We start from the raw sequence: 71,337 nt of genomic DNA, 5'->3' as shown, positions 1-71,337 counted from the left end.
GGACTTCTTGTTCATTATTGATGAAAGATCATGAGCTTTTGGCGTATAATTCTAGCTATCTACTTATCTTTTGCTTGGCCCTTGGGAGATACGAAATTTTTGTCACTTTTGGCAACATGTTGTTTAGTTATCATAATTCCCTTGCATGATCTATGTTGATCAGTGAGTCTGGATTCCCCGAGGGGAAAACCCTTCTATAATTTCTAGTGATGGTGACTTGGTCTTGTGCTGCTATCATAGGCTCCTCTATTACTACAACAAATCTATATTACTCAACTATTTGTTTATTATCTCATTGTTGACATGTCAGTTGAATTCCTGTTGATGTCACCCACAGCGGGATGATAGTTTCTTCCTAGGCTCCATCTGGAGGTAAATCTCTGGTTTTCACTTAGGAAATCGAGTCATCCCTATGTCCAGTCTTGGCCTGTTGCCCCATGTAGTGAAAAGTCTGTTCATTCCAGAAGGATTTTTACAAGTCTTCCCCTTTTACTGTGTCCCGAGCAGTTCAATTAATGTTCTCATGCATTTTTCTTGTGATGATGATCAAGACAGATCAGGACTTGAACCCTTGTCTTCTTGACTCTAAACCTAGCATCTTGTCTACTAAGTCTCCAGGGCACATTTTATTATAACCATGTTGCAGATGAGGAAACTGGGATCCAGAGGTGTTAAATGATCTATTTGTGGTTGGGTTTCCCAGCTGGAAACCTTTTGTTTCTACATAGAATTGTTGTTTTTGTTGTTGTATTAAATAGCAGTTGCAAACACTAAACTGAGGTGTTCTGGCTTCAAACCCAATGCTGAATAAGGAGAAAGAAGGCACATCAAGAGGGAAGAATAGCCTTCATAGCCCACAGCCTCGTCCAAGCTGGTTCTGGGTCCCTAACCCAGGATGATGTCAGGACCCAGAAAAAAACGATGTATCTTCTTTCGCCACCCACAATTCCAACCAATCAGAATGGGGATAACCCACAGAATGCACATCAACTTCTTGGATAGAAGTACTTTCTCCAACAGCAAAAAGTACTGGATCTTTCCATGAATCAGGAGATTCTGGAAGTAAGTCCTGGCTCGTCCCAGATGTATCCATCGTTAGCCAATATACCAAAGACTATCCTTATTAAAGCTTCCTATTCCCATCTTCTTACCTTCACCTCAAGAATAGCCTCTTTTAGGATGCAGAGCATTTTCATGAACATTTTAAAGAAATGAGACAATAAGCCCATTGGTCAGATGTTTCTGATGGCCTCTCACTCTACACTTGAACTTTTCTTTGAGGGGGAAACATCACTGATTTTCTCCAATCATTTCAGATCTTTTTTCATAGTCTTAAGGTCTCCATAGCATTGTCTGTAGTTCACATCTCTTCTTTGTAATCTTGTTCAATCTCAGCAACTCCTTTTAGCTTCATCTTTCCAAATGACATTTCCATTTCCTAGTTTTTCATACCAGACACCCAGGCAGCTAGATGATATTGAGGATAGAATGGCAATCCTTGGGTCAGGAGGACCTGAGTTCAAAGCTGACCTCAGACACTTGACAATTACTAGCTGTGGGGCCTTGGGCAAGTCACTTTACCCTAACATCTGGGGCCATTCCCCAGTTTTCCTGATCCATATCTGGCCACTGGTCCTAGATGGTTCTGGGAGAGCAAGTGAATATAATTCCCTTGCTTATCATGGCATTCACCTCCCTGATGTCATGGTCTTTTTCTAGAACCAAGAACAAACATCATCATTGTCCTTCATTAGATTGTATGCTCTTTGAGGGCAGTTTCTTTTTCCTCTTTGTATTCCCAGAATTTGGCATAGTTCCTAGATCATATCAATGTTTATTTAATGTAATTGAATGAACTGGACTTGACAAGAGAACAAAAAATCCCATTACCACAAAAAGTTGTGAATATTTTCATTTCTGTGAGACTCTTTTGCCTCTCACTTTCTTGTTCTGTGAAATGCTTGGCCACAGGGTCTGAATGGCTCAGTGACTTTTCATACTTATGGTTCTGTATAAGTATAGTTGGCCAGTGCCCATGAAGGATTAGACTTTGTAAAGATGAGAGCTTCTATTCCTGGCACACTTCACCTGCCTTTGGTCCCATGATGACTGACTCAGTTGAGGTTTGCATGATTTCCTCCCCTTCAGTCCCTGCCACCAATCCTCTTACCCAAAGAAGTGAGTCAGATCCAGTAGAAGATAGGCAGGGCCTTAGAAGAAACTCTGGAGCTGATTCTCAAGGGGAGGGTGGAATCTCATTGTCTCCCTTTAGGTTTTATGCTTTATTACATTCAAAGTTAGTATGGCTCCCTGAGTGATTCCTTAGGTTAAGAAACTGCTACTCAGGCTCCATGGAACCATATCTCACTTTTCTAGAGAGACTTGAGGTGTAAAATGTCTGATCCAGTGTCACCACCAGTCTAAGGGAAAGGGGAATTTCCAAGTTCAGGAGCTTCCTCCTCTGTCCTCTTGTGCCCTCCTCCATCATTTCTTCTCCTTATGGCTTCCCTACTCTACCCTACTTGCCTTTTCTTTTCTCTTCTCTTTCTATTCTCAGAGCCTTATAAAAGATTCAGCTTTAACTGTGGCCTCACACCTTTGTGGGCCATGTACTGGGTCTTAATGTTAGGAAAGGGGGCCCACAAGTTGAATATAACCAGAAATATCTCTCTGCAGCTCCATTAAAATGGTTTCCAACACACTCAGTCTGCTCAATCAGCTTCAAGTACTGATCCAGCTCATTGCTTAGAGGTTTTGCTTGCATAAGAATGGGGTAGATTTCACCACATCCCATTTTATCTCTGAGACCTTAGTAAGTGTAAACACATTAATCAGTCAATCAAAGGGCCTTAGATTAAATTTAAAAAAAAACTTCCCTACACCCCAGCAATAATTTGAAAATTATCAATTAAATTGAGAAGAGAGTAAATTTCAGAAGGAACAGTCTGGAGGGGAAGAAGTCCCTGATTACTCCTCCCTCATCTTTGATCAGTTTTGAAGGGTCTTGATTTTATGTCTTCCACAATGTGTTCTAAGCAGGAAAGCATCTGGTGGGATGATCAGCAACATCAGGAGCCAAGGACAGACTGAGCTTATAACTTTACATGGGACCTAACAGGCTTATATCCAGAAGAAATAAAAAAAATGGAAAAAGTCCCACATGTTCCAAAATATTCATAGCACCTCTTTTTATAATGGTAAAGAATTGGAAATTGAGTGGATGCCCATCATTCAGGTAATGGCTGAACAAATTATGGTATATAAATGTTATGGAGTACTATTGTTCTATAAGAAACCATGAATTTCCAGACTCTAGAGAAGCATGGAAGAAATTACAAGAACTGATGCTGAGCAAAGGGAGCAGAACCAAGGGAGCATTGTCCACATTAACAACAACATTGTGAGTTGATCAACTTTGATGGTTGTAGCTCCTCTCAGCAGTTCAGAGAGCCGGGGCAACACTGAGAGACCTGTTATGGACAATGTTATATACATCCAGATGAAGAACAACAAAACAAAACAAAATCCCCCCTAAAAAAAATCCTACAGAACCTGAATGAACACTAGGTTCACGTTTTTTAAAATTTCTCATTTTTTTCCTTCCTATTTCATGGTTTTCTTATTTTTTTTCCCCCTTAGTTCTAATTCCTCATACAGAACATGGCTAATCTGTAAATATGTTAGGCAAAAATGTATATGTACAATGTTCACCAGACTGTTCACCACTGAGGGAATGGGAGTGGGAAAGGAACAAGGAAGTAAATTATGTAACTTATAAATATGCATGTGCATATGCCTGTGGATGAATGTTGAAAAACTCTCATAACATACAACTGGAAAAATAAAATAAATTATCAATTAAAAGAAGAGACCTAGCAAAGAGAACTCCTCCTACATCTAAAGGGCAATTCTTGAGGAACCCATGGAAAGAAGAAAAGAACGGCTAGCAACCAGGAACTGTGAGTTTTTCATTTGCCATGTATGCTCACTACTCTTAGGCTCATATTCCCACAAACACTATGAACTAGTGGGAGAGTATCACAAACTATTGTGGTACAATCTTTTAATCCCAGCTTGGTAAATACTCTTTTCTAAACTGATAGTGGGAGTGTACTTGTCAGGGTTCAAAGCAATGCCATGAAAGAAGACCACTCTACTGCCTTCATTAGGGGTGCTCCTAGAAGTAAACGAAGGAGATCCCACCTCTAGAAACCTCTAGGAACCCAACTTGTCTTCTTCAATCACAAAGGATAACTACTACTAGGAACCTAACTCATTCATGAAAGTAGGCGTTGAGATGAGGTTGACAGACTCAAACATGGAGAACATCTGCCCAAAACATAAATGTCCCATCTTCCTACCATCTGCAAATATAAACAAATATAAATCTGGGGATCCTATAGATGGGAAAACTCTCACTTTGATGGGGGGTTACTGCCCATCATCCAGGGAGTAGGAAAGAGCTTGCTTCTCATAGCTCTCCTGGAGAGGGAAAGAGAGAGCTCAGAAGGATGTGGACCAAGAGTCCAGAGAGAGGATAGGCTTTCCAATCTTTAATCGAGGGTCCATCTGAATAGATTAGTTCTACAAATCCATCTCAATGGCCTCCCACAAATTATACTATAAAATTAGATTTGATCCTGGGGGAAGAAGTACCAAGTATCCAACCTGATACCAGAAAGTTGAACCTTGGTCTCTATCTCCATTATCTAGCAGGCTGCCTCGCATTGAATTGTGCTATGAAAGACTTGTTGGTGGGCAAACTGATCAAAAGATTAATTTCTAAGGCTAGGCATGTGGCCAATCATCACCAGGGGCTCAGATGAAAGGGTGGTCCTGGGACAAAAGAGGAGGAGGAGTTCCCAACTTCTAAGCAGGAACTGAAGGGAAGAGGAGAGCTTTCCCAGATCTCTGATCCTGGCAAGATTCTCTTCTAAGATTCTCTTCTAATGGAGGTCAAAAGCACCACTGCTTGCCTTCCAGCTGTAAATCCTATGACTCCATTGCCCCTCTCCAGAGCAAGGGCTCTCCTCTTTTCTTGATCTTGCATTCCCCCTTGTAGAGTAATGAAAAGGCAGATGGTCCCTAAACAATGGCTACTGGGAAAAGGCCAATAGACACAGTCAGAATGTACTAGTACTCTGAGTCATCTCAAACAGAAATGGGAACCTGACTGCAGGGTTGGAGCAGTGCTCCCCAAGGCTTGCTCCTCAAGTTCAACTAGGACTCTGGCAGACCAGGACAAGGAAGGGGATGATCTTTGACTCTCTGCCTTGGTAACCGCAACCATTGGTCCTTCATCTTAAGGGCAGCCCCCCCCCCCCCCCCCCCGCCAACAGTGAAAATCATCCCCCATTGTGTGCCAAGGAGTGCCTCTTACTTCTATAGGAGGAGACTAAGTCTGGGTCTGTCTCACTCCTACAAAGTTCAACAGACTGATCAGGGAGAACACATAAATCTGGTATTTTTATTACTGACTAGAATTCTAGTCCTGAGGGAGGAGGCATGTGAGCAAGCAAACACAGACACCCACTTTACCAGCCTCCATCCCAGAGTGCTTGGATACACTGTTTCCAGCTTCATTAACCCCCTAATAATTACACTAATTACCCCATCTCTACAGAGAGACACACATGCAAAATACCAAACTCAGCTCACCACTTACAATGGGAGACAATACATCTCTATGGCATACATGGCCATTAAGTCCTGAAATATTTAAGCCAAACAGAGTTAGTGCTGGCTGAATGACATTTGGCTCAGAGTTCAGCTTCTGGGGGTGGGCTTCTTTAGCTCAGGAGAAAAGTGTGGAATATTACTTCCCTAAAGCTCAGCACTACATAGGTATTGAACTCCTGGGCCTCTCTGGGAGGGCAGAGCAGAGTGATTGAGTGACAGGATCCTCAGAAGAGTCTGACAGAAGTACTTGGGGAGACAGACAGGGAACTGAGGACACAGAAGGCAAGGGGATGAGCCTTTGAATTCTAGGAGAGGTTGCTGGGCTCTCCCACTGACCATCTTGACCATCATCCATAACCTCTGCCCTAGTCAGACTAGACTGGAGCATTGCATTTTAGGAAGGACATAGAGAGGCTGAAGAACACAAAGAGAGGAGCCATCAGGAGTCCATGTAAAAGAGGGGGGAGTGGGTGAAGGAATAGAGGCACTTAGCTTAGAAAGTGGAGGGCTCTGGGGAACACAATAGCAACCTTTAAATACCTGAAGGACTATTATATAGAAGAGGGATGACCCTTGTTGTGCTCAGTCCCTGAGGAAAATAAGGGGGAATTAGTGTCAAATTCAAGAGACATGTCAGGAAGAAATCCTAACAATGAGACTTGGTCTGAAGTGGAACAGTCTATCTTGGGAGGTGGAAGACAACCCCTCTTGGGGTGGGGAACTGGGAGATCCCTTGGCATCTATGATATCAAAAGATGCCTGGTCAAGCCGGGACTGGATTTAAGGCCTTTCAAGGGAAGCTGGGAGTTGCAGTGGTTAGAGTACAGGACCTGGAGTCAGGAATGCAAGTCTGACCTCAGACACTTTCTAGCTGCAGGACCTTGGGCAAATTACTTCACCCTTCATGCTTCAGTTTTCTGATCTGTACAATGGTCTAGAGAAGGAAATGGTCAACTACTCCAGGTTCTTTTTCAAGGAAAACCCCAAACTGGGTCACAAGGAGTAAATATGACTGAAAATTGACTCCCTCAAGTCTATCTGATCAATCCTCTTGGCAAAACAACAACAAATTCCCTTCTAACTCCCAGATTCTGTGATTCCTTGTCACGTAACTTAGAAACAGAGATGAAGTTTACTTGACTTAACTTCTTCTTGCTGAAGCCTTGCTAACCCTCTGTGAGCATCACTTTCCTATCCAGGTGTTCTGAAGCATCCTGTTAATGATGCCTGCGAGGATGTGGGGCATCAATGTGGGCCCTACACTCCAAGAGGAGAGAATATGTGTTTGGCTGCCCCAGAGGAGCAGAGAGAAACAAAGTTTGAACACTTACAATTAGTTATGGAAACTGACCTTTGAACTCTGGCAGAAAGCCAATTGTGTTGTGGAGAGGAGTTTGATCTATGTGATTCTAATGGTCCCCACATATACTTCTATTACTGACTGGTCTGAACATAAGCTGAGCTTTTTCCAAAGCACACGTTGGGTGCCGCATAATGGGACCCATGATGGTGTTTTCAGGACCATAGACAGAGTCAGACTTTAAGGCGAAAGGAGGAAGATAACCAAGGGCTCTCTCCCTCCCTTTCTTTCTTCTCTCTCACTTCTTTCCCCTCTCTGTCTCTCTCCTTATAAATCCACTAAATTGATAAACTTTTGTCATTTCTATCTCCACTACATCTCTCAAATCCAGACCCTCCTCCCTTTTTACACAGTCACCATCTTAGTTCAGGTCTTCATTTGTCCTTATCTATATCACTGCATAGCAGCTTGATGAGTCTCCCTGACTCAGTCTTCCCCTTTCCAATCCATTGAACTCTTAGCCACTGAAATGACATTTCCTATAACCAACATTTGATCAGGTGACTCCCCTAAACAACTAGTTCTAGTGATTTCCCTATCTCCTTTATAATAAAAGTACAAACCCCTGTTTAGCTGTTCAAACATGACCCTAACTTACCTTTCCACTTTCAATGACTATTTCTTATTTTCCTGCACTCTAGAATCCAACCAAATTGTCCTCTCTTTTTTCCCATCTCCCTCCTGCCTGACTTTGCCTGGGCTGTCCCATCTTCCTGGAACATCTGGAAGGCACTCCTTCCTCAAGTCTGTCTGACCAACCCTTTTTTCCCAAGAATTAGCTCAGGCTCTCCCTTCTGTACCCCAGTCTTCCCTGATCCCCCCAATCCTCCTGCCTTTCATCATTACTTGTGTGGATTACTTTGGGCAATAATGATCATTCTGCTTATTCTGCACATCCATTTCCTCAAAGTCTACTCTGTTAAAATGTCAGCTTCTGCTTTCCCTCTTCCACCGCCGCCGCGCCTGCACTCGGCCCCTCGGCCTCCGACATGCAGAACGACGCCGGCCAGTTCGTGGACCTTTACGTGCCGCGGGAATGCTCTGCCAGCAACAGGATCATCGGGGCCAAGGACCACGCGTCCATCCAGATGAACGTGGCCGAGGTTGACAAGGTCACCGGCAGATTCAATGGCCAGTTTAAAACATATGCAATTTGTGGAGCAATTCGTAGAATGGGACAATCTGATGACTCTATTCTCCGCCTGGCAAAAAATGATGGTATTGTTTCAAAGAACTTCTAATTGAAGAAATCTTGTGGAATGTTTTAATAAATCAGAAAAACAGAAAAAAAATGTCAACTTCTTATGACTAAGGACTGCTTCCTTCTTTGTATTCTTGGAGCCTAGCACAGTGTCTCTTGCATAGTGGCGCTTAAAAAATGCTCATTGATTATTGAATTGATTTCTTTGTCTTTATTGTCTTCATTCTCTTCCACATCTCTAGGACAGACAAAAGGGCATAACCAGCTGTGTGCATGTTTGCAGCAAAGTCCAATGTTTCAAAAACTTTTATTAAGAACTTAGAATACTCAACAGCTAGCAATGGATAGAGTTCCAGGCCTAGAATCAGAAAGATCTAAGCTCAAGTCTGGCCTTAAACACTTGCTAACTGTGCGACTCTGGCAAGTCACTTAACCTCTGCTTGCATTAATCCACTGGAAAACGAAATAGAAAAGCATTGGTTCAAGGGGTCATGCATGGTCAGAATGATGGAAAAACAATTATGGCCTAAGCTCTAAGAATACAAATACAAGCAGAAAGAAAATCATCCTCTTCCCTCAAGGAGTTTATATTCTATTAGGGAAATACAATACATAAAATGTAGGGGGAAGGAGGGAAAAGCATGGAGGTGGGAAACCTTACAAAGGGGCAGGGTAGAGAAAATCCGGTAAGAAGTGCAGCTTGTAGAGGACTACAGATATCCTCTTTACAGTGGAGGTTCAGGGAGGAAACAACTAATCCAAGACCACAGGGGGGAGAGTGGGTGAGAAATAAGAGAACTCCAAGGGAAGAGTGAATTTCTAAGGGAAAGAGGTTTCTAGGGCATTCATGATAGAGACAACCTAGGAAAATCAGGATTATTAAAAAAAAACCCCGATTTCCTATGACTCCAAAAGATGACGTTTTTTGACAGCAAAAACAGGGATTCCTAAATACCCTGACCCTCAAATTGCTGAACAGATTGGCTTCAATGAATAGGATTCATCAAACCTTTCATGTTATTTAGCTAGAAGGTCAAATACATCAACTCCATTTGACAGATGTGAGAGGCTGTGTCTCTAAAGGAAAGAAGAATAATATTAATATTTAAAACCAGACCCTGACCACTAAATTCATTTACAAAAAACATACAGAATGGGAAGAGTTGCTCCAGTTTAAGGCAGCCCTTCCTTCCTTCCTTCCTTCCTTCCTTCCTTCCTTCCTTCCTTCCTTCCTTCCTTCCTCCCTCCCTCCCTCCCTCCCTTCCTCCTCCCTCCCTTCCTCCCTCCCTCCCTTCCTTCCTTCTGCCTCCCTCCCTCTTGTTCTTCCTTCTTCCTTCCCTTCTTCCTTCCTTCCTTTCTTCCTTCCTTTCTCTATTACTTCTCCCTCTCTCCTTCACTCCATTCTTTGCTTCCTTCAGGGCTAGGTGAGTCACCAGCAGTCTACAGATGATGCAATGGAGACCCAGATGGTGTTCAAGCAGGCAGCCAATCTCAGAAATTAGTATCCTGACAGACACTGGGAAGTCCTGGGGTGGACAATAGTGCAGGGACTCATTTCCTGCTATGGTAGAGGGAGGGGGATCCAGGCCTTAGCTTGATGAATAAATCTTCAAGAAAAATGAGTGTGCAGAAGAGTTTCCTCTGGAGAATGGTAATGACAAAACAGTAATGAATTAGAATGTTTCTTGGTTATGTGTTAGAAAATTAGCAACAAGCTCACGTTAATTGAAATTCAGTTCCTTGTATGTATCAATTCCCTCTGATCCTTCTGGGTCTCATGGAAGTGAGAGAGACACAGAGCCACAGATTAATCCAAACATTGGCAGTAACAAAGATAAATTAAGGTTTGAGAGCCCACACTGAGATGAATTGCTATTAAAGTCTGTCACTCTCGCTCCACAGCTACTGTACAGTCAGGAATTAGGGGAGAAAACATGCTGTCACCCATAGGGATAAGGCTGGGCCCTGTGACTCTGCAACCTGCATCTGGAAAGAGCCAGGCTGGATTGGATTGTCCCACAGCTCTGAAGCCTCTGTCATCCTCAGGGGTGGAGGCATCAGGCTCCAGGTATCTCTTATTGAGTTTCCATAGGATGTCCCAAGGGTGGAATGAGTTAGAATTTCCTTCCCAGAGATCTATAGCAAAGGAGATCAGTAAAGTCAAAGGTACCAGACTGAAATCTGGATTTTACCCAGGAATAAGACCAGGAGATGGCATCAGTCAGAATTTGAGGCTTGTGCTTAAAAGTACTGATGGCCTGTGATTTCTTTAACATTGAAGCCCATACTTACTCCATCCATCTCTTTCCCTTGAGCTTCCCATGTCCCATGCTCTGCACTCCTCCTGAGGGGTCCTAAGTTGCATGGCATGGCAAGACCTTCATAAACTTCCCCAGGTCTCTGAGCCTCTAAGGAGTCAGGGTTTAGCCAGGGTCATCCTCTCCAGGCCCTGCTCTGACCTCCAGCTTGAAGAGAAGCCCCTAGGTAGGACTAAGGACAGGAAAGACATCCAGAATCTATCTATTCCTAGACTGGGGTATCCAAGAAGAGAGAAGATTAGTGTGAGCATCATAGAAAGGAAAGTCTTTGATAGAGTGGGATCTGAGCATCCAGACATCCAGCCTCCCCTCTTGGTCCAACCCCCACTCCATTCTCAGCCTCTCCTCACTGGCTTCTTGCTAGGTCTTAAGGGAGGGGTGACACAGAAAAGTCTTCCTACCACTTTCCATATATGAGGGTGGGAAGAGCATTATTTGAGGTCAGGGCAGAGGTTGATAGGACTTTCTGATTGTTTGGACCAAGGAGGACAATGGGATTAAAAACTCTCAGGGAGGAAACTCCTTCCTTCTATCAAAGGATATCAAGATGAGGGGCAGCTAGGTGGCACAATGGATAGAGTGCCAGTCCTGGAGTCAGAAGGACATGAGTTTAAATCCAACCTTGGACACTTAATACATACTTAGCTGTATGACCTTGGACAAGTCACTTAACCCCATTACCTTGCCAAAAAAATATAAAAGGATATCAAGATGAACACAAACTTTCAACATCCCACCTCCCCACCATCTCCAGTACCAAAACCCCTCATCTTGACTTAGAGGGGCTGTGGGCAAAAAAAGATATAGGTTTTTCCATCTCTTACTTTCTTCTATGAATTCTATTATTCTATTGTCATATTTTAGTAATAAATGGGGAAACATCAGCAAATTCACCAGGAATATTTATTAAAATAGCACTTTTGTTACAAAGCCATTCAAAAACTAAGTCTCCATGGGAAATGTCATTTGCCCTAAAACATGTACTTTGACCCTGGTGAGCTGCTCACACCTTTTGTCAGCCCCCTGGGCAAAGTCCACGGGCTGGACCTGCTGACTGCCCAGTCAGAACCTGGTGGGTGGTGTGGCCTTGACTTTCTCAAACTAATTGTAGGCCTTGTCTTCTTCTTAGGCCAGGAGAGGCTAACATGCAGGGCACCCACCTCTGGGCATCCTCTGAGTTGTGCCTCCACTGGCTCTACCAGATCCCATTCAGGAGGAAGGGGCCCAGACTAAGGGCACAAGTACAAAGTGAGACCCCCAGAGGGCATGTCAAATTAGAAAAGAAGCAGGAAAATATGATTAAAGAAGAAAGAAACACTGGGGTGGCAGGGGCAGGGGGAGAGAGAGGAGGACATCTCTGGCAGTTCCATTTGCACCCTTCCTGGGCCTGGAATACCAGCATCTCCTGAAAAGCCCATGATTTCTGTGGCTTTTCCTTATCAGAGGCCTTCTTGGCCTCATCAGATCAGAACCTGATTATATCAGACCTAGTTGACTCTGCAAGGGATGACAATTTGGCCCAAGCTGGCGGCCACTAGGAATGACTCTGCATTTACAGACCCAGAACCACCCACCTACCCACCATAAGCATCTCAAACATGCCCCAAACTTGGAGGTTGATGACTGCCCACCAACTACAGACCATTATGGGCTCAGCTGACACATCTGTCCAGGGACAATCATCCTCCCTGCTCAGGGGAATGCTAAGTGTGCTCCAGGAGGACTGCCACTCAGTGGGCCCAAGAAATCTCAGTGAAGGACTTGACCTCCTCTAGGCCCCAGGCTTCTGAGTGACCCACAGCCCAAGCCATGGATGCTCTCTGAGAATCTGTATCTAAGCCTCTCCCCTCCTAGCATCAGTTTACACTTCCCATCTGGGGTTCTCCTCCTCTCCTAAGCCCCCAACCCCAATTTTTTTCAAGGTTGCCACACATGTCACAGTCATGTTGGGAAACCACAATTCCTATGGCCTAGGGACAGTCAATGGCTATAAACCAAGAACTGGCTTTGCAATGCTTCAGTCTGACTGAAGTCTTGGCAACTTTTTACCATCTCTGAACCATGCCAAGTACATGACACACAGTCTCAGTTGATTCTTCCCACATCCCTGCAATGTGGGCACTAGTAATCCGATTATATAGCCAAATAAATGGAGGCTTAAAAGTGAAGTGATTTCCCCAAGGTCACCAAGCTAGTCAGCGTCAGAAGTCACTCTGACTCTTTGAGACAGTAGATTCTTTTCACTTCACCATGCCCGCTGATCCAACCCCATATGATGTTTCTGGAACCCTCCTCATACATGGGAAATCTTTCATTAGAGAGAAGCCAGTATGGGGGTTCTAAGGTTTCATGGATTTGGAGTTTAAGGGAGACTCAGGGTGTTAGACTGGGGTCCAAGAAGAAATAGATTCTCCTCCCTGATGGAATTTATGCACCTGAAAATGTCTCATTAATCCTAATTAAATGTGAGTGAAGCTAATCAGATTTTTTAAAGAGGAGACTCCATGATCCTAAGTTCAGAAGTCAATGATAAGGAATGAAATCACACTGACTCCAAGTTTCTCTCTGGTCCATTCCATTTCATTGAAAAGACATGGACAATCTCAGAAAAGAGAGTTGTATGTCAGCCAACCTCCAGGAAATCTGGCCCAGAGGGGCAAAGTGGTCCTAGAGGAGCAGGGTTGGAACATTAATGGAGACAGTGGATCTCGTTATCAAACTAGCAACTGAAGCGAGTGCTTAGGAGGGAAAGGCATTATGGAAGGTGACCAGAAAAGCCACTAGGAATGATGGGATATCAAGGTTGGTTTGATTTTCTAGGTCAAACTAAAAAGTTTTAAATAAATTGACAGTACCAAAGTGTCAGCCTGCCCCAAAGAAAAGACAAGCATCCCAGTGGGCTGTCCTGGGCCTATGAAAGGATGTGGAATTGGAAAACCTTCACCTCCTGCCTTGCCCAGGAGACCTCCTTCCCTTCCTTCCTCTCCTCTATTTTGGCAAAAGTGAACCTAGTGAGAGAAATTGGAAAAGACACTGGTAAAGGATAGTAGATGTGGGGCATCTAGGTGGCGCAGTGGATAGAGCACCGGCCCTGTGGTCAGGAGTACCTGGGTTCAAATATGGTCTCAGACACTTAATCATTACCTAGCTGTGTGGCCTTGGGCAAGCCACTTAATCCCATTTGCCTTGCAAAAACCTAAAAAAAAAAGGATAGGAGATGTGAGAGATGATGAGGCAGTATCCCTCCAGCCTGGGTCAGGTCATTAGAACTAACCAAATGGTGTGAAGGATCCCAGGAGAAGGGGCACTTGCTCTTCATCTGAAAAGGAAACAAAAGTGATCTGTCTCTGTTTCTCCCCCTCCCTCCCCTCCCTCTCTTTCTCTTTGTCTACCTCCTCTCCCCTCCCTTCCTCTCCCCACTCTCAAATTTCTATGAAAATCCAATTCTCCTTCTTTACTTCCACTGATATTAATAAGGTTGGCAACAGTGATGGTGCCAGATTCAGTTGGATAGGGGTGAGGAGATGAGGGACTGAAATTAAAATCAGAAGCCATAAAGGTGAGTATAGGGTACCACTGTTTGGTTGAACTTGTCTTGGTCATTAGACACTGTTGTCACCAGACATCTCCAGTGAATTAGATAGTGCCTTATTTAATATAACTATAGCCCAAAAGGAATTGATATCTTTATGTGGCTCAGGAAAGTGCAGATCTTTCAACTATATAAAAGGTGCCTAAATAAAAGAGGACCAGAAATCTGTAGAAGGGAATTCAAACTGGACTGTGTTGACACAGTCCTGGGGAAGGAGGAAAGTTTAAGAGATATACTTTCCTAGTCCTTTAAAAACCTAATGTGAATGAACCAGGTTTTTCATTCATGTGCCCAATCCTCCATCGATCCTTTTATTTCTATATCCATCTTTCCATCCACCACTCACTCATTCATTCATTCATAAAATTGCCTGGTCTGCTTAAGCCTCTAGGATTGATGCTATTTCTTGCAAACATATTTGTCATTGTTTTCTGAGATGATCAAGACCTGAGACTGTGAACCCTAAAGGGAATAAATAAAGAGTATGGTTTTGAGAAAGTGAACTATGAATTAGGAATGTACTTTGTTGGCCACACCAGCCAACATTGTCTCAAGAAAAGGACTATTTTTGTGGAGATTTCATTTTGGTTCTTGTAATGAAAGAGGAGTCTGAGCCAGATCTCTTTAGGGAGTCCCTTCTAGTTGCAGGGCTAAGTTTCTTTATTAATGTCGGAGGAATTAGAGGAAATAGAGAGGTGGCCATAGAAATCTAGAATAAACAAGTTGTAAATTTTATAAAAGATACAGAGAAGGAAACTGAAGCTAAAAGTGGGAACATTATGAGGATCATTCAGAAAGCATCTGACTAGAGGGGATGATGACCTGGGTCCCCACCTCTTTGGTCTAAGCCTAACCTCATTGATTCAGGAATATGGTCCCAGGCTCCCCATGATGATGTAACAGTTTATGAGACACTGAGTCATTTGATATCTTGGGGCTGGTTAAAGATGTCATAATAGACTTGGTTATACAAAGTCAAAGACTCATTCCCTCACTTGTTCTTATTGGTAATGTACCCACCCACCCAAAATATCAAGACTAAATATTGATCCAGAATGAATGTCCATAAGGAGGGGAAGCTCACAGCACTTTCTTTATGTATTTCCTATCTCTGTCTCTTTCTCTTTTTCCACACTCCACACCCACCCACCCACCCCCATCTCCCACACACATACATTTATGAAAGCAAAGAACTGTTCAGAGTAATTTGCCATCACAGAGTCCAACATAGATAGCCACCTGACTGAAAACCTATATGAATGGCCCCAAATCCCTCTTCACCTGGAAAAAGGAATGGGACTAGGGATAGGAAGATACACTCCATTCCTACCTACCCTTCTGGCCCTCCTCTTGTCTTCTGGGCCTGACCTCTGTCTGTGTTTGGGCCCTGCCTGTACATAAGACAGCAGCTAAAAGTTGAGTGAAGCCAGAACACATTTGATAAGTGTGTCTGCAGGGACTTTTGGGTTCCAGTGACCCTGGAATCAAATGCACTGAATTTCGGTGATCCTGGGTAGAAAGGATATGCACAGGATATAAATATATAAATATCAGGATATAAATCAGAACATATGTGTGTATGTGTTTATACATACAAACACACACACACACACACACACACACACACACACACACACACAACACACACAGAATTGCCCTGCTCAAGATGGTGGGGGAAGTGTTCCCTTTGGAGAACCCAAACCTGTGTATTGGGCCCCCTTTCTGTCTTCTGATGATGCAGAGCAGAGATGTTCCAAGACCTGCCAAGTGGGCAGTTGGAAGGAGGCCAGACCCAGTAGATAAGGTGCCTATATTGAAGAGCAGCAGAAGGTTAATCTGGCTGGTTCTCATGAGTAAATTGTAAATGGTCTTGAGTAATTATCACAGAGGCAGCAAAAGCATTTTGGCAGCAAATGATAATAAAACTTATGATGCTTCCTCAAAATGAATTTAATCCAACACTTGGGAAGCTTTCATCACTGCCAGAAGAGGCCACTCAGATGAAATATTGGCAGGGTCAGGCTCCAGCATCCCTCTTTCTTCTCATTCCTCTACCTGCATCAACTTTGCGGTCCACACTTAATCAAGGGCAGGTGCTGGCAGAGGCAACCCTGATGAAGTGGCTAGAAAGCAGTCCTCAGAGTCAGGAATATTTGAGTTCAAATCCTGTCCCTGACACATCCTGGTCATGTGACTCTGGCCAAGTGCAATTCATTTACAGATTCAGGCTGTCCCTACCAATCACCGCCAAAAATAGCAAGACTAAATACTGATTCAGAACTCCTGTCTATAAATAGAGGAAGTCATTGAGAGTATTCTTTCCACTGGGAGCAGGGAAAGGTCTCAAGAATTACAATTTTTATAGGAGAAATAAGCACAGGATAGATGGCAAACTTGAGAATGAAATTCTTGAGGCACCAAGAAGAACCCTTCCCCTGAGGAGGGAAGAGCAAAGTCATAGGAAGGAACAAATTGGGATGCATGGAAACATCATCCAGAGAGATTTTGAAAAACCTTGCAATTCAGTGATAAATGAGCATGGCCCCATAAGAATGTTCAAAGGAAACCTCCAGATGCTAAAAGCAAGATGAGCTAAGATTTGTGTTTTGGGTTAGTTTTATTGTGGTTTTTTAAGGATATCTTGGGGGGAAGCATCATAAAAGAGACAGGATTCCAGCTTGGGTCTGAAGGGATGACAATAAGTAACAAAAAAGTGAAATGATTCAAATCTTATTTTGCTTCTGTCTTCTCTACCATGGACAGCGACACTTGAGTTAGCTGACATTTGTGTCGTATTCTAGAGCTGGCACTGTGTTTCCTGTGAGAAAGAGGCAGTGTGACAGGGTACATTTCTGTAACTCTGTGCAAATCACTTAAACTCTGAGTCTCCACTTCTTCATCTGTAAAATGGGGGTATTAAGAACATCCTCTCATCAAGGAATTGTAAAGATCCAATGAGCTTGTACATAAAGCATTCAGAAAACACTGAAGTTTTATGTAAAAGTGACCCACTGCTTTTCTTATTATCACAATAGCTGAGAGGCAAACAGCTGGCTGAGGCTCCATCACCTGTCCCAAAAGAACTCTGTGCCTCTTGGTGTTGAAACAACTGGCAGAGAGGACTTCTGAGCTTATGACAGTGACATTCAAAAGATTCCAAATATGGGGGAGGCGCCAATTTGTAGAGAAGGATAAATGTCCTGGTCTTCCAAAAAAAGAGGAAATAAGAATCTGAACACTATGGACCAGGGAGTCGATGTTCAATTCTGGGCAAAATCCTTTTTATTTTCCTTTGATTTTCTCTACTTTTTTTATAGAAATATTTTATTTATTTTCCAATTATATACAATAGTAGTTTCTACCTATCATTTTTTGAGTTTTTGAATTTTTGAACTTTGCAATTTCCCCCCCACCCTTCCTTCCCCCCCCCCCCCCCAAGGCAATCTGAAAGTCTTTATATTGTTTCCATGCTCTCTGGGCAAAATTCTTGAATGTATCATGAAAGAGATGGTTAGTGAGTCTAAAGAGGGAAGCAACAGTCCCTACTAGCCTGGCATCAATAAGAAAAAAATAGGTTAGACTAGCTTTGTTCCTTTCCTTACCCAGGATAACTAGATTGGTCAATCAAGGAAATTGTTTTATTTGCCTAGCCATGCGCTAAGTATGGAACAAAAGCTTTTATCCACTCTGTGGCTGATACAGAAATTTGGAACTAGACCATGATGCAGTTAGATAAATTCAGAAGGGATGAATTGAGGGGCAGCTAGGTGGTGTAGTGGATAAAGCACTGGCCCTGGAGTCGGGGGTACCTGGGTTCAAATCCGGTCTCAGACACTTAATAATTACCTAGCTGTGTGGCCTGGGGCAAGCCACTTAACCCCATTCACCTTGCAAAAAAAAACTAAAAAAAAAAGAAGGGATGAATTGAACCCAAATTCTCTTCAGAGCCAAGAAATAGTCAGTAATGACTTGACATCAGCCTAGAAGGATGAAGTTGTAAACTACCCCCGGGGAGCTATCCTTGGTTCTGAGCTATCCAAAATATTATCAGTGATGGGTGTGCAGGCACAGATGGTATTGATTTGATTTGCTGAGAGGGATGGCTTACACCTCAAATGGCAGAGTTAGGATTGTGACAACTAGAATGTGGGATGGGCCTAATAGGGTGAAATTTAATGGAAATTTCTAAATTGTAATTTCAAAATTCATCTGAAAAGTGGATCAGTGAGGTGTAGCTGGGCAGAAGCTCTTCTGAAAACAACCTGGGGGATTTTAGCCAATTCAACATTCATTACATGCCTTTTCTGGACAAGACACTCAGACTCAACCTAAGACAATTGTGCCATAGGGAAATCAGGGGAAATTACAGCTATCCTAAGCTACATTAAGGAGATACTCAGCCTCAATGTGAAGACTGTCCCAGGGTGCTCAGCCTGGATGAGGGCATATTTGGGTTCCGTTGAAGCTGATGGCATTTTAGGAAGGAAATTGATGAATTGAAGTACATTCAGAGAAGGGTAGCCAGGAGGGAGAAGGGCTTCCAGGTCAGGTCACTCAAGGATTGGGTAAATGGCTGAGCACGTCACCTGAAGAAGAGAAGGCTTGGGGAAGCATGATGGCACCTTTCAAGTACTTGAAAGGCTGCCACATTTGTGTGCTTTGATGCCAGAGAATAGAGAATAATAGGAGAAAAGACTTAAAACACCTTTTGTTAGATTGTTCAAAAGATCAAGGATCTGGGCAGGCTTAGAATCTGGATGGACACTTGCTGTGTAGATTGTGGAGGAGATTTTGGCTTGGGCTGATGGATTGGATGAGATGGCCACTGAGGCTCTTTATATCTGGAAGATTTCAGAATCCCTGAATTTGGGGGCTGGGAGGGACCTTGCAGGCCACCATGTCCAACCATACCTGTAGGCCAGAGTTCTCTAGTTCAAAAGTCTGATTCATTCATTTGTATATTTTACACTTGGATTAATGATTGTAATTGCTCTTTGTTTCTTTAAGATGTTTTCAAGATTTGTCACATGGAAGAGGGATTTAAGTTGATCTGTTTGATCCAACAAGGCAGAGTCAGGAACTGGAGTTAGACAATTCAGATAGGCTGACACAAAGCCTTTACAATTTGAAGTGTTCCAAGAGGGAGAGGGTTGCCTTAGGAAGTCAGTGATGCACTCCTCCTGGTCGAATACGTCACAATGGGGATTACTTTTGGAGGTGGTCTGAACTAGAGGCTGCTGAAGTCTCCAAGCCCTAGGATCCTGTGGCTGTGATATTCTGTCTGCATGTGCAGGACAATTTCCATGATTTCCCTATAGTCCTACTTGAATTTCCCAAGAGAGCCACCTTCCCTCACAATGCTGAGCCATATTGACTCTAAGCCTAATTTCACTTTTCAGAGCCCAAAGTCACCATTAATACAGTTACTAGTGAATGTTTTCCTTGGTTCTAACCAGGTTGCATGAAGACAGTGAATTCCAAATTGATCACTACATCTATCACTGCGGTCTTCTTATCTATGAAAGCAAAATCAATTCCACTTTTATGAAGTCGAACCATGTTTGCCAAGCCAAGTGTACAATGTATGCAAGTAAGACATTTTGAAATTAGTTTTAAAAAGTCTTTGGCTGATTTCATCACTTGATCTTGAACTAAATCTTATCCTGTACCCATGTTCACAGAGAAGACACCAATGATCCAACCAGTCTGGTTTTCTCTGAAGGAACTTTGTGAATTCTTGGATGAATCTTTGCTATGAACCATAAATCAGCACAAAAGCTAAAACTAGCTTTGTGGTTGTCCATGGTCACCTTCATCATGAGCACTTCAAGGCAAGATGACTGTGTGCTCTCTAACAGCAGTTTTGAGCCTTGGAGGATCTGATGAAGCCGGCTCTACCAAGCTCTCTCATGGGCTACTCTGAGGAGGTTTGGCATATCTTTCTCCCACTTAGCTACTAACTAGGCAGCCTTCTGCTGCTTCCACTTTCATCTCACTCATCGCTGGTCAGAAATCTCATTTTGAAGACTCCAGAAACTACATACTATTTGTATACAGTTGTATGCTATTTTGATGCCTAGCAAGAGCCCTCCCCCCACAGTGCAACATGGAAAGGGTGGCCCAGCACAGAGTCATCTTCTGCTTTTGTCCATTACATAGGTACAGTGGCTAAAAAGCAAACTGAGAGTGAAATAGAAAACAGATTTCAAATGAGAAAAAATAAATAGGACAGGAAAACATTGTGTGACACAATGCAATTCTGACTCAACCTGCTTTAAGAAGCTTTTCATCCAAAAAAGGCAAAGAGAAAAGTGAAGCAAAAGACTTTCATCAATTCCTAGATAAATTTAAGCAAAACAGAACACTTTCCAAGATAAGGAGGTCAGAAGAGGTCCAAAGTTCTCCTAGCCTTAAACCTTGGATCTCTTGACAAGTGGAGAGACAGGGCCTCTGAAAGTCACCTTGTGGGGGACACTGGTTGGGCCTCTGCTCAATGACATCCACAGTCATGTTTAAGAAAGAAGAGCAGAGGCAAATGGGGTTTGTCAGAAGAGGAACAAAAGAGTAGCAGAAAAAAGATTCCCATTGGCTCCAGAAACAGCCATGGCAAGAAGCAGGGTCATAGGCCTCAAAGGGGCTTTCATGCTTACCAACCAAGATAACTCTCAGACAGCAGAACAATCATGTGGCTTCACTTTAACAATGAAGCAAACGATGAGTGACTACCCAGAGTACCTGAAATCAAAGCTCAGCTCTGGGGTTTGACTAATTGGGTGGTCATGAATTTAACCATGCAGACTCTGATCCTCAATTTCATCATCTATAAAACAGGGGAGATGGGATCTGTATAACCTAAAAGGATTGCTCACCAAGAACAGAAGGCATTAGGAGGCCTCCTCTCCCCTCTCCTCTCCTTCCCCCACACCCTTTGTTAGCCATAAATATTTATGACCATCAGGTATTCAAGTACACATGGGGAGTTTCTCTGGACAGCTCCCCGAGTCATGGGTGAAGAGACTTAGAGACTTAGGGAAGTGATAGAATTTTCAAGCTTGGAGTCCTCTGACACTTCCCAAACAAGCAAATCCTCCCAGCCCATGCAAGGCCCTCCCTGATGACTTGGCTGCCCAGTCCAGTTGGGGCTGCCTGCCTTTCCACCTCCTTGCCCTTATGGTTTATAAGATGCTGCAGACTGGGGCATTCCCTTGGCCATCACTCTGTATGGGCAAGGACAGTCTTTGGCCTTTCTTGATATCCTTCCAGTGCCTGGCTCACAGGAGGGACTAAGAAATGCTTATTGCCTATCAACTGACTCAGTCACTTCTCTCCCCCCAGCTTCCTTCACAGGCTCTAGTACACAGAAAACCAAGGGAAGATAGGGGAGAGAGTCAGGCAGAGAGAGAGACAGACACACACCAAGAAGGTAGGCAGACCCAGAAAGGCCAAGTTATTACAGAGAGACAGAGAACAGATCCAACCATCCCATTTTCCCCAGACACTGGACCAGAGCACTCTTTGGGCAGCTGAAGCATCCCCAAGCCAGGTGCAGGTGACCCAACCAGCCTTCTCCCCACTTCCTCAGGGAAATGATGAGCCTTCCACTCAGATGTCTCCCATCTGCAGCCCAGCTGCATCTCAGGGGTCCTCCACTGGAGCAAGGGCTGCTGGGTCCAGCTTCTGAAAGAGGCTTTCTCCCCTCTCCACTCATCCCCCAAGGTCCAGAGGGAGGCACCTGGAGCACAGTTTCTGGGGAGCCTGAGTTGGGAAACTAAAGCTGGCCTAGAGGAGGAGGAAATCTTCTCAAGGGTCTCCGAGACATGGTCAGTGAGTCTGTCTTGGCAAGGGCGGCTTGTGAAGAATGACAACAATCCCAGACTGCAGATCTGATCACCTGGGAAGGGGTGACTCTCTCTGGACCTCACAACCCATGGTGGTCACTGTAGCTGGCCCCAGAGCCTCCAGAAGATACTCTTCCAAACAGGATGGGCCTCAGCTTGTGCCTGCATGTTCAGATTCCAGCTTTTGGCACTCACACAGTTAAGGAGTACCCTGGGGAGCCTCCCAGAGTCAAGGAAAACTGCCTTCCTCGGCTGACCCCAGCAAGGCACTGGGGCTGTAAACCAATGGCTTCTCAAAGCCTCTGTGAGTGTGTGTGTGTGTGTGTGTGTGTGTGTGTGTGTGTGTGTATTTTGAATGTGCGAATTGTGGAAGGGCATGCAAATGTGTATCTGTGAGTGTGTGCATGTGTAAGTATGAATGTGTGTGTGTGTGTGTGTGTGTGTAAGTGTGAGTATATACATGTGTCCTGTGAGGGAGGGGAGAGACAGAGAGTGTGTGTGTGTGTGTGTGTGTGTGTGTGTGTGTGTGAGTGTGTGTGATTGCATATTGTGGATGTGTGAATTGTGGGAGACCATGCAAGTGTATATCTGTGAGTGTGTGCATGTGTAAGTCTGAGTATGAGAGTGGGAGAGAAAGAGGAAGTGAGTGAGTGTGTGAGTAAGTGTGTGTGTACTGTGAGGTGAGAAAGGGTGCATGGGCATGTTTGTGTGTAGGTGAAAGAATTCGGGTGACAGCATGTGAGTGCACTGCAGGTGTGTGTCTGTGGGAGAGTGTGCAGGGTACGAGTGTGGTCCTGTGTGCTTCTGCACGTGAGCATCAGCCCATTGGGAGCAGGACGGGTCCATCATCTGGGCACATACTCGCTGGGCAGGCCAGTCCAGTTCCTCTCCCGCAGGGCCTGGTCCACGGTGCGGATATAGCCATCGATGAGCGCCCTCATCTCAGCCGTAAAGGCCTGCTCAGGCTCTCTCGGCTGCCCGCCCAGCCTCCGGAAGCTTCCCTCCCTGTTGCTCTCCACACACAGAAGCCTCTCCTCAGTGACTGATACATTCAGGAAGGCCACCATCTCCCTCAACTTGGGGAGGAGGCTCCGGCGCAGGTCCTCATAGTGGACAACCAAGAGTCTTTTGCCGTACTTGAGCCAGTCCAGGACATGGGATGACCACCAGGATGCGTAGCTGTTGACAAAGTCAGGCCACTCTGGAGCAAAAGAGAGGAGCACAGCAGAGTCAGGGAGAGGTATAGATCCCCTTGCTCCCCACCCTCAGAGCCAACCAAGGACAGGCCTTCCTCCTAGAACCTGGGAGAGGTCCTGCAGTTTCCTGGGAGATGTCCTGGACTGGATCTTCTCTAGCCCAACAGACCTGGCACCAGGGGAAGTCTTGTGGACAGCTCTGATTGGCAAACAGCCTTGGACAGATAGCTCTGCCTTCCCTTTGCCCTTGGGCAGGGCCCTCCAGGTAGCCTTGGGAGTGGCTCCCACCCACATGTGACCTCAACAAGTCATGGCTTCTGAGGTCAGGATCTTTATCTGCAAAAGGGAGGACAAACAAGTCTGTTCTTGCTCCCAGCCCAGTCAGACTCAAGGAAGATCATTGTACCAGAGCTTCCACCCTGCAGGGTTTGGTGGTATTAGGTCTGGCTAGTGTACATGCTCCTCCTGGAACGTATCCTGTCAGAGTAAGCTCCCAAAGACCCCACTAGCAGACCAGGGGTCCTGGAGGATCCAGGCAGGATCAAGAGGCCAAGCCTGAGGAGATTTTGGCCACAGCCTGTCGACTAACCCGTTTTCACTCTGGAGCCCTCCTAGGAATCCCAGGAGAATCCTGGATGAGGATGGGGCTGTCCCAGAGGCAATAGTCACATGGCATGTCTAAGAGCTCATCATTTCTTTTAAAAGAGGGAGAACCTTCATTTCAGAGAGAAGCTAGAGATCACTCAGAGAAAACAGCCATTTCCCAAAGATGATTCAGCCTCCAGCCTCCTCCCACTGGGTCTCATTCATTGCTTACGTTCTCTGCCCAGTGAACCCATTCAAGGAGCTGATCATGCAACAGTGAATAAAGGTGGGGTGGGCCTTGAATCCCGGCCACACAAAGACCAGCGGAAGAGAGGCTGGGGGTGAGAGAGGAGAGATGAGAGCTCCCTCTGAGCATTAGAAGAGCTATCACTTGTTCTGCCAGGCTCCATGTCCTTAGGACTAATTGTCCAGAAGGATTTCCTTTAGTGGTAAGGGCTGCCTCAGGAAGCAGTGGCTTTCCCTCCCTTGTACAGTCACTTGTCAGGGTTGCTGCTTGGGCAAAGGGGAGTAAGGGGGCTTCTGAGATCTCTTCTAGCTCAGCCAAAGCAGAGGAAGCAGCCCACATCAGGCATGGCACCTCTCCCACAACCACCCTGACTGTCATCTCTCATTGGGACTTCAATTTAAAAAAGAAAGCCTAGGTTCCTGAGCCCAAGAACCTTGAAAAGAGCCAGGCTTCCAGCCCAAGGCCTATAGCCATCATCCTGGGAAGCAGCCCCCTGTAGAGACATAACCTGGGAATGGATTGCTCAGCAGAGGAACCAGAAGAGAAAGTCCTTACTACCCACATCTTTGACCTGTACAATGGCTCATCACCAGAAATTACTATGATTGTAGCACTTTAACCAAGCATTAGAGGAAGCCTGACCATCAATGAAGACCAAAGGACTTCTCTAGCTGACTTGTAGCTGAAAGACCCATGTCTTGCCGCCTCCATGAGAATGGTAGCGCCATGAAGGTTGTGACCACCTGGCTTTTCTCTCTGGGTCCCCAGCACTTCCCAACATTTTACAGATAGCTAATGCTTCATAATTCACTTCCTGAACAGACCCAAGTAACCTGAAGTTGCCTTCCAAACAACAACAAACCCCAACTGGAAGCTTCTCTCCAGGTGGGTTTTATTCAGAGCATCACAAATTTCTCCCCTCTCCAGAGAGAGGCATGACCTCTTACCATTCAAGGGAAGCAACCTATAGGATCACTTTGCTGGGGGATCACAAGGTTTAATAATATAATATTTGGGGAATTAATTCAGTTCCACACTTTTACTTAAAAATTTTCAGATCTTAAGTCCACTATTTTGGTTGTAAATCCCTTTGCATTTTTAGCAAAACTTCCCAATCATTATAATTTTTAGTTTGCTAACAGCATGCCCCATGTACCAGTTTGATTCAAAGTCAACCCAGCTGGGATGTGAGAAGTTGTCACCTTCCCATTTCTTGGGTCCATACAGTTGGGTCCTCAAGCTACATTCTGTTCTGTTTCATCTCCCATCTTGCCTCTGGATACATAGTCTTTTCCAGCTTTTCAGTTTCCCCAAATTACTGTCATGATAATTGGTCCAAACACTGTTAGAAAGCAGCAATAATATCAGTGGTCCCCAGTTCTTTTGCCTGTGCTCTGGGCAGACAGTCTCAGATACCAAATGGGGTCTTGAGTCAGAGGATTTGTTTCTGTTTTTTGATACTGAACCAGCCATGCATGGCCTGGCATAAACCCTACCTAGTCATGATGGATAATTTCCTTAATGTGAAATCTCAGGGGAATTCTTTCTAATTTTCTAGGAACAAGTAACTTGTGTGTTGCAGAGATTATTCATATGTAGAGAATGATGGGACATTATCCAATGCCTCTCATCAGCCAAATACAGTAGCAATTTGAAATTGGGCTAAAATAACCTGAAAATAAGAAAATTATGCACTAATTTCTCTACTGAATATTCATACACCCAAACAGCACTAAATTAAAGATTAGGCCATGATTATTTTTAGACCAATAAAGAAGTCAGCCACTTGGTCACATTGTCTTTTTGAGAGAATCTCCCAGAAGTTGGGGGTTTTTTATGTTAGCATCTATCTTCCATGGCCAAACTCCTTGAGAGAGCTCTCAGCAATGAGTGTCTCTACTCCCCTTCCTCAAACTCTCTTCGAAACCTTCTGGAACCTGCCTCATCTTCTGATTGAAGCTGTTTTCCCCAAAATCACCAATCATCTACTTGTCAAACCCAAAGGCCTCTTCTCAAACCTCTTCCTTCTGGATCTGTCAGTAGTCTTTGACATGGTCAAACACAGTGTGCTCCTGGATACTCCCTCTGTCTTCTGGATTTCTATGATCCAACTAACTAGCCCTTCACAGTCTCCTTTGTGGGACATTCCCAAGTCACTGCCACTACTTTTGGATGTTTCCTAAGGGTGTGCCATTGACCCTCTTCTCTTCCCTTTCTATGCCATTGCATTTGGTGAACTCCTAAGAGTTTAATTAGCATCTCTGTGTAGATGATTCCCAGGTCTCTCTCTACATAGCAAACCTCTTTCCTCACTTCTAGTCTCACATCACAGTCTCCTGAACATATTGCATTGCATCTCAAAGTTAACACATCCAAAAGTGAACTCACTTCCCCCCCCCCCCCCAACTCTTCCCTCCTCCAAACTTCCCTAATACTGTAGAAGGCACTATCATCCTTCCAGGCCCCCAGGTTTACAACTTGGTGCCATTCACAGCTCTCCCCACCCCATATCCAATCTGTTTATAAAACCTGTTTTTTCTACTGTCATGATATCTTCCACCTTGTTCTCCCCACTCACAGTTGCCACTCTGGTTCAGGCCCACATGATCTCATACCTGGACTATTGCAATAGCTCCTGGGGAAGGGCATGTCTGTCTGCCTCAGGTCTCTCCCCACTCCTCCAAAGAGATTTTCCTAAAGCTCAGGTCTGCTCATATAATCTTTTTCAATAACCTTCAGTGGCTCCCTGTTGCCTTTAGGATTTCTGTTTGACTTTTAGTCAACCAGTCAACAAGCCTTTATTACGAACTTACAGGGGTCAGGTTTCAGAGGGGACTGTTCTTTGGAGAGAGAGAGAGAGACAGAGACAAAGAGATATAGAAAGACAGAGGGATATAGTGATAGACAGAGACAGAGAGATAGAGAGACAGAGAGAGAAAGACAGACAGAGACAGAGATAGAGACAGAGAGACAGAGAATGAGAGAGAGGAGACAGAGACAGAGAGAGAAAGAACAAGAGACAAGAGAGAGAAAGAGAGAAAGAGAGAAAGAGAGAAAGAGAGAGAGAGAGAGAGAGAGAGAGAGAGAGAGAGAGAGAGAGAGAGAGAGAGAGAGAGAGAGAGAGAGAGAGAGAGAGAGAAAGAGAGAGAGAGAGAGTTTGGCTAAGACTCATATCAAAGAAGATTCCTAAGCAGCTTGAGGGCAGATGCTGAGTTGGGCATGAGAATCAGGAAGAGGTTGTCCCATTCACTGAAATAGAGATTCACTGTGGATGAAAGTATGGCCTCTCCATCTACCCATCTCTTCCTGATGCTTTCACCCATAGCACTGATTCACCCCCCAAAAGGGCCTCTGAAGGGGTGAGGATCTGCACTCTAAGACTGGGTCCTTATAGAGCTGACCAGAGCTGAGCACTCTTAGGGTAGGGGCACTCGTTGAAAACAGCTCTAGCCCACTGAGAACAGGTTACACCAGCAAGGTACATGGACATCTTGTACCCTAAGAAGAAGGCAGATGATGAGTAGAGAAGCCTAAAGAGGACAGTCTGACCTGATGCCAAGCAAAGTGGGAAGGACTGGATGTGTGACAAATACCCACAAAACCAGAAACTGAGAACTGTGTCATTCCTCTGCTCAAATGTGGCTCCAGTACCACAGGCCCTCCTTCCCTAGGGCAGAGGGAAGCTCTACATGGCTGGCAGGCTTGTAGACCTACTGGGCCTTCTCTCTTGATTGTATTCTTGATTACAAGGACTGACTCTGCCTCAGGAGGGGGAAGGGACTGATTCAAAATTGAAGGTAAAAATAAAATCTGAAGATGCCATTTTTAAAGGAAAGGGATGGTGGCTTCCAGTCCCTCTGCTACCAGTCAACCTGTTCTACCAAGCAAAGACAGGTTTGGGGTCAAGTGACACAGAACCCCAGAATGCCATAGTTAGAAGAGCCCCTATCCCTTCACTGATGGGGAGGCTGATGTCTACTTCCCTCCTGTTGCTCCAGGCCCTTGAATTACCTTGACTCTTCCAGTTCCTGTCTGTAGCATATCCCAAGTGTCCAGCACACTTCCGGTTGAATTCTGCCATGAGTGACCTGTATGGGTTCCGTATAAGTAAGATGGCAGCATCGAACATCTCAATCTCTCTCTTTCCACTTTCATGTGTTTTCACACAGATGGTCCTTCTGCTTCTCCAGTGGTCTTTCTCCCCTTTAAAACCTTAAACATAAAAAGGAAATTAGGATCAAGCAACCTGCTTCAGTAGGCAGGGATGCTTCTCTTTCCCATGGGAAGATGGGGCAACAATATAAGGTCAGTGCCACTGCTTTGACTTCTAAGTCTGGGGCCCTTCCTTGACTCACATACAAATAGGCTCAGATCATTGGGGACATCTATTTTCATTCTGCATATATGGAAGGTTTAACTCTCTGGAAGAGGGAAGATGGTGGAGTGGAAGACCATGGGACTAGTTTTGAGTATGACTTTACTATGGTCTTGGCCTCACTGTAGGACCTCGGAAAGTTCTTTCTAGACCTATCTAGACCCTTGTTTTTTTTCATTTGCTAAGACTACCATGTGGCCCTGATCACTTGGTCTTTAACTTTCTGGGCTCTTCTGTATGGAACTGTCCTCATCTCTGAAGGGGCAAGAAATATCTCTGGCCATCAGATAGTTCCAGACTAGCCTGTTTCTTCACAACACCAGAGACAACCTACTGCAGTGGTCCACTCTGAAATGCCCACCAGGCTCAGCAAGGCAGGGAAGGTATCGACATGGTCTAGAGTCGACCGTCTTTGGGGCCAGTTGCTGGTTTCTATTAGGGGTTAAAGGCAGGCAGTATTCCTGCAGGGAGAAGTCAATCAGTCAACAAGTGGTGATTTAGCACTCCTCTGCACCAAGCACTCTGCTAAGTGCTGGGTCTAGAAAATCAGAAGTAAAATATCAGACAATAAATCAACATTTATTAAGAAGCAGCTTTGTGTTGTGCACTGTACTAAGTGCTGAGCATTAAAAAAAGAGGCAAAAGAAAGACCCTGTCCTCAAGGAGCTTTCAGCCAAAATACAGAATGATTGATTGGGGACAACTCACAGGTTGCTAGGAATAGCAGTCTGATAGAAGTGAAAACAAGCCAGCAGCCAGGATGAGTAGAAATAATGAACAGAAGAAAGGCACCAGAATTAAGAAGGGCTGGGAAGGCTTCCTTTGAAAGATGAGATGAGATCAGCAGTTGGAATGGAGGAGGGAAAGCATTCCAGGCTGGGGGATATCAGAAAGGGTGCCCAGATCCAAGATGTGGAAAAGGCAGCATTTTGGAAAATTGACAGATTGTCCTATAGAGTGAGTGGAAGTGAACCATGGAGGATGAGGTGGCAAGCCTACCTGAATAGCACTGAATGTGCCTACAACTGCTTCCATAGACCATAAACCCAGGGGACAAGGCTGTATCTAACAGGGCTACATTGAGTCTGGAGGTCATGCCAAGAGATACCCATTCAGCCTTATTGAGGCAAAGTTACTTCCCATCTGTAGAACCCAGTTTTCTCATTTGCAAAATGAAGCTGGGCTATATTAGACATAGCATTCCCCCACCCCAAACAACAACTGTTTTCAAATAACAGCTCTGCTTGCTCAGATAAAGACAAGCACTTTCCTGGCCAGCTTCCACATCTTCTGAGGGGGATGTTAGCCTAAATGCTTCCAGCTGGTGGCCCTGCTGAGCCAGACCAGGATGGGTGAGAGACCCCTTCAGTCTGATCCATTCTCAAGTTCCTCAGACTATTTGAGTAAAACTGATCTTCAGAAGGGAAGTCTGGGTGGGAGGGCCAAGCCAAGGCTACCACCAAGAGTGAGTTCAAGGTCAGAATCTGACGTTGAGTCAGAAGACATCCCCTCTTGGCCTGGGCTTTCTAAGGATTGGTTATGTAGCTGTTTACTGACTGCCCAGTGACTTCAGTCTTGTTTCCTATGATGGAGGAGACAGGCTTAGAATCTGGAAGGTTCCTTCTCAATCTAGTAGAAAAATGATTTGGGTAAACCCCACCCCCACCCCAACACACATACTTGAGGATGGGATAGCAGGAATCACTTTGCCAAGTCTCAGACCCTGACTATTCATACCTGAGATGTTCAGTTAAAACAAAACAAATTTATCCTTTATGTTCATCTCCTGGACTTAATGACACTCCCATTTAGAGAAAAAAGAAAAGTCCCTGATATGAAAAGTCCTTAGAATTCTGGATGACCATCTGGTAGCCCAGGGGCTTTGGAGCTTTTGTGTATCCTGGATCTCTGGGCTAATTTGGGAGCACCAATGGACTAACATTCTTCATAATCTTATTTCTAACTACATCAAATAAAATAGCTTCATTGCCAAGAAAACCCAGACATTTAGAGGGAAAAAAGGTAATGGACCACAATCCAGAACCCCTTCTCTAGACCCTCAGGACCAGGAACCCCTAACAAGTGAGGATGCTACTGCTTGTTTATTTGAGGACCTGGGATGGGGACAGGACATCTCTGGGAAGTCTGCCAAGCCCAGAGGAGGTAGAAGGTGGATTGGCATGGCCCCTACACCTCCTGCTGTCCTTCCCTCTACACCCTCTAGCATCTCCCAAGGCTGCCAGGACCCACCTTTATTGTAGAGAGCACCATCGAAGTAGTAGCTGCCGGTGTAGAAGCCTGTGGCATGCTCAATAAGGTGGCGGGCCCACGTGTTGCCAGCACCTGGGAAGCTGGACAGCGCCACAAAGACCTTGGCTTTGGTGGGTAAGAAGTGTCTGTCCGTACACCGTGTATCTGCAAGGACAAGGAGAAGGGCAGCCAGCACTCAGAACAGTGGACAGGGGATGGAGGGAGGGGAGGATCCTCAAATCCAAGCAAACATCTCTCTCCATCCCACCTCTCTGCATCACAGCTGAGGTCTTCTGAAGGCACCCAGGGGAGCATCCTCCCTCCAGGTTCTCATTCTCCTTTCTGGACCTGTATGTCCCTTGGCCAGAGCCCAGGACCACTCTTGTTGGATCTATCTAGAGTGGGACTCCACATTAAACTCCAACCATGGAATCCCAGAACATTATCCCCCAAGGTCCTGGCAGTGGTGGCCCAATGCCCCAGCCTCCTCAGAGCTTTTGGCTGCAGCAGACTAGAGCCAAAGGAGTGGGAGATGGGGCTCATCTCAGACCACTAGCCTCTTGATGCATAGTTTTAACCTCTAAGTGCCTCAATGTGAGTGACTCCTGGTACCCCTCCACTTAGAGGACTCAGCAATTTGACTGTAAAAAGCAATCATCAGCTCAGGGAACCCTGATCTCTTGATTCTCTGACCTAACCCCCACAGTTGTTGCCTCCACAGTATGAAAGGGGCTGGTCTCTGCTATTGCAATAGCTGGTAAACTACAAAATTCTGGGAGCCACACAGGAGCCTGAGGGATCTCTAGCTCTGAAATGACTATTCTGGTTGACCAGAACCAGTGACGGATGTCCACCCTGAAATGCATTTTATCCCTGCCATAATGCCAGCCAGCCCAGGGGAAAGGAGGCAAGTCAAACCACCACCACCACCACCTCTTAGGACCCTGACAGGAGATAGCCCAGGCCCTGAACCCTGGAGCATCCCTCAAACCACCAGCCTTGCTTCTACCTCAGACCCCAAAGCTGTCCCCGAGGGGTACAACTGCCTCTTCACCCCCACCAACTGAAGCTTCATCTGCTCAACAAGAGGCCCCTTTCATCTCAAGATTCCCCTCTGGGGAAGCAGCCCCCATGGAGATGAAGCCTGGGGAGAGCTCCTGCAGGTTCCACCCTCATCTACCAAAGACCCAGAAAGGAATGTTCTGGACTCCAAAGTCCTCAGCCCCATCCAATGGCCCAACCTCAGACACAGAGAGTTGTAGCAGTGGAAGTGATTTGACAGAGGAGGGAAGGCCATCCCTTCTGCTGGTCCACCCTAAGGACCATGAAGTTTTTCTATCTGGCCCTCAGCTGGAATATGAACTCCTAGGGAGCACTTCCTCTGCTTTGTGCACTGTATCCCCAGCATTCAGACAGAGCTTAATCAATGCATATTATTCATTCAATTATGAGCAGAGATAAAAGGGGCTGAGTCCCACTCTAGAGAACTGGAGTAATCCTGGGCACCCCAATCCTCTGAGGGTCAGTGTACTCTGAAAGAAGAGGAGGCTGTGCTAGGGAGCAGTTCTCAGTTGAGTCCTCTGCCTGTATGGACATGCCCAGACTCTGAAGCCTGGATTCCTGCCCCCCAGGACACTGAAGTCTTGGCTCCCTTCAGGTTTCCAAACCCTGCTTCAGTTCCTCCTCCCTAGCACACTAAAAACCAGATGCAAATCTCCATATGATCATCTAAGTGCTTCAGAAGGCCTGTGGAGACTGACCAGGGCAGAATCTGAATGGTCAGGGGATTCCCCCCACCACCCCAGCTAAAGGGGTCCTTCACCTATAGATGGCCTGGGGTTAGTGCTACTGAGCAGCAGAACATTTCAGGCTTGTCTCAAGTCATTCACAAGAGATAAGCTTAACCTTCCATACTGGCTTAGAATTGTCTTGTCCATTCTGGAAGAAGACTATGACATCAAGGAGATGATATGCCCTGACCCAAAAGACCATCAGAGTGGAGAAGGCAGGTTAGGAGCCAGGAAGTCTCAGGTCAGAAGCCTTACTTCTGACATATATTGGCTGGGGGACTCTGGACAAATCATTCAGACCCTCAGGGCTCCCAGGCACCTCTCCCAGATTATTGACTTCCCCACTTGCCTTGATGGATGGAGTTGCCACACCAGGAGGCAACCCACATCATTCATCTTCTTGGGGGATAACATACATCTAGGCTCAGAAGTTGAACATGGAGGTAGTGAGGACCACATTAGTGCTCTGCTACCACTCCCACGGAGCTTCTGCTCCCCGATGACCCACTGGCCAACCCTTCTCAGAGTCTGAGCTCTGCCCAGACCACTGTCATTGCCACTTCCATGGAGAGTCCACACTAATGAGAATATCAGCATGGACACCCAAGTCTTCTTCCCTAGGAGGGTAGAGGCAATGAGAGTTACCTCTGACATTGCCTCAGTCCCATCCACTGTTGGTCCTTACAACTCATTCCCTGCCCAGCTTCTCAAGTCAGCTCCCCTTTGGAGCCAAGGGCTGCAGGGCATGCTATGCCTAGGGCCTCCTCTAAGCTGCTCACTGTGCATTGACACTCTTTCCCCACCACTCTCCCCATCTTCCAGACTCCCAGTCCTGGCCCCTTCTCTCCCCAGACCTCCCTCTGCCCTAATGTCAAACTTCAGAGAAACCCATGATGGTGTTGTAGGCAGTCTTCCCAGATCCATCTTGGACACAGAACTCACCTTGAATGGGTGTCTGATAGACCACACAATAATCCCCCCAGCCTGGGGTCTCAGGATCCCAGGCACACAGGGAGCTGTCCACTGCATCATGCAGGCTGAACTTCGGGGTAGGATAGCCACAAAAGCACTCCGGGCCTCTGATGACCGCCAGTGGGAACTCCTGTCGGTCCAAAGAGAGAACATTTGTGAACAAAAATGCAAAGATGGTGCCACACTCTGGTATCAGGAGGGCTTTCTGCAGAAGCTTGAGGAGTGTCAAACCTAGAGCTACATTCATCTCATTACCAGCTGTGTGTCCCTGGGCACATAGGGTTCTTCCCAGAGCCTCAGTTTCCTCATTTCCAAAAGTGGGTCTAATAGCTTGGTCCACCTCCCCCTACATCCCTCCCAGTCCAATAGGTGCTGTGCTATCTAGGAGTAGTGGAGGGGCCCCTTGTGGAAATGTTAGGGGAGCAGGACCGAAAGGTCTCTGAGTTCCCTTCCAGCTCAGGTTCCATGATTTTCAAAGTTCAGGAAGCCCCCTTGGGATGCTCTTGGTAATTGAGAAAGGCTTGCCTCTTCTTCTCTGAGAGCACCACAATACAAAGACATTGGACCTGGAGTCACCAAGATCTCAGATCAAAGTCCACCTCAGACAATGCCTAAGCTGAATGTCCTTGGGCGTGTCATTCACCTTAGAACTCTGTTTCCTCAGTGGTCTAATGGGGGAGGTTGTTAGGATCAGATGAGATCCTATTTGTAATATCATCTCCCCCAGTGCCAGAGCCATAGGGGATGTTTGATAAAAAGGGTCATTCTCTTCCCTTCCATTCCAACTGTACCAAACTCATGACTCTCTCCCTAAGATGCACCCGGACTGGATCTTGTGATGAAACTGAGCCTTGACTGAGATTCCTGGAGCTCCTCCAGGGGGCCACTGCTAGGAAGGACTGGATATCCTGCACAGAACCTAAAGACCCACCAGGCTGACCAGAACTGATGAGCCTCTGGCCCAACACCATTTCTGGCATGAGGGAAGGCAGGGCTGGATGGCTTCCATAAGCTCGTGAATGTAAAAGTAGTCTCAGTGGCAGTGGGACATGGAGACATGGCCTATCTACCATAGACGTACCTCCTCCAAAGTGGAATGAGATATGGATGAACCAACCTAAAATATGTCAAAGTAGGGTGTTTGCCAGATGGCCAAGACAGCTTCCCCAAGGTACATTTCCATACAGGGAGGCATCTTCATGTTTGTGTGTGTGTGTGTGTGTGTGTGTGTGTGTGTGTGTGTGTGTGTATGTGTGTGTTCCCAAGTGGGAAATTTTCATTATGTGGTCAATATACATGTGTCCATGTGTGTCCGTGTGTGTACATGTGTGTGCATGTGCATTGGGGTCTGTATGAGTCTGCTAAAAGAATCCTAGACTCAGGTGGTGATTTAAAGACCATCCAATCATATCCTATTTTATATATGAAGAGAGTGAGAAGAACTGGTCTGAGCATACCCCAAACTAGAAGTCAGGTTCCCTGATACCCCTCCACTTCTTTTCCCACACATATCATTATATAAGGGTACAGATGTCTGCACACATAATTGTGAAGGCTCCTGCATCTGTTCCTCAAAAAAAAAAAAAAGACAGTTCCAAGGGATGAGGAGGATCCATGAGAACCCCAAGGGGAGAGATGGTCTGACCCCAGCCATGTTGTTGGAGTTGAATGAGCTGCACTGTACAGTTCAGTGCACTGGGGAAAGATCCCAAGGTCTTGGAGGACCACAAGGTATACGTATGAATCAACAGCAGAGGTTGGTCTGGGCAAGCAGAATAATTAGGATTCTAATTTCATCTACTCCACTTTGTGCGTCAGAGTACACAGTGTGAAGGGTGACAAGAAGGCTCACTGCTGTCAGAGATCCCCAGGTCCATGCCTTTAGGGTGCTCAATCACCATTTGCAGAAAATCACTGTGGCAGCCATACATAGGGTCAGAAGGGTGAGAAGGCAATGGAAATCCAGCCCCAACTTCCTCAGCTCTGCCCAGGCCTTCTTAAATTTCAGTGACTTCAGATTGTTTCACTCATTAAAGCCCAGTACTCAGGAAGCCAGGGCCAAGCACCAAGCATTTATTATGCTCCTGCTCCATATGAGACACTATATTGGAGGCCAAATTATTCTTGCACAACCCACACAAGTCTCTCTGACTTGCCCCAGAGTCTCCTGCAGCCTGGGTCAGGGCAGGGGTCAGGGAGCAGGAGGTTCCCTCCATCCATGTTCCTGTGATCCTGGTGACCACCAGATGCCTCCAGAAGTCACCCATGTCCCCAGAGGACCTCTGTCAGAAGGATGCTCTGCTGGGCTCCAGGAGGGGCAGGACCAGGTTGGTAAATGGAAGAATGAAAGGTTTATAAATACGAGAGATTGCTTCAATTTGATTCCATCCCCAAAGACTCGCTGGTCGTTTCTCAGGCAGGCAGGAGCTACGTGACCAGACCTTCAATCAGAATGCTCGGCTCATATCCAAATGTTCCTGGTGATCTGAGACCAAGAAGGGGGAGCTCACTGGACCTTGTCCAGACGAGCTTTTCTGACCATCAGCTTTCCACCACATCTGTCAAAGGCCAGTGGCTGGGGGTGGGGGTGGGGGGGTGGGCAGAGGAAGAGGTCACTCAGTGGTCGGGCCTAGGACTCAGTCTGTGACCAAAATGAAGACTCCTTCAGTGACCAGAATGAAGCAGTCTTTAAGAGAAAGAATGAGCATCTGACAAAAGAGAACTCAGCTCACCATGGCTATCACTATAATTAATTCTCTTCTTAATAAAAGCTACCATGTCTAGAGCACTTTAAGGCTTACAAGGCCCTTTCCACGTGTCCTCTTCCTCAGTCTTCACAAAAAGCAGGAGAGGTATAATCCCAGTTTTACAAATGAAGAAAAGGAGGCACAGAAAAACTAATTGACTTGCCCACATAATTGCCACTAGGTAGAGTATACAGCGGGATTTGAACTCTAGCTTCCATGACTCAAAATCTAAGTTCCATACACTGTGCCACCTAGAGGCCTTGACTTAGAGTCAAGGAATGAATTCAAATCTCACTATAGATACCTACCATACAAGATCCAGACTCTCTGAGCTTCAGTTTTTCATTTGTAAAATGTAGTTAATATCGCTTTTACAAATAATTGGTGTGTGGAAAAGGCTTTGTAAACCCAGCCACACTCTAGAAATGGTAACTGGGAAGTTCCCAGGCTCATCTTCAGTCTACCTCAGTCACACCTGGAGATGATCATACCCTTAATCTGACCATTACCCATAACTATTCTACCTCAGTGAGCCAGAATAATGAACTTCCTCTCTCTGATCTTCCCTCATGCATCACAGCCTTCTATCTGTCATCATTTTCCCCCTGCATCACTCCTCCATTATTGAAGGTCCATCTATCCCTCCCTGGTCTCTGACTGGTTGTTCATCCCTGGTCTGCCCTTATTCCTTTCCCTTCCCACACTTGACCTTTTACATACAAGCAAATATATAAGTAGTAAGAAAACAAAAAATAGATCATTATCACCCTAAAACTGAATGGACCCACTTCTCCAAAAACAAGGAAAAGAATCAAGGAATAAATAAGAAAACAAAAGCAATTTGCTGTATGTAAGAAACACAAAGTCACATACAGAATGAAAACAAGGGAATAGAGCAAAATCTGTTATACCTCACACTACTCTAAAAAAGTAGAAGATGTAATCAGAATCTCAGATAAGGGAATAATAAAAATTAATAAGTAAAAAGAGATTGACAAAGAAATTGTATTATATCATAGCATCATAAACAGTGAAAAATAAAAGTATTGTAGGCAGAGGCACAAAAATGGCAGAGTGGCTAAGTTCTTAAGAGGAAAAATTAGGTAAACTGCAAGAAGACAATGGCAGGGGCCCAATAATAGCAGGAATCTTTAATATTCCCTTTTAAGTTATAGATGGGGTAAAGCAGGTGGCATCATAGTGCTCAGAGGGCAAGTCTGGGGTAAGGAAGACTCATCATCTCTCTGAGTTTAAATCTGGCCTCAGACACTTGCTTCTGTTTCCTCATCTGTAAAATGAACTAAAGAAGAAAATGGCAAACACTCCAGTCTCTTTGCCAAGAAAACTTCAGATGGGGTGAGGAACAGTGGGACATGATTGAAATGACTAAACAACTACTATAAACCATACCTCAATGAAATTAGTATAGTGGAAATGTGAGCCAAAAACTACAGACCAAAATAAGGACTACATAACAACATCCTAAGTAAGAAATCATAGGAAAAAAGAATTATGTTAAACTTGTAATAATTTCAAATTTCTAAAACTTAGGGATACAACTACAATAGTTTTCAAAGAAAACTGTTTGTCCCTGAAAACTTGTTAACAAAATAGAAAAAGAGAGGATCAGCTTACTAAGCATGTCATTCAAATGACTAGAAAATCACTTAATTAACAGTCTTAAAACAAACACAAAAGAAGACATCTGGAAAATTGAAGAGAAACAAAGAAATCAGGAAAATAGAAAACAGAAAAACTCTACTATTGACAAAAGTAAGTTGGTTATTTTTAAAAAGATTAACAAAATCAATAACCATTAGCCAGCCTGGTCAAGTGAGGAGAAAAAAGCAGAGTATAAAAAAAGGAACAAGAGAATTCACAAGAAATCAAAAAAAAAAAATGAAAAGAATGATCAGAAATATGATTATATGTCAGCAAAGCTAAGACTTCAAAGGAAAATGATAAGAAAATGTAAAACACAAAACTGAAATGGAATTAAGAGTCTTTATTAAATTTTATTAAGTCTTTATTAAATTCCTATGTTCCAGGTAGGGCAGCTAGGTGGTACATTATACTAGGTGGAGCACTGACCTTGGAGTCAGGAGGACAGGAGTTTGAATCCAACCTCAGACACTGAAGACTTACTAGCTGTGTGACCTTAGAAAAGTCACTTACATAAGTCACTGACTGACTTGCATCCAGGGCCATCTCCAGTTGTCCTGATCCATATCTGACCATTGGACCCAGATGGCTCTGGAGGAGAAACTGAAACAGGTGACTCAGCACAGCCCCTCTCACTCAAATCCAATTCACGTGCTGGTCATGGCAACACCTCCCTGATGTCCTGATCTTCCTCAGTCATCATCATCATGCACCAGATATCCTCCTACTAAGCACTGGGAATATCAAGGGATGGGAATGAGTGTTTATAGAGTACCTATAATGCCCCAGTGCTAAACATTTTGCAAATATTAAACTCATTTGATAAATAGAAAATAGAGTCTCTGTGCTTAAGGATCTTCAAGTGCAATTAATAGGATCACCTAAAGTAGGGGCCAGGGAAGTGAGTTTTATTCAAAGGAGTCAGAGATTTTTAATGGAGTCATAGGAGAGTCAATTAACATATCCCAATTTGAGTAGCAAGGATATGATGATTTCTATTCCCACAGAAGGAGATAAAAAAGGAATGCATCAAGGGTTGGGGTGAGGCTATGGGGAGGAACTTATCCCTTTTGATATAAGTGGAAGATAAGATGATTGGTGGCTTCCTGGGCTTCCAGAGATGTCTCTGGTTGAGAGGTCTTGGGCAGTGTATATAGAAAGGAGAAAGCCAAGAGCAGAATTGGGGCTCAGAACTTTGACCCAGAGTCATGTCCCCCCTAGCAGCACCTAGCCCAGCCTGCAGAGATATAACCAAGACCAGGATCCCAGACCAAAGAGAAAACTACACTTCTGCCCTTCTGAATGAGCAGTTTCCCACTTGACTGGCAGCCACAGAATCCAGCAGCATTCTCCTCTTGCACAAACCCAGGCTCAAGTCAAGAGCTTACAGGGCTCAGATCAGAGGCAAAAATCCCACTTTCCCTGGATCAGTCCATTCTGGAAGCATTGAGAGTTTACAGATCCCAGCTGTCCCCAAGACCTTGGAATCACTCAATACCCCGAGAAAGTTGCCACAGAACTAACTCAAATCTTTCCTCTAGAACCCCAGCCCTAACACAAAATCTTAAGTCAGGAGTCTGACTAGAAGAAGTAGCAAACAAAAAAAGAATCCCACTATTATCCTAGCAGGTTTCCCCAAGACAGAAATACAGAAGAAAATGTCTATAAAGTTTCTACAAACAAAACCCAAGGGAAAAACTAACTTGACCACAAATTTAAACTAGAAACCCTAGAATAAGGTAAAAGATTTTTTTTTAGTGAGTTGAGATGTTTTGCTTTATTTTTATAAGTAGAATGAAATAAATCTCTTGAGAAAAAAATTTGAGGAAAAAGGGAGAGCTGCAGAAGAAAGAACTGGAAAAGGAACTACAAGTTTTATACAAGAAGTCTAAAATTTTTTCAAGAAACACTGAAAATTAGGAGGAACTGCACAGAAATCACAAGACAATGAGAATATTAAAAAATAAAGTTAAAAGTCTAAAAAACAGAAAAAAGTGAGGTAGTCTATGGCAAAAACAATTAACCTGGGAAAAAAGGTCAAAGAAGAAAAAAAATTAAGAATCTTTGCATTAGGGGAAGCTAGGTGGTTCAATAGATAGAGTACTGACCCTGGAATCAGGAGGACCTGAGTTCAAATCCATCCTCTGACACTAGCTATGTGACCTTGGGCAAGTCACTTAACCCCATTGTCTTGGGGGAGGGGGAAGAATCATTGCACTATCTGAATGCTATGACTATAAAAGAGCTCAAATTCAAGTTAATCTTCAAAGAAAACAGAAAAATCTTTAAAACCAAAGTCAGGGCAGCTAGGTGGTGCAGTGGATAAAGTACCTGCCCCAGAGTCAGGAGATCTGAGTTTAAATCCTATCTCAGATACATAATAATTACTTGAGTGACTTTGGGCAAGTCACTTAACCCCATTGCCTTGCAAAAACAAAAAACAAAAAACTATGAAGGTAAAGTGGAAATAGAATCTATCTGTCATCTTCTAAACAAAAACCTCAAACTGAAAACTCCCAGGAACATCATAGTCAAAGTCCAGAGTTTCCAGGACAAATTAGAATGTTGCAAATAGCCAGAAAGAAAGAATTCACAGTGCAGCCACAATAAAAATCACCCATGATCTAACAACCACCATAATGAAGGAGGAAGAGCTTGGAATATAATGTTTCCAAAAGGTAAATATGGACATATAGTCAAGAATAATTTACCCAAACTTGAGTATAATCCTATAGGGGAAAAATGAACTTTTAATGAAATAGAGAATTCCTGATGAAAAGACCAGAGCTGCAAAGAAAATCTAGAATACAAACATAACAAGGTAAGAGAACCAAACAAAGATCAACATAAATGAAGAATGGTAAAAGACTAAACAAGGAAAAACTGTTTCCATTCAAATCTGGGGAGATAATACAAGCTCAGATTCCTAGCATTATGTAAGATCATAAAGGGATTCCAATTAGACAAGAGCCAATGTGCTTCTTTTATATTCCCTGATTCTTAAGAATGGAAAAAGAAGAGATGAGGAATACCCTGGGGGTTGGGAAGGGGAAAGAAGGGAGGGGATCATTATTTCCTTATCAGAGTACATGAGTAGAGCAGGTAGAGGAAGAAGCTCACACTGAAGCCTCACTCTCATCTAAAACTGGCCAAAAGAAAGAAGAGAAAAGACACACAAAGAGAGAGAGAGAGAGAGAGAGAGAACTGGGTACAGATACATATTTCACTCAATAGGAGTCAAAGAGGGAAAGGGGATGAGGAATTAGGGGGAGAGAAGATTAAAGGGATTAGTTCTAAGTAAAACAAATCCTAAGGATGTTCAAAAATATTTATAGATCTTTTTTTGAGAAAGGAATGAATTGGAATCTGAGGGTAAACCCATAAAGAGACTAGATTAACAAGTTAGGGTTTATAAATGTGATACAATACTATTGTGCTGAATTCTTATCAGAGTAACGATCAACCAGGATTCTGAAAACTAATAATGAAACATGCTGCCCACCTCCTGAGAACTCAGACTGTAGAATGAGATAACTGTTTTTGAAGGGCAAAGCTAATGCAGAAAGTTGTTGATTCAGTGAGGGGAGGGGAAGGGAGAAAGCAGGTCTTGACTGATTTAAACAAACAAAATATTTTAAGAATAATTATAAAAGAAGAAACCATGGGCCTCAAACAATCCAAAATTAGATAGACAAATTAAGAAGCCACGAATGAATTACTAGAGGAAAGAACTATCCACTTCTTGAGATTAGCCACTGGGGACCAATCCCTGGTGGATATAGCAGAGCAAAGATATCCAGCAAGTAAAGAATTAATAACCCTTCAGTCTAGATCTAGGATTTTATTGAGATTTCTGTGATTTCACCTGGGATTTCTAGGAAGAAGTCTCCTTTTCTAAGACAACTTAGAATCTTAGAGAGCCACTTAGGCCACTGAAAGTTTCAATAGCTAAGTGTCTTGTCCCAAAGCAGTTAGCCAAGATATGTCACAACGAGGATTTGAACAAAAGATGCAACGTCCCAACAATAAGTCTTCTACCAAATGCCTTTTAGGAGACAAACATCATTCTGATACCTAAATCCAGGGACAGACAAACCACTAGAGAGAACTCTAAATCAATTCTACTAATGAATATTGACACAATAAAAAAAACACACTCAGAAGTCTAAAGAACATATGCAAGAGCTAATCCATTATTTCCAAACTCGATGCACCAGGAAGGAAAGGACATTTCAATATTATAAAAACACATAAAAACAAAAAGAATAAAACCGATGTGATTATTTCAAGAGATTCAGTTCAGGATTTTGACAAAATTTAGTGCACATTTATGGTAAAAATTCTAAAACATGTGAGCATGGATGAACTCTTCTTTAATATAATCAAAAGTCTATATTTACATCCAAAAGTCAACATTCTTTCCAGTGGAAAAACTAAGAATTTTTTCAATATACACAGGGATATCTTTACCCACTATTGTTTAACCAAGGTCAAGAAAATCTAGGTCTAGCAATAAGACAAGAGTAAAATAATCCAAAGCATAAACATCACCAAAGAAATGACAAAGGGGGGCGGCTAGGTGGCGAAGTGGATAGAGCACCGGCCCTGGAGTCAGGAGTACCTGAGTTCAAATCTGGCCTCAGACACATAATAATTACCTAGTTGTGTGGCCTTGGGCAAGCCACTTAACCCCCACTGCCTTGCAAAAACTAAAAAAAAAAAAATGACAAAGGTTCCTTATTTGTAGATATTATGTTGTAATTAAAAAACCTCAGAGAATCAGCAAATAGACTAACTGAGATGATTGTCGCTGTTTGTTGTTTGCCCTTCATTTTTGAAGGGGACCAATGACATCACAAGGTGATGTCTTTGACTTGAGAATGAATTGGATTTAAATGAAGCAGAACTGAACAAAGTGGTCAGTCTTCCTCTCTATTCCAGAGTCTCTAAAGTCCACTGGTAAGGCAAAGATGACTGGTGATGGCTCAGGATGTGATAGGTGACCTTGATATCTCTGATGTCTGACCAAGTGCTACACATCATTTGCCCGTTCTGATGAAGGAAGTTTTCACATGCTTGAAGTAGACTATCAATGGATTTCGAGGGTCATCAGTTTTCCCTCAACCTGGTTTAGCCATCTGCCAACATAATGAAGCCTGGGCACTAACATGCTACAGTTTCTTGGAGCCACAGATGAGATTGGGTGAAGGTGGACACTAAAGATGTAGGAGCAGCCTTCCCACCAGAAGGGTTAGTCCTCCTCAAACATCCCAATTGAGATGATTAATAATTCCAGCAATGTTATATTATATAAAATAAATCCCTTAAATCATTAGTATTTCAGTACCAACAAAAACCAAGAAGAAATGTGCCTAAGAAAAATTCCATTCATAATAACTAAAGAATGAATAAAATTCTTGGGAGCTACAAAATCAAGACACTTGGGATTTCTATAAACACAGCTACAAAACACCATTTATGGAACCAAAGGAGACACCCATGACTGGGTCGGGCGAATAGAATATGCTGTAATACTGAGCACCATTCTTACCCTCTAGAACATGATGCCTTCTACCCAGAGCCCACACACTGATCAACCTTGCTAAAAGTAATAGACAAGTTGATTGACCCCTTCCTCATCACTCTAGTGGCAAATGGCCTGCTGCCTCTCTTGGCTCCCACTATGTGTATTCCAAGGCTCCCCTGGGTCCTCATGACATTGTTCCCCCCCCCCCCCCCAATGTGTAGGCTTAAGATTCCTAGAACCAGAAAGAAGGGAATTGGTCCCTATGCTTTGTCATGAATCCCTGATGAGGATATGGCAGAGGTGTCTCCGCAGCATTGCTCCCCAGCTATGGGGGAGATCAGGCAAGGGAGGATGGACAGTGTTTAGCCCAAAATAACAGGATGTAATGAGGTGAGGTGGGGACCACCATTATCTCAGATGGAGAGAAAGTTCTCATCTAGCAACATCCTTCATGGCTTGAGTGTGAAGGGTTAGCTCAGTTAGGTTCCTGCTCTCTACTCAGCCTCCAAGCCATTGCTGAAAACTCCTTCCTGCCCTGACCCTGTGCCCTTTAGGTTTGGCATTAGGGACTGGTCCTGGCCTGTTCTGTTGCTCACAGTGGATCCTTCCATCAGACCCTAAAGATTTCTTCCCAGAGCCAGGAATCAGTCTGTGGGCAAGGGGTGGGAGGAAGAGCTAAGGGGTTGTTATGGGGCCTCATCAGTGCTGGGGCCCACGTACTAAGAGGTTCATCTGTGGGCTGATCTGGGGAGGACCTGTCCAGACTGACCAGGTTGGAGCAGCTCTAGAATGTCCCCCATGGGGGGGGGGGGGAGCAAGGGAATGGAGAAAGGAAGAAGCCCAGAATCAGGGATTCCCTCCAACATGGGAAACACTCCCAGCCCTAAGGCCATGGGCTGGTAGTCAGTCCTCAGAACTCTGGCCCCCTGGAGGACAGTCATAATCAAGGACCTTGGAGGTACAACAACATCCTAGGCTTGGTACACAGTCCTATCTGAGCCTTGGCTGTCATCAGTAGCCTGGGCTTATTTACCCATTCTACAAATGAGAGCCACAGAAATGGTGTGGGGTTCCCCAAGTGATTCCCAGGAAGCAATTCCAGCCCAGAGCTCTCCACCAAGTCTGACCTCTATTTCTGTGGGGAGCTCTGAGAGGCTGTCATTGGACCAGAATGGTCCCTGGCCCCTCCACAAGCTGTGCACCATCACCACCAGCCACACCCCAAAGGCAGACACTGGTCTTTATGCCCCTTCTCAATCCTGGTGCTGCCACAACCTGGTACACCCCAATCACCTCTCGCTTTGTCATCTTCAACTCCATCACTAGCCCCTCATTTAGCCTCCTAAGCCCCCCTACCTCCTGTCTTCTCACACCTGACTCCTAGCCTGACTCTGGACCCCTATGCCTGGGATGTCTTCCCTGATTCTCTGCCTCCTGGTGCCCAACTTCCTTCCAATCAAGGCACCACCTGGCTCGGTAGGAAGAGTCCTGCAGCTGCTTAGCTCCATGGATGCTGCTCAGAGCTTGGTGGACTCAGCAGTATATCTCCCCCCAGACTCTGAGCCTTGGGGGAGCTCACATGGACCCTTCCCTGTCTCCCCAGTGTACAGCCAGTCAAGAATCCTTCTATTTCCTCTGCTGGTTCCCAAGCCAGGCAAGCTGGGAGCCCCAGGTATGAGCTGGTCCCCTTCTTGGAAGGCACCTGATGAGGGCCGCCCAGCAGCAATTAGCCCCCTACTGTGAACCCAGCTAAGCCCCAGGCTCCTCCTTCCAGGTGCTCACCCCCTGATGGGGCCCAGCACACAGAATCCACAGGGGCCCCTTAGCTGCTCCTCCAAGACAGAAACAAGAGAAGCGCTCAGTGGGCACTTGCCAGTGACTGGGCCAGAGCTACAAAGATGGCTGGGCGCAGCCAAGGGGAGACATGGCCTGGATTGGTAAATGGAGACCCAGGCCACATCAAAACAGGCCTGAGGAAGAGCTGCCTCTGGGCTGAGACCACTGGGGTAGGGGGTGGGGAGAGGTGAAGGTCAGCCACAGAATGAATCTCTACACCACCACCCTCAGCCACATGGGTGGACCTTTAGCTTGATCCCTAATCCTAAGCCATGCACGGCCACACTGTTCACTGTCAATTGATCAAAACCTGACCTTTAACCCTGGCCAGAACGTCCCCCAAACCCAGACAAAGATAGACCGCCCCAGCCCAAAGACTAGAGGAAGGGTTTTTGTGGTCTAAGACCACTGCTCTGACAGGTCCAGTCAGCCACAGGGTTTTGCCCCAGACTGATGGCTATGGGATAGAAGTCCCCCTGCTGCAAGGTCATAGGACTGTGACGACTAAGAAGAGGAGAGATCTCTGAGCCCCCCGGGGGTGCAGTGGTGTGTAAAGGGTCATCCACAGAAGCAGATTCAGGTGGATCACAAGACCAGCTCTATTAGCCGTGGCCATAAGCCCACAGCTGTGCCCACAGACCACACCCATAGACTGCCCTGAGTAGCCGTGACCTCAGTTTTATGGAAGCCACTACAATGTGACCAAAGAGCCTGGAGGACTCCCCCCATGGGCACTCCCATTTCTTTTCCATCAATCCCTCACCCCCTTGAGGGGCTGACCACACCCACCTTAGGCCAGAGGTGTGGGAAGAAGAGGAAGAAGGCTGAGGAACAAGGGGTGCTCTTACCTTTTGGGAGCAGAGCTGAGAGCACATGTCCACAGTCAGGTTGGGCTGGCTGAGGGAGCTAGCCAAGGTATCGGTCAGGTTCCTGGGCACTCGGAAACATCCCCGGTAGGTGACAGTCCTTCCTGCAAGGGCAGCAAGATTTCTCTTAGGAGCAGGGAGAGCAGGGCTGGGGAAGGGGAGGGGGGTCAGGGAAAGCGCAGAGAGAGAGGCCACTCCTGAGAAGATTCCCACTCAGAGGAAACACTCCAGGAGACCAGGGGCTGGGGGAGCCAAGGAAGCTGATGGAGTCACCAAATGAGAAAGGAGACAACCAGACCCTAGGCAGAACCCTGGGGATCACCTCAGGGAGGAGGCATAGGATAAACAATGGCCAGGGGGAACCAGGAGCCAACAGGGTCAAGAAAACTACGGAAGGAGAGAGAATCTGGGGGGGGAGGTGGAAAGCTGTTTCCATCCTCATCCCCATGCCCACTCCCCTAGTACCATCTCTGTCCTGCTCCATCTATGGGCACCATTGCCCCCCAAAGGGGTTTCAGATGTGGTGTCTTCCCAATAGGACCAAGGTCCTTTCTGTGGTGCCCCGGGTCAAATTGTTCAGTCCTGGGACAGACTGACTGCCCCAACCTACTTACGGATCCATGGAAGGATCTGGTCAGTCTCACCTTGGTGCCAAACCAAAAGATCTCTCTTTTTTTTAAATTTTATTTATTTAAGGTAGTGGGGTTAAGTGACTTACCAAAGGTCACACAGCTGGGTAATTATTTAGTGTCTGAGGCTGATTTGAACTCAGGTCCTCCTGACTCCAGGGCTCATTCCCTATCCACTACACCACTTAGCTGCCCCCAGGGGCTCCTCTCTTTGCCCATTTTCATTCTCTTTCTCCCTCTCTCCTCCCCTTTCTTCCTTCTCTCCCCTCTGTCTCTCCTCTTTCTCTCCCTTCCTCCGTTCCTCCTCTTCCCCTCCATCTCTTTCTCTCTCCCCTCTTTCTTTCTCCCCTTATCCTCCTCAGTTTCTTTCTGTATCTTTATCTCTGTCTTGCTTCTCTACTGCTGCCCTCTCTCAATGCATCCCAGGGTTTTTCTCCCTGATCCCCAAATCTGCCAGAGCCCTCCCCTCCAACCTCCCTTGAATTTAATGACTTCATATGTGCTTGCATTCCTCTTATAGATTCTGCCATTGTTTTCACAGGTACTTCTTTTAAAGATCCCCAAATTCGGGATAATTCTCTGCCTGGGTCGGCCCAGGACCAAGCAAGCAGGTGCTGCCCGAATATTTGATGACTGGCCGAGAACTCTGCCCTCCACCTCTCACTGCCCAGATGACCTCTCAGCAGAGGGCTTCCTGGTGGGAGAACAGGTCCCTGAGGCCCAAGTCCCAGCCTCCACCCCAGCTGGAGATGACTCTTCCCCATTCCTCCCCCATAATGGTGGTGCCTTCCAGTCCAGCCCTCAGTCCTCAGGCTGGGCTTGGTCACAATTCTTTCTTGGGGCAATTTGGCATCCCTCTGCTCCCATCTGCTCATGTCCAGGCTCCAGCTAGCCTCTAGCCTCAACCCTTCCCTCCAGAGAAGAAACTCTACCTCAGTCCAAATGCTCTAGCCAGGCCTTCCTGCATATGTCTGTAGGGGAGGAAAGTCAGGGTCCTGGGGATGCTCTACAGACACAGCCTCCCAAACTGGACACTAGCAAAGTTCGGAAGGTTGGTAAAATCCTTGGAAGCCAATGGTGGCGAATAGACCAGATGGCTGCCATCCCCCCAGATCAGCTGGTGAGGACCAGGCAAAGCCAGGCTCCCACTGATGGAAGGATGGATGGGTGGATGTCCCAGAGGCAGCCGCTACCTCAGTGACAAAGGGCTAAGTGACAAAGGTCAGGGCTCCTAGGCTGACCAAGTCCTGATTCCAACCCCTTCCTTTGTATGGATGGGAAAAATGAGGCAAAGAGAGATGAAATGTGTCCTTGGTCATGCAGTTAATAAACAAAAGAACTGGGATTTGACCCCAGGTCTTCTCACTCCAAATTCCAAAAGTTCTGTCTTCAGTTCCTGAATCTGTTTCTCTATAGTTAAACAGAAAGAATCCTAGAATGAATGACTGAATGACTGGATGTATGAAAGACTGAGTGAATGAATGAATGAGTAGGTGAACATATGAGAGAATGAATGAGTTAGTGAATGAATGAGTAGATGAATGAATGAGTGAATGAATGAATGAATGAACAAATGGGCAAATGAATGAATGAGCAAGTGTTTGAATGAATGAATATTTATTATATGTTTACTCTGGAACAATTAGGGAACACAGAGGAAAGACCCCTCGGTTTCCCCTTAGTGCTAGGGCTGCCCTCTGCTGATTCTCTCCTGGTCTAGAACTTGCACAGTTGTGCAGGGCCTTTGCATGTTGTCTCCCCATTAGACTGGAAGCTCCTTGAGGGCAGGGGCTGCTATTGATCCCAAGCAGTTAGCCCAGATTCTGGCAGCTACTGGTCACTGTATAAATATTTGCTAAATGACCAATTCTAGGTTTCCGCTTCAGGGAAGATGGAAAGGCCAGTCTGTTTATAAAACTGTGTGCACCACTGAGGTTGACCTATTTGATGGACATCATCTCTTCAGAAGCTGTGGCTGCTGAGGAGGCAGGGGTGCAGCTGCTGCCATTTGGTGGCAGTTTGTTTGAGGGCTGGGGTTGCTGGCATGGGGGGGTGGCCAAGCCCTCACAAAAGCTGGCCCCCTTACTAGCAGCTGTGGGGACCAGGCTGGACGCAGGACCACTGTTCTGGGGAGATCTGCTTTTCTTGGGGCTCTCAGACATGATCCTGAGCAGGTGCCAGAGGGGCCCATTGCCAAGACTGCCCTCACCCTGGACAGTGAGAGGGCTCCAGAGGTTGGCATCTCCCTAAGACTGCTCTCACCCTGGGCAAGGAGCAGGCTCTAAAGAATGGCATCTCCTCCACCCCCATCCCATTCATACACACAGTGAGGAAGCCCACAAACCCATATGCAGACCCCAGACTTCTCAAAGCAAGGAGGGGCCAGCCGGCATCTAGAAGCAGAGGGCTCAGGCCTGCTCTGGCCTGGCCTACCTCAAGCCACACAGTGTGTTTGGGTCCTGGCTCAGAGGGACCAGTCAGCCCTTCAAAGGGTCGTGTTGGGCACACTCATTCTCAGCTCACCCAGGGCCTGGAGTGGCTGAAGAAGCAGGGCCCCCAGGTTGCTATGACAACAACCAACCCTTTCTCCATTGTCAACTGAAGAAGCCCAGGAAGTGGGGTGGGGATGGAGGCTCCAGGGCCAGGCAGCTCAGCAGCCCCCCTGCCCTTGAGGGGCCTCCTGGAGAGGGAGAAAGGAGGGGCTGGGGCTGTGTGGGGAAAGCTTTCAGCTCTGCAGCAAGTGGATCTTGAGTTGAAAAACCTTCTCCAACGGGACAGGGATGGGGTAGAGACAGCACCAGGAGCAGTTGGAGGCTCAGCCTGGGGGAGGCCTGGCCTCCCAGACCCAGGCCCTCCTCCATGAGTTTCCCCACACACTACATGGTTTCCTGCCTCCAGGCCCTTGTTCACAGCCTCCCCTCCACCTTTCCTATCTCTCCTCTTCTTTCACCTCCCCCAAGCAGCTGCTTCTGCCCCCTCGCCAGCTGTTACCCCTCTCTCTGGATATCTCTGATAGCCCAGTGATTTGGAGAGGCCCCACTCACTCCCCATGCCCAGGATGGTGTGGGTGCCTGGCTCTCCATAAACCTATTATTAATGACTCACCCAATCCATTGGTGGACACTGTCCTCTTTAGACCAGCTGAGGTCCCAGGGGACTCTCAGCAGGACCCAGGACTCTACCATTCTTGCCCCAGGAAGAGGTCAAACCTGCCCAAGGAAGGACCATTTAGGCCAGTGGGTTCACAAGGTCCCTTGGGCTGTAGCTGCAGAGTCTAGTGCCCCCCTCTGTCCCCACATGGCTCCCCTTAGCTGCCAGAGGCACTTACGTTTAGAGTTGCTGAGCGAGAGCCCCCCGACATGGTAGACAGAGAGCCGGTTGAGCCCCCCGCAGACAGAGCCCTTCTCTCCCCGACACTCCCGATTGCATTCCTCAGCCTTGGAGTTCCTCTGGGGCAGTCTGTTCCCACAGTAACACTCAGTGCCATACTGGAGGCCTGCGTAGATGTAGGACCTGGGGGACAGATGGGGAGGGTCAGGTGGGGCTGACCTCCACAGAGGGAGCCTGAGTCGGATGTGGGTGAGATGAATGGGCCCCAGTGATCACTCAGCCGGCAGGTTTGCCCAAGGGCTAAGCCTGGCTGGGGCAGAGCTGCCCAGAGCTCGGGTCAGCCTCACTGCCGGGACCCCAGACCCAGAGAGAGTTCTTGTCAGATGGTCACCAGAGTCTAGCTTGGCCTGAGAAGACTCAGGGCAGAGTTAGAGCAGTGCCCAACCAGTGCCTCCTCCCTACTCTTGGACCATTCCTAGAGACCCTGGGCTGGCATTCCTCAGTCCCCATGCAGCCTCCCCCCCCCCAAGCCTCAAAGCAGAGTCTGACTCACAGGGAGGAGGCAGCTGGAAGAGGAGGCAGCACAGGAGAGTCGTGACTTAGCTCTGGCTGTGTGGCTACTCCCTGAGGGAGGGGCCTGCTGCCTTCTGGGGAGACTGACCACGTGGGCAGGCCCGCCGTCAGCTTCTGACCCTTCCTCAGTCACCACAAACCAATTCTCTCCTCCAGCACCATCCTGGTTGCCCCCTCGGGACACTGTCCAGCCTCTCTCTGTCCTCTCTAAAATGGGGGCTAAGATGAGTGAGATGCCCCTCTCCACAAGGCTCAAGTGAAGGTGGTGTAGCTATGGGGGTGGGGGCTAGCCCAGGTGCCCAGCTCTGAACATCTGGGGCTCCAGGACAGTGGAGTGGGCCCTACTGATGATCAACAATGCTCCAAAAATGGTACTTCGGTTGATTGGGGTGATGTCTTCTCCCCTTGGAGGATCCTGTGTTTTTGGAGCCTCTAATCCCAGACTCTCCAAGCTTCCCTGGCCCCCAGATCCCACTTGGGAAGTGGTCATCCAGTCTTTATGTGATAAGGCCCAAGGATGGGGGCTAGGGCCTCAGCTCCTGCTCTCTCTGAGACAGGAAACTTTTCTCCACATTTGCCCCAGTTCTTCTGGGGTCAAAGAGGCCCATCCTGTCCTTGGAGACAGCTGCCCTGCTCCCCCAGAGCCTTCTCTTCTCCATACTGACCATCCCTCTTCCTTCAGGCCATTCTCAGGGGGTCCTTCTCCAGCCTCATGAGCCTACCCAGCCCTAGGAGAGGTGACCAGGGGGGCCAAGGTGATGATGGGCAGCTCACTGAGCACCTCCACCTCTTTACCCCCTCCCCACTGTGACTCTCACCGTTCAGCACAGGCTTCCTGGCAGTTGGCTACCGTCATCTTCCTCAGATCATAAAACACGGCTCCCTTCAGAGTCCTGTCCTGGACATTGTCAATGAAGCAACCTATGTAGGAGCCTGTGAGGACAGGAGAGAGATCAGCGAGAGCCCCCTCAGAAGAGGGGGGGCACCTTACCTAGGGAGTGAGCCGAGTCTACTCCCAGCAGGCATGGAAGAGGAGACACTGGGGGAGACACGGGATGGCCCCTGGCATCAGTGGTCTTTCTCTGAATGGCTGCCTGTTCATCCCCTCCACCACTTCCTGCACCCTCACTCAGGTCTCTGTCTGGCTTTAAGGGGGCTTTTGGTGAAAACTGGTCCTCTCTGCATTTTTCTAGGTTTGAGAAACAAGGAGCCCATGGTGTGGGAGAGCCTTTATCTCAGACCCTGATATCAGCACATCCTCCAGCCAAGCCTGGTGCCTGCCAGTCACCTGCCCCCAGAATCCTTGGCTCCCATCAGACTCAGACATCCATGAGTGACCAACATCTCAGAGGTTTGCAAGAATTGACCCAGACTATTTACAAGCCTGCAGCTTCAGACAATGTGCCCACCCCACCCCCCAGCCGTGATGCCTGGGAGATCAGAGTGGCACTGCTGCAAAGTGGGTTTGCCCCAACACAGGAGAAGTGCTTGAAGTCAGTCCCTTGATTTCCACTGGCAGTGCCCAGGAGATTGGCACCTTCTGTCCATCACCAGGGAGGCTCTCTTGCAGGGGGGGAGAAGCCTGGCAGAGCCAAGGGGTTGTGGGCAAAAATGTCGTTCTTCTGAAGGACCCATAAGACTGTAACACCTTAGGGGAAAGGGTGGGGGGGACTGAAGTGGAGGAGGGGAGAGATGACCTTGATGAGAAACTGTTTCTTGTCTTCTGAATGAAATGTTGGTCTTTCCATCTCTAAACCATCTCTACTGTTTGGAGGGAGAGGGGCTGGAAATTGCTCCCTGTGATCTTAATGTTCATGTGTTCTAGATTCTGTCATCTTGATGCAGAGTTCTGTCACTGAAGCTACAGCCATGGATGTATTTCCTAGGGAGCCTGGCCAATACCAGAGGATCCCATTTACACATGTTCCCAATGGGGTGGCTTCTGTTCATGGAGAGACAAGGGAGGAAATATTTGGAAACATTTGGCTGTCTTAACAGCACAAAAAGGAAATCCAAGGAGCAGCTGACTAATTCTGAAGATGTTTGCTTCTAAAATAAATGGTTCCTCCAGGAGGCAAATATTTTGCCTGTGAAGATGGTCCCACAAAGGTTGGTTGGTGGAAGCAGCTGTGGGATGTTTGTGGAAGCATCTGGAGTGCCCCTAAGAAGCTTTCCGGAGAGGAGGGGAGCAGAGCAGCAGACAGAACCTTGGAGGAAGTGGAGTCCAGTGCCAGGGGAAAGGCTGCCCAGACCGGACAGACGCCCAGGGTCCCCTGGGAAGGGGTGAGCTCTGGCCATTCCTTATTCCTGTCCAGTCTCAGGGGCTTTGCAAAGGTCAACCTTGGGTTGGTGTGATGGATGAATGCAACTTAGTGAGAACAGTCCTGATCCTTGGCAATGTCTGATTCTATTTCAAATAAATATTTCTTCTAACTCTCCTTGGGAGATTTGGGCCATTCAGAAACTAAATGGGGAAAAAGATGAACAGTTTTTCTAGAGAGAATCAGAGTTGGTATCTGATTGAAAAATCCCCCCCAAACCCACTTCAGACTGACAGGAGCAAGGCCCTCTCAAGAGCCAAATGGGTGAGGGGAGCAGAGGAAGCCACAAAGTGGCCCCAGATGCCCCCCCATCAATGACCCACTTGTCCAATGGGATGAAGATCTGAAGCAGAATCCAGCTGCAGAGAGATCTCTCAGAGAGCTGGAAATCAAATCCAACAGGTCCCAATTCTAGAGGAATAAACCCAAATGCTTCCATTGGCTTCCCAAATCCACTTCCCAAGCAAAGGAAGAAGGATGGTGAGTCAGCAGGTTCTGTTGGCTTGTCCTCTCCCTAGGTAGATAGTCAGCTCCTTGAGGGCAGCTGTTTGCCTGGCACTTAATCTGATTGCCTGATTGATCCTGGAAAGTAATCTAGGAGTTCAACAGTTCCCCAAACTCAATCTGAATCAGCACAACAGACACAAAAATTAGTGCACACTCAACAAAGAGAATCCTATGGTCTAAAAATAAGGCCAGGTTATGACTGGAGACGTTCAGAGAACGTCTTGTTAGGAAGGACTTGGTAAACTCAGCCACGTCCAGAATAGAGCAAAAGGGTGGTGATGAGCCTCCATCAGAAGAACTGCCCAGGGATGAGAAGACTGGGCTGGGTGGGGAGGGGGAGGAGTGCTGTGGACAGGATCTGAAGGGTGGCTGCTTGGAAGAGATGTGAGGAGGAGAAGAAGGCATGTGGTGAAGGGGAAACTTGAGATGGAAGCAACACATGATCCAGTTCCCTGTGGTTGGGTGAGGGGGTTCTGACTGGACAGGAGAGGCAGGGGCAGATGTGAGCCATCACGCAGGGGATGTCCAAGGACGGAGCCACCAGGAAACCCAATCCAATCAGATCCCCTCAAGGAGTCACCTATTACTAGCTCATGTGGTGGCCCCAGTTGGGTATCTTGGCCAAGCATAGCCCAGACCCACCAACTAGAGAGGATTCTGGGATTCTGCCATCCAGAACCTGAATTCCTTCAAAATGGGTCCATCTCTAGTTATCACAGTCTATTTTCACAAGGGGCTCTAACGAGGGAGGAGTGGCTCCCTGTTTGGGACCCTAACCAAGGGCTGGTTGACTTCCTGATAGCTTCAGACATGTGAGCTGCTCTGGGAGGGGATGGTGAGGCACATCTGTCACTTTGGGCTGAACCCTCCACAAAGATGATCATGGAGGATGCTGCCTCTGTTCCTGGAGCATTGGGATGCCACATGGTGACAAGCCCATTCACCCAGCTTTGGAAACATTGGCGTGTCACTGAAAATTACTGTCAATGGAAAATAAACCTCCATGGGGAAGTTGCTATTTTTCCTTAGTCACTCACCAACAATTCCATTTTGGCCCCCTTCCAGGGGGTAATGAAACTGGCCATGATGGATATGGCCTCCTGGAGCCCCCAGCCCCCTCAGAGCCCCCCTTTCAGGAAGATGGCGCACTGCCCAGGATGTAGAGAAGGGCCAGCTTTGTCTGCAGCCTCCTGCTTAACTCTCATCCTTGCTTGTGGGTCCTCTCTCTGCCAGGGAGGCCCTGTCAGGCTGCGGCTCATGTCCACAAACTTCCAACAGATCAATGCAATTTGATGATCTTAGCAGGTGTCCACCTGGGACAAAGCCTCCTCCAGGTGCCTTCAGAGAGCATCAAGGGGGACCATGGCAGACCAGGACCACCCCTGCCTTTACTAGCTCCCCTTGTCTCCTCTGTGACAGCAAAGCTTGGGGGGCCACCCTGCATAACAAACAGCCCTCAGCTGAGGTGAAATGGCTGGGCATCTTCTGACCCTCTGGCCTTCTGCTCCTCAGGTCAATCCATCTCCAGGGGCCTGGGGAACGATGAGTTGAAGATGGTTCCACCAGGGTGAGCTCCCTGATGAAATGATGAGTGAGGAACCCACTTCTCCCCTGGGGTGAAGGGAGCAAGCTCTTCCTACTTGACTGTCCTCTGACCAGGCAGCGCCAAAGCCTCTGGTTTTCAAAACTCCTTCTGCCAGCTGCCAGATGTCTTTGGGCCCAAGGCCCTGTGAGAAGATTCCAGCAGCCACCCTTTTGACACAGTCCAGGCAGGCTGTCCTTTCCAGAGAGCAGAGATTGGGTAAACTAGAGAGCCTCCTGTGGTTTTGGGGCTGACCAGTATGGCAGCAGTGGTGGAGGGGAGGGGGAAGGGAAGTGGGAAATGAGCAGGGGGAGGGGGTTCAGATGAAGTATAGGAGCATCTGAGATGATGAACCGAACAGGACCCAAGAAGTCATTTTAACCAAGGCACAAGTCTATCCAAAGAATTCCTGTCCATGGACCTGCCTCCATCCCTGTTCTCTCCCTTGGTTCTCTCTGGCATCCTGGTCGGGGGTCTGCTGTTCTCATACCCATTAGACAGTAGAGAGGCTACATGGCCATCAGGAGTTTGAGAAAGGACTAGAAGCTGTGTCCAGTGAACAGAGGGAACAGTCGAGTTCAAATCCAGCCTCAGACACCAGTTGCATGACCTTGGGCTCTTTTGCCTCAGTTTCTTCATCTGTAAAATGAGGGTAACACCAGCCTCTCCCTCCCAGGGTTGTTGAAAGGACCAGAAAAGATCATTGCAAAGTGTACAGGTTGGGTGGCTAGGTGGTGCAGTGGATAGAGTATCAGCCCTGGAGTCAGGAGGATCTGAGTTCAAATCCGACCTCAGACACTTAATAATTACCTAGCTGTGTGGCCTTGGGCGAGTCACTTAACCTCATTGCCTTGCAAAAATAAAAATAAAAACTAAAAAAAATTAAAAGTAAATAAAGTGTACAGGCCCAGTGTCTACACACAGTCGGTGCTATATAAATGCTAGCTAATGTCATGATTGATGACCACAGCACAAAGTGAGTCTAGTGACCCGTGTCCAGACCCCCAAAATTGAGTAAGGCCAATTTTGAAGAAATGGCCGCTGGGAGGATGGGGCTTCTCGGGGGGGGGGGGGGGGTGTAACCTCTGCCGGCCCCGGCCCTACGGCTTTTTTTCTGAGGCCGCCTCAGCTGCCGCTCCTCTCTGGCCTTCATCCCAAGGCCCCTCCTTCTGTTTTGTGACCCTGACCCATTAAGATGGAGGCCTCTGGGTCTGGGCCATGGCCAGAACCACAGCCTCGCGGTCTGGACTCAGGATTCCTGCTGCTGCTGTCAGCCAGGGAAAGGAAGAAGTGAAGGGTGAAGGGAAGGAGAGCAGGGAAAGGGCAGGGGAGAGGAGCATGGGTGTGGGGAGGGTGGGGGGGAAGCCACAGAGATCTGGGGGGGGCGGTGCAGCCCAGCCTGGGCCTGGCTTAGCCCAGGGCATCCTGCTCCGCCCTGCACATAGTCTTGGGCCTGTCTCCAGTTGGGGAGGTGCCCCAGGGGTGCCCCAAAGTGCTTTAATTCACCAGCCTCCAGCCCCCAACTCACCCAGGCAGGACCCACTCTTGAGGCCTCACCTTTTGTCACAGTTTTCCCAGGAAATCTCAGAATTTTAGCCCATTTTGTCCCCACCCAGGATCTCCTCCCAGCAGTAGCCACATGTCATTTGTAGGTTAGCGGGCCCTCCATGTGTGAGACCGCAGTCAGATTAGCCAACCAGCTCCATGTGTGTGCTTGGACAGGCACACCTATGTGCACACACATGAATGTGTGGGTAAATGCATATGCCACATGTGTCAGGTGTGCACTGCATGCACATGATGCCTATGGGAGTGTGTTCATGTGCACGCTTCCACACATGTACTTGTGTGTGCACCCACATGTGCATCGCTATACACATATGCCACACGGGGCATGTGTGCACCATTCAAGTGTGGCACCCTGTGAACATGTGTGCACATGTGTGTGCTTGTGTGCCCATGTGTGTGAGCGTGCATGTACATATAGGAGCATACCGTGTGTACCTGTGCACACAGCACACCTGATACTCGTGTGAGTGTGTTCTTGCTTGTGTGTGCATGGGCACCAAGCATGCATGTTCTGTGTGGGGCCTGTGTGCACTGTGCACGTGGCATCTGTATGAATGCTTTTATGTAGGCAGTGTGTGGATGTGCATGTCCATGCAGGCGTGTGTGTGCATGTGGCACACCCAGGCAGTGCATTTCTATAGAACTGTAGCGGTTTGCCAAGAGGTCTGAGGTTGTAGCAACCTGTGCAAAGACCCTCCTCCTGGAGGGGAAGCTGAGCTGCCACAAGGTGCGAGCAATGACCACAGCTGGGAGGAAGGGGAGTCATGACGTTTGCAGAGAGAAACTACTTTCCTGGCCTGGCGTGTGTCTAAACAGGCTGGCTCCACAGGACAGCGGGCTCCAGGAATTATGGTAGCCTTAGAGCTTCTGGGGGCCTGGACCAAATCCTCACCCGGTCTCCCAGATTGGAGGGGAGGTATAGCTCATACCAAACCTCCCAGAGAGACCAGAGGAGCAGTAAGAATCTGAGCCACAAGATGGGGGAGTAGGGCCTGCAGGTTGGGGGATCCTGAGGGCAGAGCCTCCCAGGCTCCAGCCTTCCTGGAGGCTCTTGGATTTCCCTCTCTGGGCAGTGACTGGTCTGACTGGCAGGCAGAAGGCCACAGTCACATTCTCCCTCTATCACCCGCTCTTGGCACTCTTTTGAAAGTCAGTCAGTCCATAGCTCTGACCCCAAGAGTCTGGTGGCCATTGTCTGTGATGTCCCCATTGAGCTCAGGGCCAGCTCAGAGGCTGCCAGGGCACACCTAGATACTCCTCCCTGGCACCTCAGCCACCGTGGTCACCCACGTGTCTGTGAACTTTGGCCCTAAGTCAGGGTCTTGCCTCCTTTCCCTCTGCCTTGTAGCCTCACACCCTCTCCCCCCCAGCCCCCCAGGCCATCCCTGGCAGTGGCTGCACACTCCTCCCTCCCCCATCTGGACCCCTTGGAGCACCGGGGCACCTTCTCCTGAGTCCCTGCCAAGTGTTAACCCTGGACCCCTCCCACCATCTGCTGCCCTCCCTGAAGCCAGCTAAGAGTCTAAGTCCTCAAGGCGGTCAGATAGTGCTGCCTCACCTTCCCCCACTACCACCATGGCCTCTTCAAATACATTCATCCCTCCTTAAATCTCCGGTGCACTCCTCCTTCTCAACTTCCCTATCCACTGACAGGAGGAAGGCTTGCCCAGAGAATGCCCTCCTCTACCCCCCCATGCTTTCTGTTATATCATCTCCCCACCCCGTTCACATGGAAAGGTGGTCCTGCTCCTCCACAAGGCAAGCCCCCCTCCCTGCAGAGGCAACCCCTTAGGCCACCAGAATGCCCTCCATCACCCTCCCCTGCCCCATCTGCTGGCCTCTTCCCCCTGCCTACAAGGCCCCTCCTCCTTAGAGGGGTCTGCTTTTCTTCTATCTGGCCCCTACGAAGAGCTCATACCTGCCTTCTCATTGGCTGAACAATCTGACCCTCCCCATCCCCCCCATTGTCCAAGATCTCTCCTCTCCCTTTCTTCACACTTCAGGGTGACTTCATTACCGGCCTCTGGGAAGCCCCAGGTAAAGCTGCCCAGCCTGCCTGCCCCTGCCCCAGCTGGCTCAGTTTTCTCATCTGTGGGGATAAGCTGAGTGCCCCCCTCCCAGAGTTGTGGGGAGGATCAAAAGAGGTGAGCTCTGTGGATGCCAAGCAACTGCCACTCAGGGCAAACCTGGAGTGTTGGCTTAGTCCGATGCCATCTCGAAGTCTTGGCCACTGAGTCCTGAGATCCGAGCTGAGCCAGAGCTGGGCTCCCAGCACTCCCTTCCTGCAGATGCGTTGACCCTGCCTGGGGAGCCGGCCCGTGCCATCATCCCATGACATCCCGGGGGTGAGAGCCCTGGCCAGCTCCCCTCGCAGAGGAATCTGGACCTTCTCTTGTCTCTTCCCGCATCATCTTCTCTAGAGGTTCTGGGCGGCCCGGAAGCCACAGAGTGGAGAATGCTGCAGAGCCGAGAATGATGGGTGCTGGGCACGCTGCTAAACCTCCTCGCCTCCTCCTTAGCCTGGCATTCAAAGCCAGCACACCGGGGCCCTTACTGACCTTTGCAGATGGCCCCTCCATACGCCTTCCTCCCCTCTGCCTCTAACAAGCCCCTCTCCCTTCTCAAACCAGCCTGTCTTGTCCTGGTCCCTAGCAGGATATAAATCTTCTCAAGACAAGCCCCTCCTCCACTGGTGAATCCTCTCCCCTCCTCCAGCCCTCACCTGGGTCACTCTGGGGACTCTGAGCTGGGGGAACCTATTCCTGTCCTCTACCTTGTGGTCCCCAGGACAAGACCAGGGAGATGCCCTAGGAGAAGGGGAGGAGCCTCCAGGTACCAGCCAAGTCCTGAGGAAATTCTGGTTTGTCTCACCCTCCCCCCAAGAGACCCAAGCTCGACTGGTTGGGATCAGGGGAGCATGGTCAGGCACAGAAGGGACCTCAGAGGCCCAAGAAGACCTGAAAGTCTCCAGGACAGGTACCTCGTGCCCTCCTTAGGGGGAGGTTGGGACTGAGAAGTTACCCTTAGAGAAGGCTCACCTGCTGGGGCTGAGGGAGGCCCCAGGGTGTCTGAATGACTTCTACTTAGACCCACCTTGTCCAGGCCTCTGTCTCCCTTGGCAATGGCATCGGTCCCTTGGGTTCTCCATGATCCCATTCCCACATCTCTTGTCAGGACCTGTCACTTCTGCCTTTATAATATCTTGCCCATGCTTCCCTTCTCTCCCCTAATGCTGTCCCCACACTAATGCAGACCCTCATCCTCTCAGGCCTGGACCACTGCAGTAGCTGCTGGGTGCTGCCTGCCCCAAGGGATCCCATTTTACTTTGCTTAGCCACCAAAGGAATTTTCCTAAAGCACAAGTTCAACCATAGCACCCCTACTTAATGAACTCCAGTGGCTCCCTGGCACCTCCTCACTTTCCAGTCTTCTTACATCGCATGTCCTCTTCTATCCAGTTATGCCCAGCTCCTGACCACCAAGACCCTCCCTCTCCTGGCTCCAGGTATGTTCCCTACCTCTCCCCCATGCCTAACTCTCCCCCCTCACCTCCACCTCCTGGCTTTCCTGGCTTCCTGCCAGTCTCAGATAAAATCTCTCACTTCTGATAGAAGTCTTAATGGAGCTTCCATATTCTAAGGTGATTTCTAATTGAGCCAATATTTTTGTTGTTCTGTGGGTCAGAACCCAGACCAAGGGCGGTTGAGAGGAGGGGGACCTGTATCCACAAAGATCTGGTATCAAACAGAAGGATGGGGGGAGACCAGGATCTCAGCAAGAGCCAGGGCTGACCTGGAAAACTCAGGATTTGGGGTTTGTAACATTACTCATCTTCCTGAGTTCAAATCTGGTCTCTTATACTTACTAACTGTGTGACCCTAGGCAAGTCACTTCATCCTGTTTGCCTCAGTGTCCTCATCTGTAAAATGAGCTAGAGAAGGAACTGGCAAGCCACTATCTCTACAAGAAAACCCCAAATGGGATCACAGAGAATCAGAAACACCTGAACAGCAGCCACCTTACTGAAATAATAAGGCCCAGAGCAAGAGTCCTGCATCTGCTGACCCAAAGACTCTCAGCCCAGATGGAGGGGCTCCTCCCACCTAGGAGAGGCCTGCCTGGGCTGAGGCCAAGGGAAGGTCCAAGGATGTCTCAGGCCCCTTCTTCCCCGAAATGCTCCAACCCTCTGAGTGACCCCCAGGAGTCTTGGCAGCTCTGCCTCCACAACCCCTGCATCTTCTCTAAGTGTCTTACAGCCCAGAAGCAGAGTGGCTGACAGAGGGGCTTGGGTTCGGCCAGTTTCATTTTATCCCAACCCCAAAGTAAAGCATGAAAAATGAGATGCAAATTCCTTTTCAAAGAGGCCCCTTCCCCAGACAATACCGCTCTCATGGAGCGCACCCAGGAGGGCCAATCTCAGGCAGAGGGACCAATCCCAGACCGAGGCACCCTCCCGACCTACTCTGGAGAGAATGAAGTTTGGGAAGGCTACAAAGGGTGGCCAGGGGGCAGTGGGAGCAGCAGCCCTTTCACAGCAGACTTGGCTCCCTGGTCTCAGGCCAGGCCCCGGGCCCCATACCCAGAGGTCCTCAGAATGCAACTGAACACTCTGGTCAGCATGTCTGAGCAGGGTGAACTCTGTTCTCTCCCCCACCAAGGGCGAGACCCCGAGCCCCAAACCCAGAGGTCTGGGCCGCAGAATGTTGCCATCCACTCCCATAAGTCTATCCAGTTTGTCTGGAGCAAGGAATGCTGCCCCATGCCCCCCAACCTCAGGCCTGGCCCTGGCGGCCTCCAACCCTTCCTCCCCAACTACCTCTAATCACTGACACAAGTCAAAGTGAAACAAAAACTTCAGACCAAGTTGAATCCCAGGCAGTGACCCAAAGACAAACAAGCCCAGACCACAATGGCACCCCAAGCCTCAAGGGGTACTGGAGTGGTTCCTCTGTGTCACCCTAGCCAACCACTGGGCCCTGCCTCCTCCTCTTTTGGGGAAGGGTCAGGGTCCAAGGCCCGGTCTGAAGCAAGGTCAGACAGCCCCCACCTGCTTTCTCTTGAGGGTTAAGCATCCTTATGCCAACCAAAGTGAACTCACCAGAGGACCCAGCAGCTCCTCCCTCTTGTTCTGGGGGCAGCTGGGATACCCTGGCTGGTGTGAGCTGAGGGGCCTAAAAAAGGCTGATCTCACTCCACTCCAGCACTGAAAAGCTGCCACTTTCTCCACCTCTCTAAATCCCCAGGATTTTCTGGAGCCCGGCCCAGAACCTGAATGAGCTCCCCACAACCACCAGGGCAGGCTCCTAGCCCTTGACCAGCCACAGACAGGAGAAGCAGGTGCTTATTGAGCACCTACTGTGTCAGACTCACAAGAACCCTGGGAGGCAGGTGCCATAATTATCACCATTTTCACAGATAAGGAAACTGAGGCCAAATGATTGAGTTACTTAGCCAGGATCATTTGGCTAGTGAGTGTCCGAGGTTGGAGTTGAACTCAGGTCTTCCTGACTTCACATCTGGTACACCTGCCAGGAACCCCCACGAGGGGAGCCCCGGGGCAGAGGCTGGCCGTGCGAATGAAAAGAAGCAGGGGCCCTTCACAGTGACGGATAGAGAGCCACACTGTGAGGTGGGCAGGACTCTGCAGCCCTTTCTGGCTAGTTCTGCACTGGAATTGGACTCAGGGCCAGACTCAAGGCAAGATGGGAGGAGGGAAGGCAAGGAGCCTGGGTTCTTCCTCCCTGGGTGCAGGCACCCCCCACCCAACATGGCTCAGGCAGAACCACCAGGCTTACCTTGGTTCTCAGAGGCCTCTTTCAGGCCCTTGGGGTCTCCAGCTTGGGGCCCTGGGCCCCGACCCCCATCCTGGTCACTCACAAGGTGACGAAACCTGTGCCTCCTCAGCTGCCGAAGCTCTGAGTTGCGGGCCATGAGCCACCGGGGCCCCAGCCTGGGCTCAGCCCTGGGAGGCCGCCGAAGCATGTCCACACCCAGGAGGAGCTTGGAGCCTTCTTGGGGACTGGAGTCACCATCCAGGAGGCCGACACCAAGGGCCACAGCAGCCATGGGCAGGGCCTGGAGAGGGCTGGAAGCCAGCCGAGGACCCTGGGGCATCATGGCCAGCCGGGACCTCTGGAGAAGCAGGAGGCTCCCAGCCATCAGATAGGCAGCCGTGATGATGAAGAGCAGGAGTTGTGTGCGCCGGAGAAGCTTCTGGAGTCTGAAGAAAGGTTTGGCCATGCCCTCGCTGGGGGTAGCCGGCACACGGATCTCTGGCTGGTGGGGGGCTGGCTCACCCCATCATCTGGGGACTGCCCCGGCTCCTGGGGCCTCCTGCCTCTTCCAGGCAGAGCCAGGGCCCCATCACAACTTAGCTCCAGAACCCCCGGAGCCTGGTGGCCAGGGGTGCCTCCCAAGCAGCCTCTGGGATGGCTCCATCATCAGAGCTGCAAATGAGAGCCAGTCCTGGAAGGGCAAAGAGAAAGTCTCAGAAGCAGCAGAGGCTGGGACCCGGGGAGGGCAGGGGGCAGGCCCCAGACTCCGGGGCGGCCCAAAGGGGCTGTTGCCAAGACAACCAAGCCATCTGGCCTTGCTTTGACTTTGGATGTAGCTGGGGCCCAGGAGACAGGAAAGGAAGGAGAGCGATGAGGGGCTGGGGCTGGGCCCTCCTCCTTCCCTAGATGGGGTGGGGGCTGAGAAGCCCGGGCAGTGCACCTGTATTCAAATGAGGACGAGGCTGTGGGGAGAAGGGCAGAGCGCCACCCTCTGGCTGCAGAGGCTGGGCATCCTCTGAGGAGGCTGGCAGATGCCTCTTCAGCTGCCTTCCGCCTTGGCTGGGCCCGGAGGAAGGCCGCCCTGCACAGGCCGGGGGATTGTCCCAGGAAGAAAAGATCCTGTGAGCTGGGACTAACCCTTCGGCCAGTAACTAATGAGAGCTGGGGCTAGGCCAGAGCCCCCCCCCCCCACAGTCTCCCGGTCAATCGTTCCTCTGTGCCACTCACGTGGGCAGCCCCTAGCCTGCCTGCAAATGTGGACCCAAGAAGACAGGGGGGAGGGGGGCAGATGCCCTCCCCCCAGATCTCCTGAACTTCCCTGTTAAACATGGGAAATCATCATGTGCCCTGGGGAGACTCGCGTCCTTAGAGGGCTCTCTGATCATGTTAGAACTACAGAGAGAAAGGGAGAGAATCATGGAGGGAGGGAGGGAAGGAGAGAGGGTTCAAGCCTACCTGGGTCATCTCCTGGCAGCGGAGGAAATAACCGGCCAAAAGCATCTGTCCCATCTGTCCAGCTCTCTCTCTCTCTCTCTCTCTCTCTCTCTCTCTCTCTCTCTCTCTCTCTCTCTCCAGTTCTCTCCTGGGCCATGCCAGTGTTCCAGAAGGCAGAACCCCAACCCTTCCACAACCCGCTCCCCTCCACCTCCCTGATGGGAATGAAGAGAACAAGTGGGGTTCTCGGAAAACCCTAGGACAGGAAAGCTTCCCATCCTCTTCCCAGTCCAGGACATCTCAGATCTCCCAAAGGGAGGAAAGTGGGGCATATTAAGGGAAAAGGTGAAGGAAAAATGGATGGACAATTAAAAAATGATTTCCCCTAGACCTGGAATAATAAAATAGTGGAATGGGAAGGACCTGAGAATCCAGAAAATGCAAATGCATTGCTCCAGAAATGTCAGATGATGAAGAGGAAGAACTAGACCCCAAAGCCCATGTGAAACACCAAGCCTTCCAACATCCACAGCCTGTGTCCTTAGAGAGACAGAGCTGTCTCTTTGCCCTCCTCCAGGGACCCCAGGACCCTACTTAGGTAGCCCCAATACCTTCCCAGACAGTTCTACCACAGGCCTAACAGGATGCTAGGGACCAGTGGTTTCAGGAGGTGGAGATGATGGTCTTGCCTTCCTACCTGCAGCAGGTATCTTAGATATCTGAGGGCTATCCTCATTCTCAGACCAGTCTGAGCAAAGGCTTATGGAATTGTACCCCCAAAAGTGTGTGCCCCCAGGCTACTGCAGCCCCAACAGAATGGAGAGAAGGAACCAGCCTCAAAATCATCCAAGTCAGAAGCAGTACAGTCAGAAGGGGAACTGAATGTTGTCCATTCTGGATCCCTCCCAAAATGGAGATCTTCACAGAAGTTCACTCGTGGGAAAAATGGTGGAGGTGTGGTCCAGGCTTAGAAGACTACGGGGGATGGTTCCAGGTGAGAAGGAAGTTTGAGGGTGGGTGAGACAGTACCTGAGGAATGGTGGACAGATGTTGGACTTAAGGTAAGAAAGATATGAGTTCAGATCCTAACTCAGATACTGAGTGATTCTGGGCAGGTTACTTGGTCTCTCTGTACCTCCATTTCCTCATCTGTTAAATAAGGGAGGTAAACCCAATGGGCTGCTCTAGGAGTGGGTCCAGAATCTTCAGGAGGCTTCGCATTCTGCAATTCTACAACTGAGAGCTACCAATTGGGCTTAGGGCAGAGGACCATCTCCTTCTGGACACCTCAGGAAGGACTCAGAATGAGAGGGTATCCTGGCATGTCTATTTTCTTAACTGGGTCTGGTACCTGTGGACTTGCACTTTGCTAATGGCCCTGGGAGTAACCTGCCAAATCATACCACAATACTCTCTAAAAGGGCTGCTATTGGACAGTGATGCCAGAGTCCACCAGGTCGTGGTTCATTTTGAAGCTGGACTTCTGGGATGGACTTCAGAGTTGAAAAGTGTTGGTTTGAGGATTCACTAGGTTGGGGTTTCTTCTCCATATTGGCACCATGAAAGAAGCCAAGACTGATCATGATGTTGGGTTTCTAGATTTATGCTGCTCACTCCATTCTCCTGAAAGGGTGACAGGCAGCAGCTTCTAATGGCTGCTGATAGGACACTGCTCTACTGGACAGAGGGAACAATGACCCTAGACTGCCCAAGAACTGAGAGATGCCTGGGATGGCCTTCCTCCTCCTCTGCTGGGGGTCACCTCCAGGCCTTCCTCTCTCTTTGCTCACTCTCCTCCCCACATAATTTGTTACCCGTTATATAAAAGAAAACCTGGCCAGGAGCACCAATTCTCCTTCTCTGATGACCACTGCTAGCTCAGGTGCAGATTTGAAGGAAAGGCAGAGATTAGGGAAAAACACCCCTGCCTCAGCCCAAGTCGACACAGAGGATGACGAGGGGGTAGACACGGAGGCCAACAATGATTCCACACAGTATTGCAAACACGGTGGAGATGCATCAAAATCCTGTTCCAAAGCCAGCACAAGTCCTCCTCAAAGGGAAAAGGAATAACAAAAATGTCCATTGATCCATAGACCCAGTAGACAAAGAGACCTCTTGAGACAAAGTGACCTGAGCTCCAAGATGGGTGGGAGCAGGGCTGTTTCACCAAGGATGCCTTACTCTAGGTCCACTGGGGATTCTTGACTACAAGCACCTTCCTGTTTCCTCAGCCAGAGTCAAATCCTACAGCAAACTTCCTTCACTTCCCCTGGTCTTAACTGTGGAAGGCACAGGCCAGCAAAACCCATCTTCCATGTCCAGATAAACGTAAATAGGGAGCAACCCCTTAGATGCATTCATCTAAAGTCATTAAACAGCCTTGTTTCTATTTCTGTTCCTTTGTGTATGTCTATGTGTCTGTCTGTGTCTGTGTATGTGTGTGTGTGGCCATTTAATGTAAATTAGAGAGTTCCCTAGGCATCCACATCAGTTTCTTTGGAAAGACCCATTTTTCCTCATCATTAAACATTTCCTTCCTTGACTTCATAATTTCATTTGTTAGAGCTGCCCATCCCAGTGACTTCTATAGAGTTTAAATTCATGGGATCCTGCCTGTTCTTCCTTGTAACCCTGTGGGATCTGATCTTCCTAAATGTAGGGCACATTAGAAACCCTATTAGGAAGAAGGAGCCCCCCCCACCCCCATACATACATCCCAGGTTTGTCTTCATTTCTAGCCCACTAAGCAATTCTCACCCAGCTCCACTGGTGGGAATCAGATCCAGAACAGAATCTTTCCTGGTTGGTTCCTCTGGTTGTGGTTATCAGTGAAGTAAGACAAGGAGTTATGAGCTGTTCTGGTTTAGACAGACAAAGGGGGGCCGCTAGTAAATGTCAAAATAACTGAAGTCTCCCACCACTACTTTATAATGCCTCTATGCCAAGGGGTCAGGGCAGGAGGAGTGTTATATTTCCCAAACCCCTCCTCTAATTCCCCATGTCCAGATCGTCTCTATTTATATTCTACTGACAAAAGTTACTTCTGTTTCTCCCTTCATTGGCCTTCACCCTGATTCTCCTAAACTTACTTTTCCTCTCTAATTGATTTCTTCATATAACTACATCTCCCTATTGTAATAGAGGCTAAAGAACCAAATGTCATTCTAGGATTTTCAGTTCAGAGGCACCCAGCCCATAGAAATCCTGAAAGCACTTTGGGGCAATTGAGAACTTTGAGCAGGAGGATGACTTTGAGTTTTATCCAGGAACTCTTACTTGTTGGGTCTGGAGTCAGGAAATCCAAGTTCAAAGTTGGACTAAGACTTTTTTAGATGTGTGACCTTGGGCAAGTCCCCTAATTTATGCTTGCCTACATTTCCTCAACTGTATAAAGGGGGTTAATCCCTGGGAGACCTGTTATGGACAATGCCATCCACATCTAGTCTAAGAAAACAAAACAAAAACAATCTGAATGAACACTATGTTTACTTTTTAAACATCTTTTATGGTTTTCCTTCCTGTTCCATGGTTTTCTTTCTTTTCCCTTTGTCCTAAGTCCTCATACAGAAAATGACTAATATGTAAACATGTTAAACATAAATATACACATACATGTTCATTAAATTGGGGAAGGAGTGGGAAGGGCAGATGGAAGAACCTATGATGTAACCTACAAATATGCAAGTAGATGAATGTTGAAAAACTTTCATAACATGTAAATGGAAAATGAAATAAAATATCAAAAAGAAAAAAAGGGGATTGATGATAACAAGTCTCCCAATAATTATTAGCATTCCCAGGGCCACTGTGAGGATCAAACAATGATATTTGTAAAGCACTTAGCACAATGTTTGCTATACAGTAGGCACTCAAAAAGTCCTGATTCCTTTTCTCCTCATTCCCCACTAAAGAAACATCTTCAGGACAAGCAGCAGCCACAGGGAGATGAGTAGAAATGGAAAAAAATTTCTAGGGTAGTGACCATAACCAAAAGGAGAAAATGAAAAAGAAAGTGAGCTCAAAGTTGAGGCAATCAGGAAAGGTAGCCTGGAGGAGGTGACAGAGGAAAGAGAGATTAAGGGGGGCCACAGAGATCTCACAACTGAGGGCTTAAGCTGAAGCTACTGATTCTGACAAAAGGATAAGATCCTTAGCAAGGATTGAGAAGTTCCCCCCAAAAGAATATAGGTTCTTTGCCTACTTCCCCAACCCCTGTCTATCCAATTATGGTATATCCAGGTACTAGAACATTCTGCTCACTTCTCCAAATTAAACATTTTCTGTATGCTGATCTTTACCTCAAACATAAAGAAGGTAGGGGTTGGCCAGAGATGAAAATGAAATTAAATTAGGGTAAAGAGCTAAACCTCTGCCAGAACATTAACAGTTCTCTTAATTGGGGGCCTTGAGCTATTGTGATTTTATTAATAACCTTTTTTTTCTAAAATAAACTCCATAAAAAAGTCATCTCTATCACTTATTTTTAATCTCTTCCTCTCTACCGGTTCATTCCTACTGCTTACAAATGTGCATATGCCTCCTCCATCTTGAAAAAACCCTTACTTGATTCCGCCATTCCACTATTGTCCTATTTCTCATCTGTTCTTTGTTACTAAACTCCTTGAAAGTTCTCATCTCTAACCCCTTCCAATCCAGCTTCTGGCCTCATGCCTCCCCACTCTAACTCTAACCCAATGAAACTCCTCTCTCCAAAGCCACCAAAGATGTTAATGCCCAAACTAATGCCTGGCTTCTATCATCATTCTCCTTGACCTCTCTGCAGCCTTGCTGGTCACTCTCTCCGTTGATACTCTCTTCTTTCAAGACACTCTTTTCTCCTGGTTCTCCTCCTACCTGGTGATTTCTCAGTCTTCTTTGCTGGATCCTTCTCCAGATCATGCCCACTAACCTTAGGTGACCCGCAGGGTTCTGTCCTGGACCCTCTCCTCTTTTCCCTCCATTCCATTTCACTTGGTGATATAATCAGTCCCCATAGATTGAATGATCATCTTTAGTCTCATGATTTTCAATCTACTTATCTCAATCTCTTTGCTAACTTCCAAACTCACATCTCCAGTTGCCTTTCAGACACTTCAAACTGGATGTCCAGTAGACATCTTAAGCTAGACAGATCCCAAACAGAACTCATTAAATTTCCTCCTAAATGCTTCCCCCAACACCTTCCCTATTGGAAAGAGAGTACTATCATGTTAGAGGGCAAAACCATTCCCTCAGACCATCCCAATCTAGAGTCATCCTGGACTCCTCACTCTCTCTCACCCTCATAGCTAATATGATACCAAGATCTGTTGGTTTCATCTTTGCAAAAGTGCAAAATATTGCAGCATCTCTCTAATACACCCCCTTCTCTCTTCTGACCCTACCCCAACACTGATGCAAGCTCCCATCACCTCCCACCTGGACCATTGAAATAGCTGCTGGGGGTCTGCCTGCCTCCAATATCTCCCCATCCCAGTCCATCCTCCATTCAACCACTTGAGGGGATTTTCCTAAAGTGCAGGTCTGACCCTATCAGTCCTTTCTCAGTAATTTCTGTGTCTCTTTGTCACCTCCAGGATCAAATACAAGATGGTTGGTTTGTCATTCAAAGCCTCTCATAACTTATTACCTTTCCAGACTTCTTACTTCCCACCTCATTCTCTTTGATCCAATGACACTGACCTCCTGGGTGATCCACAAACAAGACACTCCATCTCTTGCTTCCAGGTATTTTCTCTGACCACAGTTAGATGGCATAGTGGATAGAGCACCAGGCCTGGAGTCAGAAAGACCTGACGCCAAATTTGATCTCATACACTTATTAGCTGTATTAACCAGAGTAAATCATTTCACCCTGTTTGCTTCAGTTTCCTCATCTGCAAAATGAGATGGAGAAGGAAATGGTAATCACTCTAGTATCTTTGCCAAGTAAATCCCAAATGGGGTCACAGGTAGACATGACCAAACAATAAAAACTTCCTCTGGCCAGCCTCCATGCCTGTGTAATAGTTTCTCTTTTTAACTTCATCTACAGACTTGCCTGCTTCTTTTAGGTGCCAGCTCTAATCCTAGAGTTTAAAGGAAGTCCCTCTTAATTCTAGTGCCTCCCCTCTCTTAAAGATCTTCTATTTGTCCCATAGGAAACTTGGTTGTATATATCTATTTGCATTCTGTCTCCTCCATTAGATCATAAGTGTCTTGAGAGCAAGGACTGTCTTTTTAGCACAGAGCTTGGCAGATGTAGGTGTTTAATAAATGTTCACCTGATTAATTGAAAGAAATGGGCCATAAGGTTTTACCTAGGCCAAAAGTGAGCTAGCTGGAGTAACAAGGTGTGTCAACTTCAATTTCCAGCTTTGGGTTTGAAAAAGAAAAGGCCACAGGGGAGTCAGTCAACTGGCTTATGAGATTGTTCCTTATTCAGACTACAGAGAGTCGATGGTGAAATGTTCAAGTGTGAACCTCAAAAATTAGCAAATGGAAGCTTTATGCATTTTCATTGATTGTCTAGACTTAAGAGAATGATCATGTTAATATTTCAAATTAAATTTACTGTTTTTTTCTGGAGCATGAGCTGTTAAACATTTACTAGCACAGTACCCTTCTCAGAGGGCAGAGGGAACAGAAAGGGCTGATACATTGGATCCCCTAGACTGCTACCAGCTTCACGGCTCTGATTACTTAATTGAATAAAGCATATACTGTTCTAGAGACAGCCCAGATATGGAGCCCATCCATCAAGGCTCAGTGATACCCATGTCATTAGGTATATGATTACATTTCATTGGAACCTCCAGTCATCTTGCTTGGGAGCCATGCTTTGTTCATTTATTTAAGGAGAGATGAGCACGAGGGTTGTGACTCTGTTCTTGCTTAGATTTGACCTGGGCTGGATATGAACCTCTGTCTGCTGCCTGTTAGCTGTATAACTCTAGTACAGTTACTCAGGCCCTCAGGGTTGTTTTTGTCATTGGTTAAATGATCCATTTGGATCCAGAGGCAGGAGCCTTAAAAAACCATTCCAGACTTTTAACATATAACCTTGGGTTCTTGCCTCTCACCTCCTAGAAAATGACGCTTTGGCTGGCTCAGGAATCCTCTCGAGTGACAATGTCACTCCTTCTTGTCCACTCTCCCTTCCACGGGCTGGGCAGATCCACAGAGAAGCTGCTACTAAGTTAACCCCTTAACCCTGTCACCTTGACCAGCCAGTCTGCCTGGGCAGAGTTTAGCCCAAATGGACAGCATCGGCTGCTTTTCTGGCCCAAATTTAGACTCATGGCCAGGGCATGGGACTTCAGGGGGGGAGGAAGAGATGAGGAGTTGATCCACTCACTTCCTATCCTTCCTCCACAACCCATGGCGAAATGAAAGAAGTTTTGGCAGGACAGCCTGGACCAGAGCAACCCTGAAGACTTGGATTGTAAAGCTAGAGCTGAGCCCAGAATGTCCCCAGGGACCACAGCTCCAGCCTAAGGCAGACTTTCTGTGTCTCCTTCCTGGGGACACAGACCCCACCCCAAGAAGTCACTTTTTTATGAGAGGAGGTTCCGAGACTGCCAGGACCTGTCTGG

At 47.4% G+C, this 71,337-nt stretch overlaps 1 protein-coding gene and 1 pseudogene across 1 annotated transcript; one reads left to right on the top strand and one right to left on the bottom strand.

Annotated features, from left to right (window-relative positions):
• Nucleotides 1-7,982: 7,982 nt before the first annotated feature.
• On the top strand, nucleotides 7,983-8,325 carry LOC141491546 (small ribosomal subunit protein eS21 pseudogene; annotated as a pseudogene).
• A 9,268-nt stretch (nucleotides 8,326-17,593) lies between these two features.
• WSCD1 (WSC domain containing 1) lies at nucleotides 17,594-63,010 on the bottom strand. The gene is made up of 8 exons (XM_074190498.1): nucleotides 62,348-63,010; nucleotides 51,392-51,506; nucleotides 49,999-50,183; nucleotides 46,024-46,145; nucleotides 33,374-33,533; nucleotides 30,642-30,806; nucleotides 28,028-28,228; nucleotides 17,594-23,189 (listed from the first exon to the last, which is right to left on the bottom strand). Exons 1-8 carry the CDS (start codon nucleotides 62,790-62,792, stop codon nucleotides 22,834-22,836), a joined length of 1,749 nt encoding a protein of 582 aa, XP_074046599.1. The 5' UTR covers nucleotides 62,793-63,010; the 3' UTR covers nucleotides 17,594-22,833.
• Between the last annotated feature and the right edge of the window lie 8,327 nt (nucleotides 63,011-71,337).

This window comes from Macrotis lagotis, chromosome 6, assembly GCF_037893015.1.
Source record: "Macrotis lagotis isolate mMagLag1 chromosome 6, bilby.v1.9.chrom.fasta, whole genome shotgun sequence".
In the NCBI taxonomy this organism is placed as follows: Eukaryota; Metazoa; Chordata; class Mammalia; order Peramelemorphia; family Peramelidae; genus Macrotis; species Macrotis lagotis.
This window is presented reverse-complemented; position numbering and strand designations above follow the sequence as displayed.

What these genes read in the sequence shown, in the direction of transcription:
- WSCD1 (XM_074190498.1), bottom strand. Translation starts at nt 62,792, where the DNA reads ATGGCCAAACCTTTCTTCAGACTCCAGAAGCTTCTCCGGCGCACACAA. An exon ending in CTCAGCTCTGCTCCCAAAAG is followed by an intron (nt 33,534 to 46,023) that starts GTAAGAGCACCC and finishes TTGGACCGACAG; the next exon opens with GAGTTCCCACTGGCGGTCAT. An exon ending in TGGTGCTCTCTACAATAAAG is followed by an intron (nt 28,229 to 30,641) that starts GTGGGTCCTGGC and finishes TTTATGTTTAAG; the next exon opens with GTTTTAAAGGGGAGAAAGAC.